The 72,089-nt window shown below is 44.0% G+C and overlaps 1 long non-coding RNA gene across 1 annotated transcript; it reads right to left on the bottom strand.

Moving 5' to 3' along the window:
- Positions 1-7,012: 7,012 nt before the first annotated feature.
- LOC138745409 (uncharacterized) lies at positions 7,013-60,102 on the bottom strand. Its single transcript, XR_011346245.1, has 3 exons — positions 59,764-60,102; positions 33,050-33,170; positions 7,013-7,369 (listed from the first exon to the last, which is right to left on the bottom strand). It is a non-coding gene; the product is annotated as an uncharacterized lncRNA (long non-coding RNA).
- Positions 60,103-72,089: the final 11,987 nt, after the last annotated feature.

The raw sequence follows: 72,089 nt of genomic DNA on the forward strand, positions 1-72,089 counted from the left end.
TAATAGATATTTAGACAGATATATGGATGGGAAGAGCTTGGAAGAATCTGGGCCAAATGCAGGAAATGGGACAAGCCCTTAATCCTAAGTTGGTCGAGGGGAACAAATTAGATAGATGGACCTGTTCCATGCCGTAGTTCGCCAGGATTAAGTCAAGTCCAGTTTTTTGGCATCTGACTGTACAAGCTCAAGCCGACGAAACAGCATTCTCTGGTCCTCGGTGCAAACATTCCGACACAAAACCAGACATATCACACATAAAAACAAACAATACATATGCAGGAGAAGTATTTTTCTCTGAAGGAAATACTATTTTGTCCAAATTAGAGCCTTGGATGTTAGTGTGAGCAGATCCTTTGGTCATTCACCATTCTCACCGCCTGTGGGAAGGAACTGTTCCTCAGCCTTTTATAACCATATAACAATTACAGGATGAAAACAGGCCACATGGGCCATTCTAGGCCGCACTGATTTAAGTGAACTCCACTAGTTCCACCTACCTGCTCACTGCCAAAAACCCTCACATCCATGTACTCATCCAACCTCCTGTTAAATGACAAAATTGACCCTACTGTAACGACCTCTTCCGAAAGGTCATCCCACTCAGCCAACACTCTCTGAGTGAAGAAGCTTCTTCTTGTGTTACTTCTAACATTTTGCCATCTAACCCTTAACTTATGACCCCTCGTTCCAATCTCTCTTACCCTCAAGGAGAAGAGACTATCTGAAATAGGTATATGACAAAGTAATGTTATCATTTTAACAGCATTAATACGGCCAACCAAAGACAGTCAACAGGGCCCATCTAGTAAAAGATTGCTTCACAAAAACAAATAAAGGAGCAAAATTTAATTTAACCAAATCTTTAAAATATCTGGTGATTTTAACACCTAAATAAATAAAATGCTCTTTAACAATCTTAAATGGTGGAGGAGTCACGTGATGGAGTAGTGGCCGGTCAGGGAATTCCAGCCCTCTCCGGAAAAGTTTAAAAAAAACACACAAAACACAAAGGTACAAGATTAAAATTTACAATAAAGTAAAAATAAAGGTGAGAAGAAAATGGCAGCGAAGAGAGAAAAGTCGAAAACAACGGGAAGAAGAGGAAGAAAGAATGTCGGAAGAAGAAGGTGAAGGCCTTACCTGTCCGAGGAGGCCCGCCGCAGAGAGAGAAGCCCGCTCCCTCAGGTCAGTGGAGGTCCCGTGCTCGGGACTACAAAAATGGCTTGCAGAGCCGAGTAAAAGTGCGCAATGCGCATGAAAAAAAACACACTGACGGGAGGGGGGAACAGCTGCGGAGTCGATCTCCACAGCTGAGAGAGACACCTGCAACACAGCAACAGGTGCAGAACACAGACAATAACGACAACAAGAAAGAAGAGGGTAAAAAGAAAACAAGGAAACAACAGATGGTCAACCCAGAGGAAGAAGAAGAAGAACAGAAAGAAGTGGAAGAAGAAGAGAAAAGCAAGACAATGGATGAACCTTTTTTTAAAGAATATATGGAATCAGTGAAAGAATGACAATTACAAGAATTTGATGAGATAAAAAGAAGAATAAAAACGCAGAAGAAAGAATAAATAAAATGGAAGTGGCCATATCAGAATTGGCAAAAAGAGTGGAAAATATGGAAAAATGTGAAACATTTGTAGACATGGAAGTAAAAGAATTAGAAGAGAAATTAGAAGAATCTAATAAAAAAGCTAAAGAAGCACAGGAGCTGTTAGCTCAGAAGATAGATATAATGGAAAACTATATTAGAAGAAATAATATAAAGATAGTGGGCCTTAAGGAAGATGAAGAAGGCAAGAATATGAGAGAATTTATAAAAGATTGGATCCCCAGGGTCCTAGGACGACCAGAATTACAGGATGAAATGGAAATAGAGAGGGCACATAGAACACTAGCCCTGAAACCACAACCGCAGCAAAAACCAAGATCCATTTTAGTAAAATTCTTAAGATATACAACAAGAGAAAATATATTGGAGAAAGCAATGAAGAAAGTAACAGAAGACAAAAAGCCACTGGAATATAAAGGTCAAAAATTTTTTTTCTATCCAGACATAAGTTTTGAACTCCTGAAGAAGAGGATGGAGTTCAATACAGCAAAAACGATCTTATGGAAAAAAGGATATAAATTTATGTTAAAATACCCAGCGGTACTTAAAATAGTTATTCCAGGGCAACAAAACAGACTATTCTCGGATCCAGAGGAAGCAAGGAAATTTGCAGAACAACTACAAAACAAGCAGAGAGATGAAGACATGTAATAAGAGTAAAAATGACCACGATCTATATGTATGTGTGTAAAGGGGTATATGTGTGTATATATATAGTGTGCATACATGAATGTATCCGTATTTAGAAGAAAATATATAGAGTATAGACAAGAATTAATAAGGGAGGGAAATGGAATAGAGGGAATAAGGAGGGAATTAAAAGAGTGACCTTTGTTACATATGAAAATTGAAATCTTTTCTGGGGGGGCTGGGTGGGGAGGAATTACGGTCACTGCAAAATCAGCTGACGTTTGCGAGTGAATTCGCAAATCCAAATGGAGAGGGGAGATGTGGTTGTCCGACAAGGGATAAAGGACAACTCAGGAGGGGGAGGGGAGAATGGGGTTAAAGAAGTTTTAAATAGGAGAATAATGAAAATGTTTGATGTTTTAGAAATGTTGTCTTATAAAGTGTTCAAAACAAGAAAGCAGAAATGGATAAGAAGGAAAGGTGATGATGGAGAAACAGAAAGGGAAGATAAACAAAGTATAAAATGGCAACGCTGAACTATATGACTTTAAATATTAACGGAATACATAACCAAATTAAAAGGAAGAAACTGCTAAATTTACTGAAAAAAGAAAAAATTGATATTGCATTTCTGCAAGAAACACATTTAACTGAATTGGAGCACAAGAAATTAAAGAGAGATTGGGTAGGACATGTAACAGCAGCGTAATATAATTCAAACGCAAGAGGAGTAGCTATATTAATTAGTAAAAATGTGCCAATTAAAATAGAAGAGGAAATAATAGATCCAGCAGGGAGATATGTAAGGATAAAATGTCAGATATATTCGGAGTTTTGGAATCTACTCAATGTATATTCACCTAACGAAGAAGATCAAAAGTTTATGCAAGATATTTTTTGAAGATAGCAGATACGCAAGGGAACATATTAATAGGAGGGGATTTCAACCTGAATTTGGATTCAAACATGGACAAAACTGGGAAAAAAATTAACAGAAAGAACAAAGTAACCAAATTCATAATTAAATCGATGGAAGAAATGCAACTTTTGGATATATGGAGGAAACAACACCCAAATGAAAAGGAATATTCATGTTACTCGGCTAGACATAAAACATACTCAAGAATAGACCTATTTTTGTTATCAGCTCGTATGCAAGATAGAGTAAGAAAAACAGAATATAAAGCTAGAATATTATCGGACCATTCACCCTTGATATTGACAATAGAGTTAGAGGACATCCCTCCAAGAATGTACAGAGGGAGATTAAACCCCATGCTACTTAAAATGCAGGATTTTAGAGAATTCATTGAAAGACAAATTAAAATGTATTTTGAAATAAATACGAAATCAGTGAAAGATAAGTTTATACTATGGGATGCAATGAAAGCATTCATCAGAAGGCAAATAATAAGTTATGTAACCAAGATGAAGAAGGACTATAATCAGTAAACAGAGCAGTTGGAAAGGGAAATAGTAAATATAGAAAAAGAATTAGCAATGAAGGAAGATACAACTAAAAGAAGATAAGTGGCAGATAAAAAAAATAAAATATGAAACACTACAAACGTATAAGGTGGAGAAGAACATAATGAAGACAAAACAGAAATATTATGAACTAGGGGAAAAAACGCACAAAATTCTAGCATGACAGCTTAAGACAGAACAAGCTAAGAAAATGGTATTGGCATCAAGGAAAAAAGACAAACAAATCACATATAATCCAACGGAGATCAATGAAAACTTTAGAGAATTCTATGAACAATTATACCAAACTGAAAATGAAGGGAAAGAAGGGAAAATAGATGAATTTTTAACTAAAATTGAACTACCAAAATTACAAATAGAGGAACAAAATAAATTAACAGAACCATTTGAAATAGTAGAAATACAAGAGATAATAAAAAAATTACCAAATAATAAAACACCAGGAGAGGATGGATTCCCAATAGAATTCTATAAAACATTTAAAGATTTATTAATTCCTCCCCTCCTGGAAGTAATCAACCAGATTGATAAAACACAAAGCTTACCAGATTCATGTAAAACAGCAATAATTACAGTAATACTAAAGCAAGGGAAAGATCCACTCGCACCAGTGTCATATAGACCAATATCATTACTTAACACAGATTATAAGATAATAGCTAAACTATTAGGAAACAGATTGGCAGAGTATGTACCTAAAATGGTAAATCTAGACCAAACTGGATTTATTAAAAAAAGACGCACAACAGACAATATTTGTAAATTTATTAACTTAATTCATGCAGTAGAAGGGAGAAAAGCGCCAACAGTAGCAGTTGCTTTAGACGCAGAGAAGGCCTTTGACAGAGTAGAATGGAATTATTTACTTAAAGTATTGCAAAAATTCAGTTTACCAGAGAAGTATATTAATTGGATTAAAGCATTATATAAGGGGCCATTGGCGAAAGTGACAGTAAATGGATATATATCAAAGCAATTTAACTTAAGCAGGTCAACACGACAGGGATGCCCACAAACACCCTTATTGTTCGCATTAGCTATAGAACCACTTTTTTCTTTGGCTTGGCTTCGCGGACGAAGATTTATGGAGGGGGTAAAAAGTCCACGTCAGCTGCAGGCTCGTTTGTGGCTGACCAGTCCGATGCGGGACAGGCAGACACGATTGCAGCGGTTGCAAGGGAAAATTGGTTGGTTGGGGTTGGGTGTTGGGTTTTTCCTCCTTTGCCTTTTGTCAGTGAGGTGGGCTCTGCGGTCTTCTTCAAAGGAGGCTGCTGCCCGCCAAACTGTGAGGCGCCAAGATGCACGGTTTGAGGCGTTATCAGCCCACTGGCGGTGGTCAATGTGGCAGGCACCAAGAGATTTCTTTAGGCAGTCCTTGTACCTTTTCTTTGGTGCACCTCTGTCACGGTGGCCAGTGGAGAGCTCGCCATATAATACGATCTTGGGAAGGCGATGGTCCTCCATTCTGGAGACGTGACCCATCCAGCGCAGCTGGATCTTCAGCAGCGTGGACTCGATGCTGTCGACCTCTGCCATCTCGAGTACCTCGACGTTAGGGGTGTGAGCGCTCCAATGGATGTTGAGGATGGAGCGGAGACAACGCTGGTGGAAGCGTTCTAGGAGCCGTAGGTGGTGCCGGTAGAGGACCCATGATTCGGAGCCGAACAGGAGTGTGGGTATGACAACGGCTCTGTATACGCTTATCTTTGTGAGGTTTTTCAGTTGGTTCTTTTTCCAGACTCTTTTGTGTAGTCTTCCAAAGGCGCTATTTGCCTTGGCGAGTCTGTTGTCTATCTCATTGTCGATCCTTGCATCTGATGAAATGGTGCAGCCGAGATAGGTAAATTGGTTGACCGTTTTGAGTTTTGTGTGCCCGATGGAGATGTGGGGGGGCTGGTAGTCATGGTGGGGAGCTGGCTGATGGAGGACCTCAGTTTTCTTCAGGCTGACTTCCAGGCCAAACATTTTGGCAGTTTCCGCAAAGCAGGACGTCAAGCGCTGAAGAGCTGGCTCTGAATGGGCAACTAAAGCGGCATCATCTGCAAAGAGTAGTTCACGGACAAGTTTCTCTTGTGTCTTGGTGTGAGCTTGCAGGCGCCTCAGATTGAAGAGACTGCCATCCGTGCGGTACCGGATGTAAACAGCGTCTTCATTGTTGGGGTCTTTCATGGCTTGGTTCAGCATCATGCTGAAGAAGATTGAAAAGAGGGTTGGTGCGAGAACACAGCCTTGCTTCACGCCATTGTTAATGGAGAAGGGTTCAGAGAGCTCATTGCTGTATCTGACCCGACCTTGTTGGTTTTCGTGCAGTTGGATAATCATGTTGAGGAACTTTGGGGGACATCCGATGCGCTCTAGTATTTGCCAAAGCCCTTTCCTGCTCACGGTGTCGAAGGCTTTGGTGAGGTCAACAAAGGTGATGTAGAGTCCTTTGTTTTGTTCTCTGCACTTTTCTTGGAGCTGTCTGAGGGCAAAGACCATGTCAGTGGTTCCTCTGTTTGCGCGAAAGCCGCACTGTGATTCTGGGAGAATATTCTCAGCGACACTAGGTATTATTCTATTTAGTAGAATCCTAGCGAAGATTTTGCCTGCAATGGAGAGCAACGTGATTCCCCTGTAGTTTGAGCAGTCTGATTTCTCGCCTTTGTTATTGTACAGGGTGATGATGGTGGCATCACGAAGATCCTGAGGCAGTTTAACTTGGTCCCAACAAAGCTTGAAAAACTCATGCAGTTTGGCATGCAGAGTTTTGCCGCCAGCCTTCCAGACTTCTGGGGGGATTCCATCCATACCTGCTGCTTTGCCACTTTTCAGTTGTTCGATTGCCTTATATGTCTCATCCAGGGTGGGAACCTCATCCAGCTCTAGCCTTAGGGGCTGTTGAGGGAGCTGGAGCAGGGCGGAATCTTGGACTGAGCGGTTGGTACTGAAAAGAGATTGGAAGTGTTCTGACCATCGGTTGAGGATGGAGATCTTGTCGCTGAGGAGGACTTTGCCGTCTGAGCTGCGCAGCGGGCTTTGGACTTGGGGTGAGGGGCCGTACACAGCCTTTAGAGCCTCGTAGAAACCCCTGAAGTCGCCAATGTCCGCGCTGAGCTGTGTTCGTTTGGCGAGGCTAGTCCACCACTCATTTTGGATCTCCCGGAGTTTGCGCTGAAGATGGCTGCATGCGCGACGGAAGGCTTGTTTCTTCTCTGGACAGGACGGCTTTGTAAGGTGAGCCTGGTGGGCAGCTCGCTTCTTTGCCAGCAGCTCCTGGATTTCCTGGCTGTTTTCGTCAAACCAGTCCTTGTTTTTCCTGGAGGAGAAGCCCAGTACCTCTTCAGTGGATTGCAGTATGGTAGTCTTCAACTGATCCCAGAGGGTTTCAGGGGACGGGTCCGTGAGGCGGGTTGCAACGTCGAGCTATGCTTTGAGGTTTGCCTGGAAGTTTCCTCTCGCTTCGTCTGACTGCAGTTTTCCAACATTGAACCTCTTTCTGGGGGCTTTATTGTTCCTGGGCTTTGGCTTGAAGTGAAGGTTGAGCTTGCAGCGAACCAGCCGGTGGTCAGTGTGGCATTCCGCGCTAGGCATGACCCTGGTGTGGAGCACATCTTGTTTGTCACTTTCTCGCACCAGGATGTAGAACCACTAGCAGAATTGATAAGAACAGAAAATAAAATAAAAGGGATAAAAATAAAAGACAAGGAATATAAAATCAGTTTATTTGCGAATGATATTATAGTATACTTAACAGAACCAGAATTATAAATAAAAGAATTATATAAGAAATTGAAGGTTACAAAATTAACGTAAATAAAAGTGAAGCAATGCCAATGAATAATGCGGATTTCTCAAAATTTAAGAAGGAATCACCATTCAGATGGCAAATGCAAGCAATATGATACCTAGGTAGACAAATAAATAAAATTCTCAACCATCTATATAAACTCAATTATTATCCACTAATGAAAAAATTACAAGACGATTTAGAGCATTGGAAAGATTTACCATTAACACTAATAGGAAGGATAAACTGTATTAAAATGAACATTTTCCCAAGGATATTATACCTATTTCAGGCATTGCCAATACACTTGACAGAGAAATTCTTCAAGGAATTAAAGAACATAATAAGGAAATTTTTATGGAAAGGTGGGAAACCGAGGATAGCACTAGATAAATTAACAGAATGGTATAAACAAGAAGGCTTACAACTGCCAAACTTTAAATATTATTATAGAGCCGCACAATTAAGATACCTATCAGATTTTTATCAAACAAGGGAAAAGCCAGATTGGACTAGATTAGAAGTAGATAAAATAGGGGAAAAGATACCTGAACACATATTATATAAATGGGATGAAAAATTGGTACAACGTAGGAGTTCTCCAGTATTACATCATCTACTCAATATTTGGAAAAAAGATTCATGTAGAAAGAAATAAAACAAATTACCAATTACCAAAACTAATATTGACGCAAAATAAGTTACTCCCTTTTACAATAGATAACCTTTCCTTTAGAGAATGGGAGAAAAAAGGGATCAAAAAATAGAAAATTGTTTTTCAGGAAATAGATTATTATCCTTTGAACAAATGAAAGATAAATACAATATAACTCAAGATACAGTGCTGGCATATTACCAATTGAGATCCTACTTGAAGTACAAATTAGGAAGCAGTCTGAGGTTACCAGAGGGAAGTAACTTTGAATATGTGATTACAGATACAATGATAATCAAAAGATTTATAACAAATATGTATATTAAACTGCAAGAACAGTAGAATGAAGAAATAAATGGTAAAACTAAACAAAAATGGGAACAAGGTTTATATATAAAAATAAAAAAGGAAACATGGGAGAAGTTATGTTCTGGAACGATGAGAAATACAATAAATACGAGGTTACGTATGATACAATATAACTGGATACACAGGCTATACATTACACCTCAAAAGTTAAATAAATGGGACCCAACAGTATCTGACAGATGTTTTCGATGTAAAAGAGAAATGGGAACAACAATTCATGCAATCTGGGCATGTGAGAAAGTAGAAAAATTTTGGGAAGATCTAAACCATATATTAAATAAAATTACAGAAAACAATATACCAAAAAATCCAGAGATCTTCCTCCTAAGTAACATAAAGAAGAAAGAATTTGGAATTGATTTGGATGGTGCACAAAAAAGACTTGTTATGATAGCTCTAGCCGTAGCAAAAAAATGTATTATGTCAACCTGGAAATTGGAAGATAATTTCAAAAAAAAAATGGTATATAGAAATGAATAAATGTATTCCATTAGAAAAAAATAACATATATTTTAAGAAATAATATTGAAATATTTGAACAAATATGCGAGCCTTACATGAAACACAATAGAGAAAACCTACTGGGGACATTCACTACCTAAATTAACGAAAGGAGAAGGAAATGAAAAGAATTGACTCAGTGGAATTTCTTGTTTATTTTTATTGAATGACAACATTGTTTGAATGGTATAATGTATCTTAGATTTTGTACTTTAAATGGATGGGGGTGGAGGTAGGGAGGGAGGGATGGGAGGAGGGAGGGGGGAGAAAATGGTACTGTATATATTTGAAAAGGAAAATGTATGTATCTTGGTCAATGTGGTTTATGGTGTGAAAAATTTAAAAAAAATTAAAAAAAGAAGAGACTATACACATCTACTCTATCTATTTCCTTCATAAATTTATATACCTCTATCAAATCGCCTCTCAACCTTTTGCATTCCAATGAATAAAGACCCAGTCTACTCAAACTTTCTCCGTATTCTACATACTGCAATCCAGGAAAAATTTTAGTAAATCTTCTCTGCACCCTCTCTACCTTATTGATATCCTTCCTATAATTTGGAGACAAGAACTGCACACAATATTCCAAACCTGGCCTCAACATTTCCTCCCACCTCCTATATTCTATGCTACGATTTATAAGGCCACCATACCAAAAGCCTTCTTCACCAGCCTATCTACATGAGTCGCCACCCTCAAAGAACGCTGAACCGTTATTCCAAGATCTCTTGGTTCTTCTGCATTCATCAACACCCCCTCCCCTTCACTTCATTTTGTGTATTTTTCCCAAAATGAAGTACATCTCTCTTCTCTACATTAAACTCCATCTGCCACCATTCAGCCCTCTCTTCTAAGCCGTCCAAATCCTTCTGCAGTCCACAAAAACCCTCCTCACTATCCACAACACCCCCACTTTTGTATCATCCACATATTTACTACCCAATTTACCACACCATCATCCAAATCATTCATGTAAATGATGAACAATAAAGGACCCAAAATCGATCCCTGAGGCACACCGCTGGTCACTGACTTCCATCCTCACAGACAGTTGTCCACCATGACTCTCTGGTGCCCATCTGACTACCTCAACATCTATCCCTAGTGACTGAACCTACCTCACCATGTGGAACCTTATCGAAAGCCTTACTGAAATCTAAACAGACCACGTCTACTGCTCTACCTTCATCAACTTTTCTATTCACTTCCTCAAAAAATTCAACAAGATTTGTCAAACATGACTTCCCATCACAAACCCATGTTGGATGGCACTGATCAATCCCTGCCCCTCTCGATACTTATACATATTATCCCTAAAAATACTTTCCATTAGTTTACCCACCACCGATGTCAAAATTACTGGCCAATAATTGCTGGGCCTACACCTTAAGCCCTTTTTAAACAGAGGAACCACATTTGCAACACACCAATCCCACGGCACCACACCCTCCTCCAGTGACTGTGGAAAAATCACTGTCAGAGCCTTTGCTATTTCCTCCCTGACTTCCCTTAAGGTCCTGGGGAAAATTCCATCGGGATCTGGAGACCTATCCAGCTTTATATACCTCAGAGGTTCGAACACCCCCTCTTTGCTGATCCCTATGTTTTCCATAACTACCCCTTTTGCCTCACTTATCCTACACAATTCCATAGCCCTTTCCCTAGTGAATACCGATGAGAAGAACTCATTCAATATCTCTCTAATCTCATTTGGCTCCTTACATGCTCCGATTCTCCAGTGGACCAATTCTATCCTTCACTCTCCTTTTGCTATTCACATAGCATAAACCCTTCGGATTTACTTTCACTCTATTTGCTTTTCCCACCTTGTAACTTCTTTTCGCGTTCCTAATTTCCTTCTTAAGCTTCTTTCTACAATCTCTGTATCTTTCAAGCATCTCGTCCATCCCTTGCTTCCCGTATTTAATGTAAGCCTCCCTCTTAACTTGAACCAACTTCCTAATCTCTCTTGAAAACCACAGCTCTCTTGAACATCTGGCCCTGTCTTCTATCCTTACAGGAACATAAAGATTCTACACCTTCAAAATCTCACTTTTAAATTCTCCTCCACCTCCTTCACAAAAAAAAACAAATCAGCCCAAACCACACCCTCCAAATCCCTTCTCATTTCATCAAATCTGGCTTTCCCCCACTCAAAGACCTTCATCATCGGACCAGACCTATCCCTTTCCATAATTATGCGGAAACTAATGGTACCATGATCACTGGATCCAAAGTGCTCCCCAACAGTAGGTCCAACACTCCCCCCTCTCTCGTGGATACCTCAACATATTGCTGCATCAAGCTATCCTGCACACATTTGACAAATTCTAAGCCACCCAGGCCTTTCACTGACGGCGTCTCCCAATCTATATTAGGAAAATTAAAATCCCCAACTAACACAACTCTGTGCTTATTGCACACCTCAGCTATTTCCTCCCACATTTGCTCCTCTAGTTCTCACTCCCCACTAGGTGGTCTATAATACACCCCTATAATTGTAACCTCACTTTTTCTATGTTTTCATTCCACCCACACCGCCTCCCTCGACGAGCCCTTCAATCTATCACGCCTCACCACTGCTGTAATATTTTCCCTGACAAGTAATGCCACACACCCCCTTAACCCTCCCCCCCCTACCCCTCCAATTCTCTCACATCTAAAGCAGCAAAATCCTGGAATATATAAGTGCCAATCACATCCCTCATACAAACACATCTCACTAATATCCACCACATCATATTGCCAAGTGTCTATCCCACCTTCAGCTCGTCCACCTTACTTTTGATAGAGTTGAATGGAGATACTTGTTTGAAATTTTGGAAAGGTTCAATTTTGGTTTTGGACTGAATTCCTGGATTAAGTTACTTTATTTTAAACCAACTGCAGTAGTTATTACGAATGATCTCAAATCTTCGCCACTCACATTGTTTCGATGTACTAGACAAGGCCGTCTCCTCACACTTCACTTTTTAATCTGGTGTTAGAACCCCTTGCAATTGCACTCCGTAATTCAAATGAGATTCAAGGAAGAGATAAAGGACATCGTCTCTCTAGATGCAGATGATCTTCTCGTCTCTATTTGAGATCCTGCTCGTTCTATCCCTGCGATGCTCGCTTTTCTATCACATTTTGGGAGGGTTTTCTGGATATAAACTACATTTTCATCAAACTGAATTATTCCCAATCAACTCACATGATCCTATTTATGACAATATACCATTTAAGATTGTTAAAGAGTATAGTACATACTTAGGTGTTAAAATCACCAGGAAATTTAAAGATTTGTTTAAATTAAAATTTGCTCCTTTATTCACTTTTGTGAAGCAACCTTTTACTCGATGGACCCTGTTGACTTTGTCTTTGGTTGGCCGTATTAATGCTGTTGAAATGATAACATTACTTTGTCATATACCTATTTCAGCTGTCCCAATTTTTATTCCGAAATCTTAATTTGATGATATTGATTTGAAGAATTAATCTTTGATGACTAATGAAACTGATGGGCTTTTATTAACTATAGACTGGAACAGCCGTCAACCTCATTGACTGATCAAGGCAAACAAAGAATTATGGGTAGGATCGGTCTCGGGAGGCATTTCCTGTCAGCAGCACCCAATCACAGCACGACAGCGGTTTACCACACTATTATATTTCGAATGGTGAGGGCATCAGACTGAATCAGCTTCACTTGCAGAAACCTAAGAAGGAGGGAGGTCTGGCCTTATGGAATTTGAGATTTTGCTATCGGGCACTTAATATTCGCTGTATGATTTTTTGGGTTTATGACTTGGATAAATTTGATCGTCCACTCTGGGTAGATTTGGAATTGAAATCTGTCCAGAATAATTCCTTAGCTTCTTTTTAGTGTCAGCGTTACCTTTTAGACGACCTCAGATCAGTAAGTAGATTTCCAAACCCGTGTCCTCTTGTTGCGATAATTCCCATCTTGGGAAAAACCTTCTCACTATTCACATCATCAATGCCTCTCATCATCTTAAACACCTCCATCATGTCCTCTCATCCTCTGTCAGTCCAAGGTGAAAAGCCCGAATTGACTCACCTGCTTTCATTAGGCATGCTCTCTAAATCAGGGAACATCCTTGGAAATCTCCTCTGCACACTTTCTATGGTTTCCACATCCTTCCAGTAGTGAGGTGACCAGAATTGAGCACTCTACTCCAACTGGGGTCTGACCATGGCCCTATATCACTGCAACATTACGTCGTGGCTCCTAAATCCAATTCCACGATTAATCAAGGCCAATACACTGATCAGCTTCTTAATCACAAAATCAACCTGCACAGCTGCTTGAGTCTCCTATGGACTCGGACGTCAAGATCCCTCTCATCCTCTACCCTGCCAAGAATCTTCTCATGAAAACTATATTCTGCCATCCTTTAACAAACTGTTTAAAGACAGCTCGGAGGAGTTGGTAGCAGGACTAGGCAGCAGTACCATGTGGGAGAGCACTGTGTCTCCACTGGCTGAACACGCTAGATTTGTACAAGTGACAACGTTGCCATTTCTCAACACAGTTTGCCAGTGATATCTGATCCCAAGAGACAAGGGATAGACACTGTAGAGAGCTGATAGTGAAATCAGTGGCCAAACCTAGTGGCTGAGGACATCAGCATATGTGGGGGCTGCACAGTTGGAATCTTGGGGCAGAAAGGGCGAGAGGAATATTATTCATCCTAGCTCTGCCTCCTAGAATCTTGTAGACCTCTATTAAGTCTCCTTTCATCCATCTTCACTCCAAAGAGAAAAGTGTCAGCTCTGGTTAAGACTTACTTTCCTATCCAGGCAAATTCCTGGGAACTCTGTTCTGCACCCTCTCCATAGCTTCCACATCCTTCCTATAATGGATGATGGTAGATGGGGATAGAGGGGGTGGGACAGATGATGGATGGAATCTGCAGTTCTCTATCCTCACAGTCACATCAAAGTGAGGTTAATTACTCCCTGACCAACAGGTGATCTCTCTCGGACCAACAGGTGAATCGACCCTGACCTACGTGTGACCCCTGTCCAATAGGTGACCACTCTCTGATCAAAAATTACCTGTCCCTAACCAACAGGTGACCTCTGAACAGCAGGAGATATCTCCCTGACCTACAGGTGACCCATGACTAATAGATGACCTCCTGACCAAAAGAAGACCTCTCCCTGACCCACAGGAGACCCCTCGACCACAGGTAACACCTTCCTGACCAACAAATGACCCCCTGACTAACAGGTGACTTGACCAACAAGTGACCACTGCTTGACCAACATATGACCCTGACCAACAGGTGATGTCTCCCTGACTAACATGTAGACTCCTTCCTGACCAATGTAGACTCCTTCCTAACCAACAAGTGACTCTCTCTGACCAATGGATCACCCCAGGCTAACAGGTGACACCTGACTAACAGTTGATTCCTGAACAAGATGACCCCTGACCAAAAGCTGACCTTGAACAACAGCTGATCTCTGACCAACAGGTGACCCTTAACAAACAGGAGACCTCTCCCTGACCAACAGTTCATTTCTCCCTCATCAACATCTGACCACTGACCAACAGTTGACACTTGACCCATTGGTAACCCATGGTCAATATGTGGTCCCTCTCTCATGTATAAAAACAACTGACCTTCTCCAGCAAACCATCAAAGTCCGTCTGCCGGTTCATCTGTTGTTTTTAGGTAAGCAAGAACCCTTTAATGACTTTTTTGTGCACTCTTCAAAGGCCTTGCAAAAGGAATCAAGAGACAGTATGTCTCTTGCTGTTGCTTTAAAGACAATAGTCTATTCAACCTTAACGTCAATTCAGTAAACACCAACTTGTGAAATCTCCAGTGCTGTTCTTTACAACTTCTGCAAAGTCACTGTGGATATAAATTCTTCAGTATTTCAAATAAGATCTGCTTTAAAGTGTGTGTATGTACATAACCTGCTCTATGTTTCCCAATTTATCTCCCAAAAATATTTCTATATATTCTGTCACATGCCCAACAGGAGATCTCTCTCTGACCAATAGGTGACCACCATATGCAGGCCATTTGAGTCCACGTTGGTCGCCAGGGTTAACTGGCCCAACCTATCCCCCATCCCTTTTACAGTCACAATGGACTACCTGAAGGTACTGGGGATCTGGTTTGGAGGGGTTGAGGCATGCACTAAGAATTGAACAGAGCAATCATTAAGGTCCTCCAAAAATGGTCATTGTGACTTTTGACCAACAGGTGACTTCTCCCTGACCAATATGTGACCCTTGACCAACAGATAACCCCTGACCAAGTGATCCACTGCATAACCAAGAGAAAACCTTTCCCTCACCCAAACGGGGCCCCTGTCCAACAGGTGACTATAACCTGCCAACAGGTGATGCCGGATCCACCTTTGAGCCTGCCCTGACCCACAAGTGGCCCATAACCAACAGGTGACTCCTGATTCATAGAAGACATCTTGCTGACCCACAGGTGGCCCTGACCCACAGGTGATTCCTTCCTGATCAATAGATGAATCCTTCCTGACTAACACGTGACTTTTCACCAAACAGAATTCTACCTAGCCAAAAGGTGACCCCTGACCTGCAGGTCACCTCTTCCTGACCAGCAGGTAACCCTTGACCAACAGGTAACTAACTACTCCTTGACCAAACATGCCCTGTCCTGACCTAGATGTCCACTTGACCAACAGATGACCTGTCCCTAACCAATTCATGACCATTGTCCAGCAGGTGACAACCTGACCAACTGGCAACCACTCTCTGAATAACAGGTTACCCCTGATGAACAGATCACCTCTCCCTGACCAACAGGTGACCTCGGAACAACGGGTGACCCCTGAACAACACATGACATCTGAATAACACGTCCCCTTCAAAAACATACTGGGGTGTACGTCAATGGGGTGTAAGGACTTGTAGGACCGAATTGGTGGCCTGTTACAGTGCTGTTTGTCTAATTATAAAAATTAAAGAAAAACAGGTGACCCCCTCCCCAAGAGTTAACTCTGCCTGAGCAACAGAGTGAGGAGTCTGAGGAGATTTGAGATGTCACCAAAGACTTGCCAATTTCTACCGTTTGCATCACCTGAGCTGCCAATACACAAGACAAGAAAAGGCAACAGAATGTTGTGAACTCAGCCAGTGCCACCATGGGCATTAGTCCCCACTCCATCGAGGACATTTACAAGAGGCGGTGTCTCAAGAAACCAGCCACTATCCTCAAGGATCCCCACCACCTGGGCCATGCCATCTTCTCACTGCTACCATCGGGATGGAGGAACAGAAGCCTGATGAACACCCAACAGAACAGGACAGCTTCTTCCCCTCTGCTCACAAGAGCCCGATAGCTATTTAATTAACACTGTTCTTGAAGCTTGGGGTGGGGGGAGGTGGTGTCAGGCAGAAGGTTTGTGAACTACGACCACCTGCAACCTTGAGACATGGCCTTGTGACCCTCGCTGTGCCAGTGCTGTCAGGCGTGGGGTTGGCCATGGTTGGAGCATGCTGGGAGCAGCACCGTGCATGCTGGGAGCAGTGCCAGGCATTCTAAGGGCAACAAAGTGCCGACTGTGATGGCTATTTTTGTGAGAACAGCCTTCTACTCAAAACAGAGATGCTGCATGAGGGAGAGTTGACTCTTGAAGAGGTTTGTCAGTTGTCACCTCAGTGGCTGGCATATTCAAAGTGTTTTATTCTGTGTAACAAGGCAATAAACTGATAACATCTATGAAGAAGGCAACAGTATTGCGAGCCTGCATCATTTCAAAGCCTTTGGTTCCTTCTGGCTGCCTTGCCGACTCCTGATACATATTTTTACAGGATGCAACTTCATCCACTTCTGAGTGGTTCCCTCAATTCCAGATCTCTCAAGGTTGCCCTTGCAGGTTGATAGGATCGTTCAGAAGGCTTATGGTATTCTGGCCTTCATTAGTTGGAGATTGAGCTCAAGAGTTGAGAGGTCACGTTACAGCTCGAGAAAACTGGTTAGACCACAATTAGAATATTGTGTTCAGTTCTGGTTTCCTTATTACTGGAAGCTTTGGAGAGGGTAAATGTAAATGTTTCACTATCATCATGTAACACTACATTTAGAATGTAACATACATGAAATTCTTTAACTTTTTTCTACCGGAAGGCGGACAGAGTGTTGCCCATTTCTCCAGTGCCCCTCAGAATCCTACAGCACCGGGTGTCCCTAGGCAGTCTCCCCTCCAAGTCCTGACCAGTCCTGAGCCTGCTTTGCTTCCAAGATCAGGCAATCTCAGGCATATTCAGGTTATTAGGGTGCAGAGAAGATTTATAGGAGGTTGCCTGAACTGAAAAATGAGGCAAGCTTAACAGAGCTAGGGCTTTTCCCTTTGGAGTGAAGAAGGATAAGTGGTGACAATAGAGTCCTACAAGATTATGAGGGCATTGGTAGGGTGGACAGGCGGCAACATTTTCCTGGGGTGAGAGGGGCAAATACCAGAAGACAGAGAAGTGTTAATGAGATTCTTTCTCAGAAAGGATGTGATGTTGTTGGAGATGGTGCAGAGATTTACTAGGATGATTCCTGGAATGCAGGGGCTGGCGTATGAGGAACATTTGGCACCACAAGGGTTGTATACGTTGGAGTATAGGTGAATCTCATAGAGATCTTTTGAATATTGAAAGATTTTGACAGAGAGAATGCAGATTAGATGTTTCCCTTGATAGGTGAATTGAGGACAAGGGTCATCGTCTTAAAATTAGAAATTATTCATAGAGGAGGAACTTCTTTCGTCAGAGGGTCGTGGATCTGTGGAACTCACAGCCGCACAAGGCAGTGGAGGCCAGATCACAAGGAGAATTTAAGTAGGAAATAGATAAGTATCTCATTAGTAAGGGTATCAAGGGACCTGGGGAAAAGGCTGGAAATCAGGTGTTCAGCTGAGTGTAGAGTCATGGAACAGACTCGATGGGCCTAATGACCTGCTTCTGTCCCTTTACATTGTGATCAGATTTCCGAATGTTCAACGAACCATAGACACGATCTCATATTCTCTTCTTTTGAAAATGTAATTTATAGCAATATTTGCGCCTATGATACTGCTGTGGAACAATAAATTGAGTGAAATGTTCATGAGAATAAATTCGGATCTGGATTCTGCATTGTTCCAAAACAAGGTCTAATTAATAGAGTAGAGATACATGCTCCATTTGTGTCTGGTGGACTTTGCTTATTGTTGTACACTACTCTGATCTCGAATGATGGATGCCAGTGTAAGTTTGTTGTCTGTCTCAGTTGCTATTGTATGTGTGTCGTCAACTTCCAAAATGGCTATCCCCATGGTTTGCACGCAGTCGCCGTTGGAGTTGACGTTAACCCTATCCGTCGTGCTCGAGCCCCCACTATGCTATTTTCCACGACTAGAAATGGGACCAGAGGTGACACAGTCCAAGTTGGCGATGGCCATTGTTCACATGAAGCACTGGAAGGGTAAGATCTGGCCTTACGCACTTATGCTTAGGGTCCCTTTCTTCCGCAGCTGAAACTGGCTGCGCTTCTGGCATGTCAGCTCTTTCATGGATGCTTTATCTGGGAGTGAGATGGGTAGAAGTTGGGGAATATCTTTGATAGGGTTAGACCATAAGATTTAATGCATGCAGTTACCAGATTCTGGAGTTCTGTTTTGATTTTCAGAGAGATTTTGTTACCCTTTAGGCTGTGAAGTTCCTGCTGCATTTCAGTCAATGGAAATCATTTCTAGACTGGACTGGGGCTGTGCCAACAGAGAGGCTGGGTCGAGAGGAACTGTTCGCCCTGGAATGACAGAGGCTGGGGGGTGACTTGAGAGAGGCTTAGAAAATAGAAAGGACATGTGCCAAGCATAGAGAAATGTAATGTATTAATATGAACGTTACAGTCTGGTGTCCCATGACACACTTGACTCCAATCACACCCAATTAACCTGCCAACCCTGTATGTTTCGAAGGGTGGGAGGAAACCAGAGCACCTGGCAAAAAGTCACACAGGTCATGGGGAGAAAATACAAACCCTTCACAGCCTAACCAGGGGACACAACACAAACTCTGCCCACGTCACTCTTCACTCTGTCCTTTCATTTACACTTGTGGCTGCTCTCACTCAATCCCTCTGTTCATTAAACAGTTCTCCTGTCCCATTTCAGATTCAAGATTCCTTTGTTGTAATATGGCACGAGATTTGCTTTAATCTGTCCTAATTCGCAGAACAGCAGTAATCATCAAGAATCCGCACCACCCAGCACACGCTCTTTAATCGCTGCTACCATCAGGAAAGAGGTATTGATGCCACAAGCCCCACACCACCAGGTTCAGGAACAGCTGCTCCCCCTCCACTATCAGACTCCTCAACGACAAACTCAATCAGGGACTCATTTAAGAATTCTTAATTGTGCACTTTATTGAGTTTTTCTTTTATTCTCTCTGGATTGCAGTTTGTTTACATTTATTATTTGCTTACAGTTAGAAACATAGAACACTGCAGCACAGAAAACAGGCTGTTCAGCCCCTCTAGTCTGTTCCAAAATATTATTCTGCTAGTCCCATTGACCTGCACCCAGTCCATAACCCTCCAGATCTCTCCCATCTGTGAATCTATTCAATTTATTCAAGAGTGAGCAGGCATTCACCATGACAGATGGCAGTTCATTCCACACTCCCACCATTTTCTGAGTTCTCCCTAATGTTCCCCAAATTCCTTTCTCCTTTCACCCTAAAGCCATGTCTTCTTCTAATCTGTGGAAAGAGCCGACTCTCATTTACTGTCTATTCCCCAGAATTTTGTAAACCTCGATCAAATCTCTCCTCGTTCTTCGACGCTACAAGCAATAAAGTCCTAACCTGTTTAATCTTTCCCTATAACTCAACTCCTGAAGACCTGGCAACGTCCTAGTAAATCTTCTCTGCCCTCTTTCAATCTTACTGATATCCTTCCTGTAGTTAGACGACCCAGAACTGCACACAGTACTCCAGATTTGACCTCGCCAACATATTATACAACCTCATCATAACTTCCCAACTCCTCTATCAATACTTTGATTTATGAAGGCCAAGAATGCCAAAACTTTCTTTGCAACCTTTAGTTCTTTACATGAGAACATTGAGTCCAGTTGTGTTTGCACGACCAATAAGTGGTAATTCTGCCTGACCCACAACAAAAATGATCTGAGGGTTGTATGTGATGTCATGTATGTACTCGGACAATAATTCTGAAATCTGAATGTTCCTGACACTGGGGCTTTGAATTAAAGGAGAGGTTGGATAGACTGGGACTGTTCTCCTTCGAGTGTAGGAGGATGAGGGGGACCTCAGAGATCTTGAAATCTTATGTTAATTCACCTTTTTCCCCAACATGTAACATCAGAGGGGAAATTGAGAGGGGAAAGATTTAAAAAGGACCTGAGGGGCATAATTTTCACCCAGAGGGCGGCGGGGCAAGTGGAACGAGCTGCCAGAGGAAGTGGTAAAGCCGGGGACTATTGTAATGTTTTAAGGACATTTACCCAGGTACAGATTCAGACGGATACGGGCTAAATGCAGGTGAATGGAACCAGTTGAAGAAGACCACTTGGGTTTCAGGGTCGAGCTGGTCTGAAGGGTTGGTCTCTGTGGATTACAATTCCACGAGTCTCTGATATCAGTGACTGCACAATCTCTTCCATATAAAACTCCAGCAGAACAACAGGCCTTTTGGCCCTTTTAGTCTGTGCTGAACTATTATTTTATACAGATCAAACTGACCTGCACCTAGAATATAGCCCTCTCATCAAGGTACAAGCCCAAAGTTTTATTAACTATTAAAATCAAGCCGGCATTCACCACTTCAGCTGGCAGTTGGTTCCATTCTCCCACCACTCTCTGTGTGAAGAAGTTCCCCCCAAATGTTCCCTTTCAACATTTCACCTTTCATTCTTGACCCATGCCCTCTGGTTCTTATCTCACCTTAACTCAGTGGATAAAAAGCCTGCTTGCATTTGTTCCATCTACATCGCTCAGAATTCTGTGTCCATGTAAGCAGAACAGTGCAGCGGAAGCGTGCTGGGCCCACAACCCAGAGGGCGATGGATCTAGATATTCTTTGGGTGCCATGGTTGGCTTAGCAGTTATCACAACTCTTTTCATCGCCAGCGATTGGGCCCAGGGTTCAAATCACGTGCTATCTGCAAAAAGTTTATACTGTGAGAGATTATGCTATATTTTATATTGGTTATAGATATGTTTTAAAATGAGATAAATTGTGGCAGGTTTTTTAGTGGAGGTCACATACAAACACTTCAAAACAGATCTCATTTAAAATGCCAGAGCTCTCCTCAAGGCAGACAGTCCAGGCTTCGGGTGCCTTTGCAAAAACTTTGAAGAATGGCTATAAGGATTTCACAAGTACGGGTTAATTCGACCTGCTGTGGAGTGATGGATTCTTGTTTTGGAAAGCAGCAGATGAACAAACTCAGAGGATTAGCTCTGGTGCCGCAGTCTGAGTGCAGTTGGCTGTTCCCAGAGGATCATGTGGTTTTCTCTGTGTGAGTGAGAGAGAGAGAGAGAGAGAGAGAGTGAGAGAGCGAGAGAGAGAGAGAGAGAGAGAGAGAGAGAGAGAGAGAGAGAGAGAGAGAGAGAGACAGAGACAGAGACAGAGACAGAGAGAGATTTGAGTTCTCCAGTTCTGCAGTAGCTGGGACTGGAACAGGACAAGGTGGCAGCTTGTGGAAAACCCCATTTGGAAGATGGGTTGGGAGTCCTGACTTCAGCCTGGTCAAAGCCCTTGTGGTCCACACAAGAGGAGATGTCTGGCTGTATAATGTTACACTTGAAATAAGGGAAACACAAAAGGAATAGTGTGGTGACCTGTCTGATGATATGCTGCAGTACCTAACTCGGCCACTAGGTGGCGCAGAGACTCGGCACCCGGCCTAATGACATCCATCTCTCTCTCTCTCTCTCTCTCTCTCCCCCTCCCTCTCTCTCACGACCCCCGGGACCACTGTAAACACAGCAAGCAGCCAACTACATCTTTATGTGAGTGAAATAAAGCTGTGTGGCCCCAAACACTATTGTGCCTGTGTTTTCCTTTGATGCATCCTGCCACAATTTTTTCCACTCACATAAAATTTGGGTGATCACACCCAAGCACGACGAGGAGATCGAGGAGGAGGTCAAGCCTTTCATGGTTCAGATGTGTGCGAGCCCCCCCCCCCCCAAACCTGGTGGAGTTTGGCTCAGACACAGGGATGAGAGTGAGGACGCCAGACCCTCAGTGGACATCTACCAGGTAACGCCAGTCACCAGGGAGTCCCACATCCATCAGTGGAAGCGACAGTCCCCGGCCCCAGCACAATCGGGGCACTTAGAAATGAATCAACGGCAGCACTGGATGCTATGGCCGGAAAGCCTGGAACTAGACCCCTGAGACCCTTGCATACGCACGCATTTCAGTCACTGCAGACATTGTTTCCTGAATCACAGTCACGTGCTGATGCCCACTGCCCACCCAGAAGACCTTTTCATGCAGCTGGTGGCCCAGCTGGGAGACCTCCTGTACACATTAGTCCAGAACTGCGCCTCATACAGGGAGGCTATGGACATGCTCCAGTCCCACTATCTCCAAGGGGGAGGTGAAGTTCACACGAGACACTGTCTCCTAACCAGAAGACAGCAACCAGGGGAGTCCTTCCGGGATTTCATGCTCTCAGTAAGAGCCCCAGCACGGGCATACAACTTCTGTGCTAGAATAGCACAGCAAATAGCACAGGACCTGATGAGGGACACTCTGGTGGCAGGGGTCCGGTCAAACAAAATCCGCCAGCGGCTATTAGAACAAAGCACGGTGTCCCTGGAAGAGACTTTTAGGGTGGCAAAGGCAATGGGAGATGGCTAGAAACAACCTTGGGGAATACCTTCCCAACCACAACGCCAAGCACATCATTCCAACTCTGCTAGATTCGCTGACACCCCGCCAAGATCGGGCCGAGAATGTGGAGATGACAACGGCTGCAGCAATGGCAGCTCAGCTAGATGTGACCTATAGATGCCAGTTCTGTGGCCAAAACCCCCACCCCTAGGACGCTGCCCAGCAATAGACGCGGACTGCTCGAAATGTAGAAAACAAAGCCATTATGCTCGGGTCTGCAGGAGCCCATGGGCGACCACCAAGACACATTGTCATGTAAATAGGCGGCAGGATAGCTCTGGTTCTTCCTCAGGTCAGCCAGGAAGGAATGTCATGTGCACCCAGAGGGAGCAGCTACCTTGAACCTTGGATCCAGAGGAGGAACACCACCATGATGGAGATCTTGAGGAGACCGAGGAGAGCACAATGGATTCCCTGAGGATCAATCAGATGAGTCCACACAATTTGTCAGAGGCTATGGTCTCCGTGCGGCAGTGACTGTGACACGAGGTACAAAATGGGAAGATGGACTGCAGACTGAGTCTGATACTGTGACACGAGGTTCAGAGTGGGGAGCATGTTTAATGGTGATGTACGGCAATCTTTGCCAGATACTGTGACACCAAGTTTAGAGTGGGGAGAAGGGTCAACGGTGATGTACGACACCGGGTTCATAGTGGGGAGGTTTATCAGTGAAGTACGCGAAACTGGCATATACTGTGACACCAGGTTCAAAGTGGGCAGAAGGTTTAAAGGTGATACAGGATACACTGTTGCAGAACCAGTGACACCGGTTTGACAGTAGTGAGAAGGTTTAACCGTGATGTATGGTAGACTGAGACGGATACTGTGAGACCGGGTACACATTAGTGAGACGGTTTAACAGTGAGGTTCAATGAACTGTGGCAGGTACTGTGACACCAGGTTCACAGTGCGGAGGAGATTTAAGGTGACACACGATACATTGTTGCAGAAACGGAGACACGGAGTTAACAGTGGGGAGAAATTTTAATGGTGAATTTCGGGAGATTGAGGCAGATATTATTTGACCGGGTTCACAGTCGGGAGAAGGTTTCACGGTGATGAATGGTAGAATGAGGCAGACACTGTGAAACCGGGTAAACAGAGGGGAGAGGATTTAGCAGTGATATACAGTAGACTGAGGTAGATATTGTGACACCGTGTTTGGGAGAAGGTTTATCAGTGATGTAAGATCATCCTGTCCAGAGAAAAAACAAGCCTTCCGTCGCGCATGCAGCCATCTTCAGCGCAAACTCCGGGAGATCCAAAATGAGTGGTGGACTAGCCTCGCCAAACGAACACAGCTCAGCGCGGACATTGGCAACTTCAGGGGTTTCTACGAGGCTCTAAAGGCTGTGTACGGCCCCTCACCCCAAGTCCAAAGCCCGTTGCGCAGCTCAGACGGCAAAGTCCTCCTCAGGGACAAGATCTCCATCCTCAACCGATGGTCAGAACACTTCCAATCTCTTTTCAGTACCAACCGCTCAGTCCAAGATTCCGCCCTGCTCCAGCTCCCTTAACAGCCCCTAAGGCTAGAGCTGGATGAGGTTCCCACCCTGGATGAGACATATAAGGCAATCGAACAACTGAAAAGTGGCAAAGCAGCAGGTATGGATGGAATCCCCCCCAGAAGTCTGGAAGGCTGGCGGCAAAACTCTGCATGCCAAACTGCATGAGTTTATCAAGCTTTGTTGGGACCAAGGTAAACTGCCTCAGGATCTTCGTGATGCCACCATCATCACCCTGTACAAAAACAAAGGCGAGAAATCAGACTGCTCAAACTACAGGGGAATCACGTTGCTCTCCATTGCAGGCAAAATCTTCGCTAGGATTCTACTAAATAGAATAATACCTAGTGTCGCCGAGAATATTCTCCCAGAATCACAGTGCGGCTTTCGCGCAAACAGAGGAACCACTGACATGGTCTTTGCCCTCAGACAGCTCCAAGAAAAGTGCAGAGAACAAAACAAAGGACTCTACATCACCTTTGTTGACCTCACCAAAGCCTTCGACACCGTGAGCAGGAAAGGGCTTTGGCAAATACTAGAGCGCATCGGATGTCCCCCAAAGTTCCTCAACATGATTATCCAACTGCACGAAAACCAACAAGGTCGGGTCAGACACAGCAATGAGCTCTCTGAACCCTTCTCCATTAACAATGGCGTGAAGCAAGGCTGTGTTCTCGCACCAACCCTCTTTTCAATCTTCTTCAGCATGATGCTGAACCAAGCCATGAAAGACCCCAACAATGAAGACGCTGTTTACATCCGGTACCGCACGGATGGCAGTCTCTTCAATCTAAGGCGCCTGCAAGCTCACACCAAGACACAAGAGAAACTTGTCCGTGAACTACTCTTTGCAGATGATGCCGCTTTAGTTGCCCATTCAGAGCCAGCTCTTCAGCGCTTGACGTCCTGCTTTGCGGAAACTGCCAAAATGTTTGGCCTGGAAGTCAGCCTGAAGAAAACTGAGGTCCATCAGCCAGCTCCCCACCATGACTACCAGCCCCCCCACATCTCCATTGGGCACACAAAACTCAAAACGGTCAACCAGTTTACCTATCTCGGCTGCACCATTTCATCAGATGCAAGGATCGACAATGAGATAGACAACAGACTCGCCAAGGCAAATAGCGCCTTTGGAAGACTACACAAAAGAGTCTGGAAAAACAACCAACTGAAAAACCTCACAAAGATAAGCGTATACAGAGCCATTGTCATACCCACACTCCTGTTCGGCTCCGAATCATGGGTCCTCTACCGGCACCACCTACGGCTCCTAGAACGCTTCCACCAGCGTTGTCTCCGCTCCATCCTCAACATCCATTGGAGCGCTCACACCCCTAACGTCGAGGTACTCGAGATGGCAGAGGTCAACAGCATCGAGTCCACGCTGCTGAAGATCCAGCTGCGCTGGATGGGTCACGTCTCCAGAATGGAGGACCATCGCCTTCCCAAGATCGTATTATATGGCGAGCTCTCCACTGGCCACCGTGACAGAGGTGCACCAAAGAATAGGTACAAGGACTGCCTAAAGAAATCTCTTGGTGCCTGCCACATTGACCACCGCCAGTGGGCTGATAACGCCTCAAACCGTGCATCTTGGCGCCTCACAGTTTGGCGGGCAGCAGCCTCCTTTGAAGAAGACCGCAGAGCCCACCTCACTGACAAAAGGCAAAGGAGGAAAAACCCAACACCCAACCCCAACCAACCAATTTTCCCTTGCAACCGCTGCAATCGTGTCTGCCTGTCCCGCATCGGACTGGTCAGCCACAAACGAGCCTGCAGCTGACGTGGACTTTTTACCCCCTCCATAAATCTTCGTCCGCGAAGCCAAGCCAAAGAAGAAAGAAGATAAATAGGGGAAGATACTGTGACAACAGGTTCACAGTGGGAAGGAGGTTTAACGGTGATACACAGGAGACTGAGGCAGATACTGTGAGACAGGATTCACAGTAGTGTGAAGGTTTAACAGTGATATACAATAAACTGCGACATGTACTGTAACACCGGGTTCGTAGAGGGTAGAAGTTTTATTTTTGATGTGACAGTAGATTGAGACAAATAGTGTGACATCGGGTTCACAGTAGTGAGACGGTATAACATTGCTGTATGAGAAACTATATCAGATACTGTGAAAACAGGTACACAGTGGAGAGAAGGTTTAATGGTGATATACGGTAGACTGAGACAGGTAATGTGACCCTGGGTTCACAGTAATGAAAGGTTTAATAGTAATTGACGAAAAACTGTGTCAGATACGATACACTCAGGTTCATGGTGGGGAGATGGTTAAATGGTGATGTACGGCAGACTGAGGCAGATACTGTTACACCGTGTTCACAGTGGGGAGAAGGTTTATCAGTGATTTACGGTAGAGTGAGACAGAAACTGTGACACCGGGTTCAGAGCAATACAAAGGTTAAACAGTGATGAACATAAAACTTTGGCATATACTGTGACACCAGGATCAAAGTGGGGACTGAGGCTGAAAGAGTTACATCGGGTTCACAGTGGGGAGAGGGTTTAACGTTATGTCCTGAGACAAATACTGTGACACCGGGTTCAGTGCAAAGAAAAGGTTTAACAGTGATGTACGATAAACTGTGGCAGATACTGTGAAACCAGTTTAAAATGGGGAGAAGGTTTATCAGTGATACAAAATAAACTCTGGCATATACACTTATACACGGTTCACAGTGGGGATAAGGTTTAACAGTGATGAACGATAAACTGTGTCAGATATTGTGATATTTGAACAGTAATATACGATAAGCTGTTTGATACTGTGACACCAGGTTCAGTGGTTTAAAGGGGGAGAAGGTTTAACAATGATGTATGGTAGACTGAGGCAGATACTAAGATAATGGCTTCACAACAGTGAGAAGTTTTAACAGTAATGTACAATAAACTGTGGAAGATACTGTGACACTGGGCACACAGCACTGAGAAGGTTTAACATTAATGTACAATCCTTGGGTCGTAGGTTTTATATCGGAGTATCCTTCTCCTATGCAGGTTGCTTGACCGGGCTGGAGAGGCCTGCCTCCCCTCTTAGGCTGAACCATACCTGGAGATCCACGGCCGCTATCCTCAGTCATGGGGTGGAGCGCCCTGGGCTCGGCCTGATTGCTCTATGCTTCCAATCTATATTGGCTCTGCTTCGTGTTCCAGGAATTAAATGAGCAAGATGGCAGGGCCGGGGCTGCCGCCTCCTTCTCTCTGCCCGGACTGGGGCCTCGCCTGCTTCTCTCTGCCGAGGCCGGGGCCACCGCCTCCTCCTCCCCTCTACCCGGACCGGGGCCACCTCCTTCTCTTTGACCGGACCGGGGCCTCCGCCTGCTTCTCTCTGCCGAGGCCGAGGCCACCGCCTCCACCTCCCCTCTGCCTGGACCGGGGCCGCTGCCTTCCCTCTACCCGGACCGGGGCCGGCGCCTTTCCCTGCGCCTGGACCAGGGCCGCCGCTTTTCACTGCACCCGGACCGGGGCCTCTGCCTGCTTCTCTCTGCCGAGGCCGAGGCCACCGCCTCCACCTCCCCTCTGCCTGGACCGGGGCCGCTGCCTTCCCTCTACCCGGACCGGGGCCGGCGCCTTTCCCTGCGCCTGGACCAGGGCCGCCGCTTTTCACTGCACCCGGACCGGGGCCTCTGCCTGCTTCTCTCTGCCGAGGCCGAGGCCACCGCCTCCACCTCCCCTCTGCCTGGACCGGGGCCGCTGCCTTCCCTCTACCCGGACCGGGGCCGGCGCCTTTCCCTGCGCCTGGACCAGGGCCGCCGCTTTTCACTGCACCCGGACCGGGGCCTCCGCCTGTTTCCTCTCTGCCGAGGCCGGGGCCGTCGCCTCCTCCTCCCCTCTACCCGGACCGGGGCCACCTCCTTCTCTTTGCCCGGACCGGGGCCTCCGCCTGCTTCTCTGCCGAGGCCGAGGCCACTGCCTCCACCTCCCATCTGCCTGGACTGGGGCCGCCACCTTCCCTCTGCCCGGACCTGGGCCGCCGCCTTTCACTGCACCCAGACCGGGGCCTCCGCCTGTTTCCTCTCTGCTGGGGCCGGGGCCGTCGCCTCCTCCTCCCCTTTTCCTGGACCAGGGCCGCCGCCTTCCCTCAGCCCGGACTGCGGCCGCCGCCTTTCCTCTGCCCTGACCAAGGTTGCCGCCTCTTTCCCTCTGCCTGAACCGGGGCCTCTGCCAGCTTTCCCTCTGCCGAGGCCAGGGCCGCCGCCTCCTCCTCCCCTCTTCCCAGACTGGGGCCGCCACCTTCCCTGTGCCCGGACTGGGGCCGCCGCCTCCTACTCTTCGCCCGGACCGGGGCCGTCGCCTCCTTTCCGGCACAGGGAAGGTTTTAAGGCCATACAAACTGCTTTACCTGCACGGACGGCCGCACGGGCGCCGCCATCGAACCATGGGTGTAAAGGGTGGGGCCAGTATTGCGCACACTGCACTCCACCTAAAAGCTCTTTTGCGCAGTCCCGAGGACATGTCCACATCCTCCCCCTCAAAAGATGCACACAAGCTCAAGCTAGCATGCTGGAACATCAGAACCATGCTAGACAAGGCTGACAGCCACCGACCTGAATGTCAGTCTGCCCTCATCGCTCAAGAACTCCTCAGACTTGGCATTGACATAGCCGCTCTTTGCGAAGTCCGCCTTGCAGATGCAGGCAGCCTCCAAGAACGCGGCACGGGCTACACGCTCTACTGGTCAGGCAAGCCTATGGCTGAATGACGCCTATCTGGTGTAGGCTTCATGGTCAAGAACTCCATTGCCTCCAAACTCAAAAACCTCCCTACAGGCCACTCTGACTGGATCAGGTCCATGCGACTCCCCCTTCAAAACAAGTGACGCATCACCCTCATCGGGGTCTATGCCCCAACCCTCCAGGCGGAGCCAGTAGAAAAGGACAAGTTCTACACTGATCTGCGCAACCTCATCCAACACACCCCGACAGCCGACAAGGTTGTCATCCTTGGCGACTTCAACGCTCGAATCGGCAAAGACTCAGAAACCTGGCCAGGAATCCTTGGCAAGCATAGTGTCGTCAAGTGCAATGACAACGAGCGCCTCCTGTTGGAGCTCTGCGCAGAACAGTGGCTTGTCATTACAAACACCCTTTTCCAGCAGAGGGACAGCCTGAAGTCTACCTGGATGCATCCCCGATCCAAACACTGGCACCTCCTGGACTACGTCCTGGTGCGAGAAAGAGATAAACAAGATGTGCTCCACACCAGGGTCATGCTCAGCACGGAATGTCACACTGACCACCGGCTTGTCCGCTGCAAGCTCAACCTTCGCTTCAAGCCAAAGTTCAGGAAGAGTAGAGCCCCCAGAAAGAGGTTCAATGTTGGAAACCTGAAGTCAGACGAGGTGAGAGGAAACTTCCAGGCAAACCTCCAAGCAAAGCTAGAGGGTGCAAACTGCCTCACGGACACGTCCCCTGAAACCCTCTGGGATCAGCTGAAAACGGCCATACTGCAATCCACTGAAGAGGTACTGGGCTTCTCCTCCAGGAAAAACAAGGACTGGTTTGACGAAAACAACCAGGAAATCCTGGAGCTGCTGGCAAAGAAGCGAGCTGCCCAACAGACTCACCTTGCAAAGCCATCCTGGCCAGAGAAAAAATGAGCCTTCTGTCTCGCATGCAGCCATCTTCAGCGCAAACTCCAGGAGATCCAAAATGAGTGGTGGACTAGCCTCGCGAAACGAACCCAGCTTAGCGCTGACATTGGCAACGTCAGGGGTTTTTATGAGGCTCTAAAGCTGTGTATGGCCCCTCACCCCAAAGCCCACTGTGCAGTTCAGACGGCAAAGTCCTCCTCAGTGACAAGATCTCCATCCTCAACCGATGGTCAGAACATTTCCAATCTCTTTTCAGTGCCAACCACTCAGTCCAAGAATCTGCCCTGCTCCAGCTCCCTCAACAGCCCTTAAGGCTAGAGCTGGATGACGTCCCTACCCGGGAAGAGACATGTAAGGCAATTGAAAAACTGAAAAGTGGCAAAGGTGCAGGTATGGACGGAATCCCCCCAGAGGTCTGGAAGGCTGGCGGCAAAACCCTGCATGCCAAACTGCATGAGTTTTTCAAGCTCTGCTGGGATCAAGGAAAGCTTCCCCAGGACCTTCGTGATGCCATCATCATCACCCTGTACAAAAACAAAGGTGAGAAATCAGTCTGCTCAAACTACAGGGGAATCACGCTGCTCTCCATTGCAGGCAAAATCTTCGCTAGGATTCTCCTTAATAGAATAATACCCAGTCTCGCCAAAAATGTCCTCCCAGAATCACAGTGTGGCTTTCGCACAAACAGAGGAACGACTGACATGGTCTTTGCCCTCAGACAGCTCCAAGAAAAGTGCAGAGAACAAAACAAAGGAATCTACATCACCTTCATTGACCTCATCAAAGCATTCGACACCATGAGTAGGAAAGGGCTTTGGCAAATACTAGAGCGCCTCGGATGCCCCCCTAAGTTCCTCAACATGGTTATCCAACTGCACAAAAACCAACAAGGTCGGGTCAGATACAGCAATGAGCTCTCCGAACCCTTCTCCGTTGACATCGGCGTGAAGCAAGGCTGCGTCCTTGCACCAACCCTCTTTACTATCTTCTTCAACATGATGCTGAAACAAGCCATGAAAGACCTCAACAACGAAGACGCTGATTACATCCGGTACCGCACGGATGGCAGTCTCTTCAATCTGAGGCACCTGCAAGCTCACAACAAGACACAAGAGCAACTTCTCCATAAACTACTGTTTGCAGACGATGCTGCTTTAGTTGCCCTTTCAGAGCCAGGTCTCCAGCGCATGACGTCCTGTTTTGCGGAAACTGACAAAATGTTTGTCCTGAAAGTCAGCCTGAAGTAAACTGAGGTCCTCCATCACCCAGCTCCCCACCATGACTACCAGCCCCCACCCCTCCCCACATCTCCATCAGGTACACAGAACTCAAAACAGTCAACAAGTTTACCTATCTCGGCTGCACCATTTCATCCAATGCAAGGATCAACAACGAGATAGACAACAGAATCGCCAAGGCAAATAGCGCCTTTGAAAGACTACACAAAAGAGTATGGAAAAATAACCACCTGAAAAACCCCACAAAGATCAGCATGTACAGAGCCGTTGTCATACCCACACTCCTGTTCGGCTCCAAATCATGGGTCCTCTACCGGCATCACCTACGGATCCTAGAACGCTTCCATAATCATTGTCTCCGCTCCATCCTCAACATTCATTGGAGTGACTTCATCACCAACATCGAAGCACTCGAGGTGGCAGAATCCGAAAGCATTGAATCCACGCTGCTGAAGATCCAACTGCGCTGGATAGGTCACGTCTCCAGAATGGAGGTCCATCGCCTTCCCAAGGTCGTATTATATGGCGAGCTCTCCACTGGCCACTGAGACAGAGGTGCACTAAAGAAGAGGTACAAGGACTGCCTAAAGAAATCTCTTGGTGCCTGCCACATTGACCACTGCCAGTGGGCTGATATCGCCTCAAACCGTGCATCTTGGCGCCTCACAGTTCGGTGGGCAGCAACCTCCGTTGAAGAAGACCGCAGAGCCCACTTCACTGACAAAAGACAAAGGAGGAAAAACCCAACACCCAACCCCAACCAACCAATTTTTCCTTGCAACCGCTGCAACCGTGTCTGACTGTCCTGCTTCGGACTTGTCAGTCACAAACGAGCATCTGATGTGGACATACCCCTCCATAAATCTTCATCCACGAAGCCAAGCCAAAGAATGTACAATAAACTGTGGCAGGTACTGTAACACCAGGATCACAGTGGGGAGAATCAGTTTATCAGTGGTGTACGCTAAACTGTGGAAGATACTGTGACACTGAGTTCACATTAGTGAGAACGTTTAACAGTGATGTACAATAAACTCTGGCACGTGCTGTTACACCAGGTTCACAGTGCGTAGAAAGTTTAATGGTGATGTACAGTAGACTGAGGCAGGTACTGTGACCCTGGGTTTACAGTACAGGGAATGTTTAAAAGTGATGTACAATAAAATGTGGCAGATATTGTGAAACCAAGTTCACAGGGGGAAGAATGTTTAAAAGTGATCCACATTACACTATTGCAGATACATTTACCCTGGGTTCAGAGTAGGGAGGAGATTTAAGGGTGATGTATGGGAGACTGAGGTAGATACTGTGACACTAGGTTTACAGTGGGGAGAATTAAACGGTGCTGGACGGTAGATTGAAGCAAATACTATTACTCCAGGTTCACAGTGGGGAGAAGGTTTAACACTGATGTACTATAGACTGAGGCAGAAACTATGAGACAGGATTCACATTCGTGAGAAGGTTTAACAGTGATGTACGATTAACTGTGTCAGATACTTTGACATCAGGTTCATATTGGGGAGAAGGTTTAACGGTGATGTACGGTAGAGAGAGGCATATACTGTGACACCAAGCTCATTGTATTGTTCATTTATCTTAATAACAACATCTAATTTATATCTCCATTTTTTTTGTGGCAACTCCCAAACATTCCATAAACTTCTATTCTAATCAGATTTTGTTCATTTAAATAGGTCACCACTAAAAGCCCAAATTGTTTGGTATCTAAAGTACACTGCACAAAATTAAATTCTTTACCTGGGTTTGGGTTCAACGGCACTTCAGTCTGTTTCATTATTTTTTCAGTCCCTCATTTTGTGCTTTCTGCTTTGCCCAGCCGATTCGCCAAATGAGCATCCAACTCTGTCTTCTCTGTAAACTTAAACAAACCAAGGAGACATAAGTTAAAATTTTCACATTTGCATTTTCAAACACCAAAATGACACTGTGACTTGCAGTTTCACATCATAATCCCACTTGCTAAACTTGCAAGCAACTGCACCGCATCCTACAGCTGGAAATTTCAAGAGAACTGCTTGGTTAAAGCAAAGATGCCATCCAGTCACCCCATTAAAGTTAACAACAGATAGCAACCTGAAAGTTAAATACAAAGATCTGTATCAGGAATATTAACAGGGTTTAAAAAAAAATCATTTCCACTATTGAAAGAAAACTCCTCAGGGAACACCAGGCTCTTGTTGAACAATTCCTGTTGTATTCCTCAAAATGGTTTGAATCTTGATTTCAAGCAGAGTCATTTGGTGAGATTTTTGGTCCAGAACAAAGCCTGCCCGTACACTCCCTTAAATACTTGCAAAGTCCTGGCTCAGCTTTGCTCCATGCTAAAGCTATCTGAACTTTTCTGAAGAGATAACGGACTTCAGATCCTGGTACATTGAGTCAAAAACACCCTAATGCTTCCCTGAACAACACACCTCTCTCTGAAAAACAAAAAGAACCTCCCTGAGCAGTGCTCATTTACCTTTCAAGCACCAAAGCCTGGTGAACTTTATACATATATTTTTATATATAAATATATCTATATATATATATATATATGTTAAATTCTGTACACAGTATAAGAATGGCCTGCAACCAGTGAACTTGGAGGAATGAGAAGTGAGATTGGACTGTGAACCAAAGAACTTTTCTGAACTTACACACACATTAAACACACGTGCACTTAGAATTAGAAGGGGGGTAAGTTAAGTAAATTAAGTTAAAGTAGTAAAATAGTGATAAGTTAAAGTGCAAATCCGTGTTCATGTTTAAAGAGAATTAAAATCAGCTTTTGTTTAAGTCACCATTTGTCTTGGTGAATGTCTATTGCTGCTGTGTTTTGGGATCCTCTGGTCTCGTAACACAGCACCAAGCTTCAGGTTATGATAATAGTCCAAAAAAGGGACCCGGCATCTTTTGAAAATTATTAATTGACTCTTCAATAATTATTGTAAATATTAACAAGACATAATATCATTCCACTGTTGTGTTTGTGTCATTGGAGAATTCCCTTTCCATTCAATCAGAATTACAGTTTTGGATGCGGTATTTCAGAAAAGATGTGCTGGTGTTGGAGAAGGTCAGCGATGATTTACTGGAATGATATCAGGAATGAAAGGGTTAGTGTATGAGGAACAATTGTCGATTCTTCGACTGTACTAGTTGGAGTACAGAAGGATAAGAGGGACCTCAGCGGTATTTCAAATGCTGGAAGGCCTGGACATAGTACATATGGCAAAGATATTTCCCATGGTAGGAGATTCTAGAACAAGGGACATAATTTCAGGATAAAAGGGTGTCAATTTAAAACAGATGTGGAAAAATTTATTTTCTCAGTGGGTCGTCAATCTGTGGAACTGAGGTCATTGGGTGTATTTAATGCAGAGATTGACAGACATTTGATTAGTCAAGGAATCAAGGGTTAAGGGGAGAGAGCTGGGCAGTGGGGATGAGTGGAAGAATGGTTGAACAGAGTCAATGGGCCTACCTGCCCCTGTATCTTGTGATCTATATCCTGTGGAAGACCAAGACAACCCTCCTCTTGTATTCCATTATCAGAAAACAGTCTGCATCATGAGCTTATGTCATGTGAACCCATTTCCTATTGAATCCCATGTTACAAGTGATCCAATGCAAATTCTGCATTGAGAGGACTACAGCTTCCTCATTTTAAAAATTGTTATCAAGCAGCTCAAATAAGATTGCTTGCTTCTTTTTTTGAAAGGGAAAAATTGCCATCAAATAAAATAGGAGAGAGAAAGCAGATGAATTTCTATACGTGGGATTCAAAATTAAAGTTTGGTGATAAAAATACACCATTGTTGAAACATATGATTAATATATGGAATAAAATAAATGATGAAATTGGTGTAAGTGGATGTACATCACCCAGAATGGCTTTGATTCAAAATCTTCGTATCTTTTTCCAAGGATCATCAATTTCTGGACAGCTGGTTTCGTAAGGGAATGATAAATGTTGAAGATTGTTATAAAAGGGGTCAATTAATGTCATTTGAGCAACTGAGAAATAAATATCGTATAACTCATCGCAATCTTTTTTGCTATTTCCAACTAAGAGCATATTTGAAGGATAAGTTAGGATCAATGTAGTACTGAAATAGTAATTCCTTATCAAGAGGAACTGTTAAAAAATTTACTTCGATGATGTCCTCTTTATTACAAGTAGGAACTTTTAAACGAGGAGTTCAGAAGTCGAGACAAAGGTGGGAAATGGATCTGAATATTTTAATTGATTGGCAAATAAGGGCAGGTCCATATAAGGATTTCAATGTAAGATATAAATTAGTTCAGTATAATTCTCTTTACATCCGTAATGTAGCATATGTCAGAAAGGATTGTATCTGAAAGCTGCATCTGGAGTCAGGTGACTCAGGCAGTTGGATTTAAAAAGCTCAACAGGTAGCTGATTTGGGAATAGAGATCACGTGATCCAGGGGAGTTGTATTAATTCACTTCAACTCAGTATTTTGGATCGATTGACCAGAGTTCCCCACTGCAGCAGCAGTGAGGAAGGAATTCACAACTGGTTTTTCTTCTGCAGTTACTTCTTACACCAGAGAAATTGAATAGAATAAAATCAGAATTATCAGATCAATGTTTGAGGTGTGGTGAAGATGTAGCAACTTTCTTGCATACAACTTAGGTTTGTCTTAATGCAAGATCTTTTTGGGGAGAATTACAATTTTTTTGGAACAAGTTATAGGAGCTGTTTTTCCATAAAATCCAACCTTAATTTTATTAGGAAATATTGAAGGAACAAGGCCCAAATTAAAACTATTAAAGTATAAATTGAAATTTGTTTAATTAATGTTAGTGGTGATGAGGAAATGTATTGCACTTATTGGATATCAGATATAATTTTAGGGATGCCAAGATGACATGCAAAAATTCAAAGTTGTATTCCTTTAGAAAAAATTACTTAAAGCTTGAGAAATATATACTCTCTGCTTTTGCAAATTTGGCGCCTGAATTTTCAAATATTAGGCTTCAATTTGTAAAAATGCCCTTTCCATCCCTCAAGACATGCGAGATTCTCCTCTAATTTGTAAATTTTTTAATTAGGTGTGTTAGATTTCCTTGCCACCACAAACTCTGGTGAAGCGGAGGACTAACACAGGGGACCAGAAAACAGGAAGACCACACACCATCAACATCTGAGAAGCAGAGGATTCATTCCACGGGTCAGTAACCATGAAAGCAGAACAGTGAGGGGTCCTGCATCTGTAGGACCCACATATCTGATAGGCTGTTGGTAATTTGAGGAGAGAAGCCCACGCAGGCTGTGGGCTTCTGGAGAAAGCAGTCAAGGAACTCACACTAGGCTGTGGATTGCTAGAGACAGGTTCAAAACTGGCTAAAAGGGTATCAGGTATCAGACTTGGGATAAATGGGTGCTAAATGGTTCCTAATTGTGTCAGAGGTTCAAAACTGGAGCTCACATTGCCAATGAATTGGATGGTCTGTGACCATTGAAAGAGAATCCACAGACCCTCAGTGACTTGGCCCAGGGTTTGGGATGATGGGGTTGGGAGAGAGAGAGCACGACTCTCTTTTGCTTCTTTCTCTCACTGCAAGAGGCATTTCAGGCAATTCCTACCAATGGCGAATATCTGCCTTAAAGCAGGAAAAAAACAATTTTGTGTGATATGACACTTTTAAATTACATGACAGTAAATTGTCTCCTGAAATAGAGAGGTTCAACTTTCAAACTATTACAAACTCCACTCACCAGAGCTACCTGGATTATACCTCTTCCCATTTTTTTTTGCAAGGACACCATTGATTTTATCACAACTCCTCTGCTGCATCTGTCCTGTGACAGATTATATATTTTACATTGTATATAGATATGTTTTTGAAAGAGATGGATTGTAGGAGTCATGGAGGTCACAAACAAACACAAACACTTCACAAAACAGCTCTTATTTAAATTGCAAGAGCTTTGCTGAGAGTGAGTCATGCAGGCACCGAGAGCCTTTGCAAAGACAAAACAAGGAGACTGCTTTGCTATAATTTCAAAATTAGGTATAAATGGATTATTGTTTTTAAAGCAACAGATGAATGGACTCAGAAGTTTGGGTCAGGTGCAGTCATCTGGCTGGTTCCAGTTTGCTGTTCTAAGAAGGTCATGTGGTTTTGCAAGCAGAGAGGAGAGGCCAAATAGGCTTTTTTTCTAAAAGAGAGAGGGAGAGATGGCAAGCTGACATCTTGTTGAAACCCCATTTTGAAGACGGGTTGTGAGTTCTCAGTTCAGCCTGTTGAAAAACCTTGTGGCCCATACAAGAGGAGATGGCTGGCTAGAAATGGTGTTTCACCTGAAATAAGGGAAAAAAAAAAGGAACTCAATGGTGACATGCAGAAGAGGTTATCATTTGGAAAACCCTGATGGGGCTAGTTTCTTTGGCAAGACTCCAAAGTGAATGATCAGAGGGAATGAGATTTTGTGTGTCCAATGAGCAATAAATCCCTCTCTGAAACCAACAAGCACCTTCCTGGAGGGTAAACATTTACTTTTAAGCACCAGAGCTTGGTGAAAATTCATAAATGTTGAATCTGTGCACAGTATAAGAATTGATAGACACCGGTGAACTTGGAGTTGTGTCAAAGAACTTTATACATATTAAATAAACCTGTGCTTAGAATTGGAATGGGGCAATGTAAGGCTGTTAAGTTAATAGTGATAAGTTAAAGTTTGAATCTATTTTTTTGGTTAAAGAAATTTAAAAACAACGTTTGTTTAAATAACCATTTGTCTTGATGATTTACTATTGCTGCTAAGGTTTGGGGTCCTCAGGGCCTGTAACAGTCCCAGGATGAGGTCTTCTACTCCAGGATACCCAAAATGTCTTATTTCTTCAATAAATGCAGATTCCCCCATACTGTCTTTGATAAAGCCTACACCCTTATCTCCAATTCTTTTTCTGCCCTTCCCCCACCTCCTCACTGGCAGAACAAGGACAGAATCCCTCAGGTTTCTCACTTACCACCCATCAGCTGCCACATCTGACATATTATCCTTGAATACTTCCAACTTCAGCACCATCCTCTAACCTGTTACATCTAACCCGCTCCACTCATATCCTCTTTTCACAGGGACACGTCTTTCTGTGACTCCATCGACGGCACTTCCCTCTCCACCCATCACCACCTCATGTAGCCCCACTGGAACTGCAGATATTGCCAAACTTGTCCCTACATCTCCTGGCACCTCTATCCAAGGCTACAATCAGACCTTCCAGGTGAGGCAGTGTTTCACATGCACCCCATCCAACCTAATCTACTACATTTGGTAGACTCAGCTGACCTCATTATCAGCAAGACCAATACAGACTGGGTGGCCATTTTGCTAAACACATGCGCTCTGTGGATCTAAACTTGAGCTTCCTGTGACCTACCATATCAATTCTCGAACCCTTCCAGCAACATATCTGTTGGCACCATCCTTCGCCAGGGTGAGGGCAAACAATCTTAAAGAAAACACATTATATTCCTCCTGGGCAGCCTTAAACTCTATAGCATGAACACAAATGTTTCTAATTTTAAGCAGCCACTCACCTCTGTCTGATTTCACTGTTTCCATCTATTGATCTACTGCCCATTTGAATATAATTACTCCTTTAAGGTAGAAGAGTTGACAGTGGTGTTTTCCCCATACCATTGAACAACTGGCAAAATTAAGTGGCAGTTGTTGCAAAATGAATGGTGTTATTGTTCAAAATCTGCCTGTGATCGAAAGTATTCTTGGACTGAATAGACATCTGGGCCAAATGGCTATTTAAGGACAATCTGTACATGATTGTACATCCTAAAGTACAATGACTACTTCTATCCACTAAAGATTGTTAAAGAGCAAGAATAGACAATATAATCACATAAAATTCCCATCCATACAGCACACCTCCTTATTGGTCAGGAAGTGCCTACACTTCCAAAGGAGGCTGAGGAGGTCAAGGCCAACAGCTCTATTCCTGAGATTTTACAGGAGTGCAGTTGAGTCTCCTGTCTGGCTGCATCATTCGATGGTCTAGTAGCTGGCAAGCATCAGACAGGAATGATGCAAAGAGTTGTGAGTATCACTGGAGTCTCCCTTTCTCCTGTATGTGACATTTACTGGGAGTGTTGTTCAAATAGGGTTCAAGGAATTGTAAAAAGACCATTTCCATCCAATGCACAGCATCTTGTACCAGGTCCTTCATCAAAATCAGGACCGCCATGCTGGGTAATTGTTTCTTCCCACAGGCTGTGAGATGGATGAAAAGTATGCTGTAAGTGCAATAATCATCCAAAATATTTATATATGTAGCAGCTACTTCCATAGAGCTACTAAAGCAAGACACACACACACACACACACACACACACACACACACACACACACACACACACACACACACACACACACACACACACACCAGGTTAGTCAACACAAGATTGCTTTATTCAGACTTTACAGGCTTATTTTATTTACAGCATGTCCCGGGCTCCATGGGACATCATTATGTGTTTGCTGCCGATCCACGGGACCGCAGGTTTATATTAAGACCTGTGAGTGTCCCGCGCCTTCTGTCAGGAGAATCCACAGATCAACGTGTCGTTCCTCGGCACGCAGCACCATGCGAGGATGGTCAATTAAATGGACGCCTGTTTGTCTTATTATTTCACATGCCCGCCAAAGAACAGTTCCCACTCAGCCCATTATACAGCTACTACCCGCCCCCCAAGAACCGTTACCAGAAACTAAAGCACCTGTTGCATGCACCTTAGGTGGACGCCCTCGCCGTCTGCGCAGGGGGCACTGAATGGGTGAAGTGGGATCCACATGGGCAGGCTTGAGTCTGTCCACATGAAACAGCTACAATGTCCCCCAATGCACAACCCCATCCTTCTTCACCACACGACAATGGCCCTCATACGGTCGTAACGGCATTCGTGGGACCTGTCTGCACACAAAAACAAAATCAGTGTCCAGGAGTGATGGGGGCACATTCTGTTTAGAGGTTCCATTCCAGTGGGTAGGAAAAGGTGATCGCGACACCACGTCGAAGCTGCTGAAGAACGTTCAGATCAGAGTTGGTTGTGAAATGAATGTCCCAAGAAACTGTAAGGACCGTACCATAAACCAACTCTTTGGACAATGCAGACATGTCTTCCTTTGGAGCCGGGAGCACTCCCAATGGGACCCATGGCAACTCATCGACCTAATTTAGACCGGTGAATTGGGCCTTCAGTTGCCGGTGGAAATGTTCCACAAGGAACTGTGGGTAAATTGTGTTCTGCGGACTGATGTAATTGTGGGTCGGGAAACCAAATCTCGACATCCAATTGATGATGAATGTTCTGGCCCTTGTCTCAGTGACACTGGATGGCAATGGGATGGCCTCTGACCAGCGCGTGAAACGTTCTATGACTGTTAGAATCTATCTCATGTTTTGAGATACTGGCAATGGCCCGAGCAGGTTCACTTGCACTTGTTACAACAACCTGTGTACCGCCAGGAAAGGTTGAAGAGGTGCCTTAGTGTGGCACTGAATTTTGACAGTCTGGCAGGAGGTACATGTGCAGACACATTGCGCAATGCCTTTTTTCAGACCATGCCATAAATATTTATTTGACATGAGCTTGACAGATGTTCTGATGGACGGATGAGACAAGCTGTGTATCTGGTCAAAAAGGCATTGCCTCCAAGATGGCGGAATCACTGGTCTAGTGTAGCCCAAAGACATGTCACAAAGTAAGGTTGGCAGCCCAGTTGTGCTGCCACCTGCTGTATGTCCAGGTTAGTCATGGCCATACTGTATGCCTGAACATCGGGGTCCATTGCCTGGACACTGGCTAATTCCGGAATATCAACGTCACCCTGAATATGATTTACAGTCAGTCTGATCAGCATATTCGTGACGCCATTGTTTTTACCAGAAATATAGTGCACATCCATGGTAAATTCTGAATTGTATGACAGTGACCCTGCTGTCTTGCCGACCATGGATCCGTTATTTTGATGAAGGCAAAAATGAGTGGCTGGTGGTCTGTGAACACAGTGAAATACTGACCCTCCAAAACAAATCGGAAGTGCCGTGTCGCTTGATACAATGCATTGTATTTCATCTCCAATGGCTATAAATGTCGGCTAAAGAACGCGAGGGGTTGGCAATGGCCATCGACGTACTGCTCAACAACCACACCCAGGGCCGTACTCGAGGCATCAGAACTAAATGTCAAGGAAATGTCGGGGTTAGGATGGGGGAGCGTTGCTGCATTGACTAAAGCATCTTGAGCATCACAAATTCAACCTCTGTTGTCCAGGGAATGTCCCTGTGCTTTGTGGTGAGGATCGGAAACCGTGGGCAAAGAATGTCAGCAGCTGCTGGAATGAACCGGTGATGGAAGTTTCTCCTGCCCAAGAATTTCTGCAGGCCCTGATCCGTGGTAGGTGTTGGAAAAGCAGGGACTGCCTTTACCTTGCTGGATAAGGGAAAGACACCATTGGCTGTGATCTTGTGTCCCAGGAAGCTGATGGTGGATTTGCCAAATTGACATATGCTAGGGTTGATGGGAAGACCAAATTCCCCCAGCCCTTGGAACAGGCGGAGTAAATGCAGTTGGTGATATCCTGACTGGCTATGAGGACATTATCCAAGTAGATGTCAGGGAACTCTAAATCTCTGCCCAAAGTGCCTATCAGCTGCTGGCAGGTTTGAACGGCATTCTTCAACCCAAGTGGCATCCTATGAAATTCAAAAAGCCTGCGCAGTTTATCAGGTGGAAGAGGGCGAGTCCTGGTGTAACTCGGCAGGCCTGAAGTGTCTCTGTAATGGGACACACCCTGGGCCATTTAGGAGGGATTGGAATTTGGGGAGAGAGTACAGGGAAATTCATTGAGGAGAGCAGCATGTGCATCTTTGTGCAGGGTCTGGACCCCGAGATGGGAAACACTCCCTTTGCTGCAGACCAGTGGGTATGTTTGAAAAGTGGTAACATGAACCAATTTCCTCCACCTCACGTCCACTAGAAAGTCATGGGACCTTAAAAAATCTGCACCCATAATGGGCCGTGTAATGGAAGCCAATACACAATTCCAATGGAATGTCACACCTCCTATCCAAATTGTGACTCGTCATGTGCCAAAGCAGGGAATTTTCATCCCATTTGCTGTTTGAAGAGCCAGGTGTTGTTATTTACGTGGTTCTTATTTCAAAATAGGTTGGGTGGGAGCAAACGGACCTCAGCACTCGTGTCTACAAGAAACTTGTGCTTACCAGTGTCGTCTTGAAGACACAATGGGCCCGTACTTGTGCCAGATGCCGAGGCCATTAATGGGAGCCGGGTTTTTCATTTCCTACCTTTTTTCTGTAATAGGTACATGCAGGACACATTTATGGGCCTTTATCCCCATTGGCGATGGTAAAAACAGCATTCTTGCCGCCCGTCAGTGTGTTCATCCTTCTTTGACTGAACTGCAGATACAGGAGGCTCATAGGACACGGGATATAGATCTGCTGCAAAAACAGTCTGGACGTGAGCAGACTCTTGCATTGGAGTATGATGGAGTCTATCAGCCTCCCGCGCTACATGGAAATCCATGTTAATGATTGGTATTGCGACATGACCTGGGAGTTTGGACAGGAATAGAGTCTCAAAAAGTATACAATGAGAATGACCATCTGCTAATGCAACCATCTCATTCATTAGATCAGATAGATTCCTCTCACCCGAGCCCTCCATATTTAAAAGCCGCAAGCTGCGCTCATGTCTAATCAATTCCAGTGTGTCCAGGAGAAATTGGCTAAACCTGGTGTACTGGTTTTCCGCCAGGGGATTGGCAACAAATTCTCTTACTTGAGATGCTGTAGCAGCATCCAATGCACCTACTATGTACCAGAATGTCATGTCCTCTGCCATTATGCCACAACACAAAACTAGGTTTCAGCCTGATTAAGTCATACGCAAGGTTGATGGGTCCAGAAAGGAGGCAAGTGAAGTCCTAACATCGATTGGGAAACAGAGTCAGTGAGAGGTCAGGATGGTTTAGAGTTTAGATAACGTGTTCAGGACTGCTTTTTGCAGCAGTATGTGGAGATGCCCAGGAGATGAGGTCAGTGTTCGATCTGTGGGAAGGGAATGAAATGGGGCAGGTGGCAGAGGTGAGCGTTCGGGAGAACTTCAGATCCAGTGATCATGGGTCCTTTAGATTAACTTAATTATGGAAGGGGATAGGTCGAGTTCAAAGTTGAAGATCTTCGAGTGGGGGAAGGCCAGATTTGAAGAAATGAGAAGAGATTTGCAGAGAGTTGTGTGGGCTGATTCTTTAGCCGAAAATGATCTAGAATAAAATTGGAGGGTATTTAAAAGTGAGATTTTGAGAGTAAGGCATCTTTATGTCACAGATCGGCCGAAAGGCAAGACTCAAAATTCAAGGAAGCCGTGGTTTTCTAGAAATATTAGGAACGGTTCATGATAAGGGGGAGGCCCATGCTAAATACAAGAAGCAAAAGATTGATCCTTACTTAGATTGCAGAAAGAACCTCAAGAGGGAAATAGAAAGGCAAAAAGATGGTATGAGGTGTCAATAGCTAATAAGGTGAATGTGAATTCTGAGGGTTTTTACAGATACATGAACAGTTAAAGGAGGTTGAAGGATAGAGTAGGTCCACTGGAAAATGGTAACGGTGGACGATGTGTATGTGAGGAGCTGTATGAGATGGGGGAGATATTGAACAATTTTTTTCTCTTCTGTATTCACGAGGGAAAGGGACACTGGACTACGTGAGATAAATGAGATGAATGCTTTAGTTATGGAAAGGATAAGGATTATTAAAGAGAGGGTTTTGGATCTTCCAGGGTCAATGGAGGTGGATAAGTCTCCTGGTCCTGATGGTACTTTTCTCAGGACATTAAAGGAGGTCAGGGAGCAAATATCCGGGGCTCTGACGGTGATTTTACAAAGATCACAGGAATAAGGTGTGGTGTTGTGGGATTGGAGAGTTGCAAATGTAGTTCCGCTGTTTTAAAAAGAGCACAAGGTGTAGGCCAAGTAATTATCAGCAAATAAGTTTGAGTTTGGTGGTGGCAAAAGTTATGGAGGGTACTCTTCGAGATAGTATGTACAAATATCTGGATAGGCAGGGATGGATCACGGGCACCCAGCATGGGTTTGTGAAGGGAAAATCATGTTCGATGAATCTTGTTGAATTTTTTGAAGAGGTGATGAGAAAAGTAGATCAGGTGACAAGATCTATTTGAATTTTAGTAAGGCTTTTGATAATGTTCCGCATGTAAAGTTAGTTAGGAAGGTTAAGTCACTAGGGATTAATAGATAGTGAGATGGGTACAGAGGTGGCTGTGAAACAGACAGCAGAGAGTCATGGTGGACAATTGTCTTGTCAGGATACAAGCCTGTGACTAGCGGGGTGCCTCAGGGATCGGTGCTGAGTCCCCTGTTGTTTATCATTTATATTCATGATTTGGATGAGGGGGTGGTTAACTGGGTGAGAAAATATGCAGAAGATACGAAAATAGTGAGGAAGGTTTTCTTGGATTACAGGACTTGGTTTGTTTGGAATAGTCGACTGAAAGATGCCAGATGGAATTTAATTTTGACAAGTGTGAGGTGCTGCATTCCGGAAAAAATAATCAAAATATGACCTATGCAGTTAAGGGGAGGGCGTCGAGGAATGAAGAGGAACAGGGATCTTGGAGTTATGGTACTGAGTTCCTTGAAGGTGAATTCCCATGTTGACAGGGTAGTTAAGAAGGCATATGGCATGCTGGCCTTCATAAATCATAGCATCGACTAGAGTATAGCTGTTTAAGGCATTGGTGAGGCCAGGTTTGGAGAATTGTGTTTAGTTCTGATCTCCATTTATTGGAAGGATATAGATAAGGTGGAGAGGGTGCAGAGAAGATTTACAAAAATGTTGCCTGACTTACAACATCAAGAGCACAGAGAAAGATTAAGGAGATTGCGACTTTATTCATTAGAATGTAGACAGTTGAAGGGGGTTATGATAGAGGTATTTAACATTTTGAAGGGAATAGATAGACCAGATATGAGTAGAGTCTTTCCCCTGAGGGCAGGGGAGGTTGGAACAAGAGGGCATGAGTTAAGGGTAAGGGGTAAAGCTTTAGGAGAAATGTTGGAGAATGCTTCTTCACTCAGAGAGTGGTGGCAAAATGGAATGATCTTCCAGACGAGATAATTGCAGCAGTGTCCATTCTGTCACTTAAGAGAAGGATGGATGTGTACATGTCTATGAGGGGGTTGGAGGGATATGGGCGGAGTGTGGGAGGGGGGAAACTAGTGGAGTTGTTCATGTGAACTGGCACGGACTCGAAGGGCCGATATGGCCTGCTACCGTGCTGTAAACTGTCATATGTGTATAGTGTGCCAGGCTCCACGGGAAAAGGTGGGACATCATTAAGAGTTTGCTGCCAGCAGGTTTAAATTAAGCCATGTGAGTATCCCGCGCTTTCTGGCCCATGCATCAAGGACTTCTCGAAGAGGCGGAGTCTCAAGAAAACAACCTCTATCCTCAAGGACCCTCACCACCTCGGCCAGGCCTTTTTCACACTGCTATCACCAGGGAAACAGATCCAGGAGCCTGAAGATAACACCCAATGGTACAAACACAGCTTCTCCCCCTCTGCCATCAGATTTCCAAATGGACAAGGAACCACAGTCACTCTCACTTACTCTTCATTTTGCACAAATTGATTTCTTTTTTAAAAATGTAATTTAGAACAATATTTGCACCTGCTTTGTTGCCACAATATGACAAATTTTGAGACATGTTCATCAAAATAAATTTTTAATTCTGAACACTGCGCGTACATCAGAAAACAATTTCAAAAGATGAATTAACAATTTCCATGCACCCTCCACTTTTACGTCTATTTTTCTAAATTCACTCCATGATCGAGACATCTCAACTTAACCCAACCCACATTTCTTCTCCCATTCAAAGCACTCAGTAATACATCAAGGCAATAAAATAAAAACTCAATGCTGGAAATACTCAGCAGGTCATCTACTGGAAAAATAATCGGAGTTAAAACCTTCAGGTCGATAACCTTTCACTGGGATTCAGAAAGATGATCTAACAAACCTGATTCTCTTTGCTAAGAAAAAGAAGAGGAGAAATAACAAACTGACTACGTGGGATGAAAAGCCCGAGCAGCAGAAATGGCAGTGGTGCTGGATGAGTGGAGTCGACTCGTTGATCAGCACATCTGTCTGGATGGAGGGGGAAAGGATAAGCAAGACAAACATGATGCCGTCACTGTGAGGTTCAATACAACAGCTGCAGAGAATCTGAAATGAAGGTATGGTGAAAATACTTGTTTTTGGATCAATACTTGTTTTTGGATCAATTTTGGATCGAAATTTGACCTGACAAAAGAAAACAAAATTGCTTTGCTCTGCCAGAACTCTCTAGATCAAGGGGCACAATAAAATAGTCCAGAAGCCAACATTATGAAATTGAACAGCCAAGTTATAGAAATCGGCACCAAGAGATAAAACACAGTTACATAATTCCATGAAAGTGGTGTCACAGGAAGACAAGGTTCTAAAGACAGCTTTTGTCATCTTGGCCTTCATTAATTAACAAAAAGAAAATAGGAGTTGGGAAGTTATGGTGAGGTTGAATAAGATGTTGGTCAGGCCAAATTTGGAGTATTGTGTGCAGTTCTGGTCACCTAGCTACAGGAAGGGTATTAGTAAGATTGAAAGAGTGCAGAGAAGATTTACTTAGACACTGCCAGGTCTTCAGGAGTTGAGCTGCAGGGAAAGGTTGAACAGGTTGGGACTTTATTCCTTGGAGAGTCGAAAAAGAGTAAGAGATTGCTTAAAGTGGCATATGAATGGGAAAAAAGGCTGAGAAAGACTGCAGTCGACCCAATTGTGAAGGAAATATTTTGCCTGAGAAAAACTGTCAATGGTCCATTTCCTCTGGAGTTTTGAAACCACGCACAGAACATATCAATGACGTACAATTAAAACAGAGGTTTTCAAACTTTTTCTTTCCAATCACATTCCACCTCAAGTAATCCCTTACTAACAGAGCACTTCTGGCACAGGGATTAAGTAGAATATGATCCGGGGGGTGGGAGTGGGGTGTTGAGGAGGAGTTTGAAAATCACTGCTCTGGATGAAAAGGTTTCTCCATCTCCGTTTTAAGCAGACATCCTTTTATTATGAGGTTGTGCCCACTGGTCCTAAACTCTTCCACTACTGGCAACATCCTCTCTATCCAGTCCTTTCACTATTCATCAGATTTGAATGAGGTCATCATTCTAAACTCAAGTGAGTACAGGCCCAGAGCCTTCAAATGCTCCTCAAACATTATTCCGCTCATCCCCAGGATCATTCTTGTAAACCACCTCTGGGCCATCACATCCTCTCTTAGAAATGGGGCCTAAAATTGCTCACAACACTTACGAGATCAGGACAACCAGAAGGTGGTCACGTGAGGGAAGACAGCTGCAGGGCTGCCTAGAGTCCGTGGATTGGATGGTGTTCAAGGAGTCAACTGAGAGGGGGGAGGGAGGGTGGTTGTGGCAAGATGGCGTAGGAAAAAGACATGAGAAGACATCTTTCCCTGACTGAACTGTTCAATACTCGAACTGTAGTGACTTCTTTGACTTTATCAATGTTTTGAACAGTAATTTACAACAGTAGGATTCTGGAAATGAAGAAAGGGAAAAAACAGTGTTGGGCACGACCAGGTGGCCCAAAAATCACAGAGACAAAGGCCCAATAATCACGGAGACAAAGACTGAGGGGAACGATAGGCTTTATTAAACACAACAGTGCAGGCACCTGGGTCCAAGTGAGGGAAGTGAAGGGATGGCTCGACCTTCATGGCCTGGGTCACAGGGGAGGAGTCCAGGAGAGGATGACATCAGGGGGTGGGGGGGGGATCAGCCCATGCCTGTACTGGTCAGTACATACAACACCATATCAAAACAAGCAACTTAGAAAAAACCTAGTTTTTCAACCTGTGAAAAGTGCAGAAGAAGCAAGGCCAACCTCCCAGAAGGAACCTCGGGATCAGTTAGACATGGATCTGAAGCCTCAACATGTCAGTCAGGACCAGCTGGAATAAACGTCTGCATTTTCTGCAAATCTGGAGATGCAAGATAGTGCCGAGATCTTTGGCCGGGCCAGAAGGAGTGCAAGCATGCAATTCGACACCAGCCGGGCTTGACGAAGGAGAGTGTGGGGGGGCGGGGTGAGTGCCCGAATGCGAGCACGTTTCTGGGAAGGGGACTGCCTGTATGCAGCGGAGCATCTGGAGATGTTCTCACTTTCAGGAAATTCTGGATCCGATCTACAGTCCGGCTGCCAGGTATGATGTGGAAGAGAAGAGGTGGAGGAGGACAACTTAGAGGTTCAAGAAGAAGAAGAGCAAGAATTACTACTTGCTGCAGTTGGACTCAATGAAGGGAGGCCTAAGGCTTGAAGAACATCTCCTTCTCCAATGAAAGCTGTTGTTTCACCACAGACACCTTCCCCAGACTTCAAGGCACCTGTAACAGGGATGGAAGTCAACCTCATGCCTATAGAACTGATCCAACCAAATGAAAAGATGATGTCTTCTGTGAACTAAGGTTTTGAAACTTTAAATGATCAATTTGCTGTTATGGAGGAAATAAATGGCTGGTATGTGTGAAGAAATTACATTTATTCAAGTTGATATTAATAAGAGCTTAACAGCAGTAGACACTGAACAAGTTCAATTTAAGAGAATAGAAGTTTTTATTGACTGTGAGGACCATTATGCGGAGAGAATGGATCATATTGAGGATTTATTTCAAGGCTGGGATGTCCAGAAGAGAGATTTGTTATAAACATTGATTCGTTGGAAAATCAAAGTTGTCGTAATAACATTAAGAGAGTTGGTCTGCCGGAAGATATTGAAGGTTCATATCCTGTAAAATTATTTTTGGAAATGGATTCCAGAGATATTGGGAGTTGAATTTTTTTAGATCGGGCTCAGAGGGCTTTAAGGAGAAAACCTTTTCCAGGTCAAATGCCAAGAGCGGTTCTTTTAAGATGTTTGCAATATCAGGATAGAGAAATGAATTTGCGGCTTGTGGTTCAGAACGCTCGCCTTGATCAAAGCCCTACGATGTATCAAGGAAATAGGGTTTTATTTTATGCTGATTTAAGTCAGGAGATTATTAAGTGATGGAAAGAGTTTAATCTGGTCAAAGCAGTGCTGTGGAAGAAAGGGTATAAGTTACTTTCGGTATTTAAGGTGATTTATGGGCCAGATCAGTCTCAATGTTTTGAGAGTCCTTATGGTGCATTAACTTTTGTGAATTCCTTCCCTGATTTGAAGGAATCGATGGGGAAAATGCCTGAGGTTAAGATTGGGAAGGGAACGGGGAAAAGAATTGGAATCAGAATCGGTGATTGATGTTGAAGATCAAGCTCAAGCTCAATGTGGGTGTTATCACTGGGATGACTGATGGGTTTTAATAATCGGTTGGGGGGTGATGGTCGTCTCTGCTACTTCTAAAGTCATCTGCCACTTGTGGAATTAACTGCACCTGGTTCACAGAGGGGGGGTCTGACTCTTGTACTCTTGTTTTTATAGTGTTTTCTTATTGTTTCAAAGGTGGGGGGGGGGATGTTGGGATTTTTTTATATATATAGTTGTAATTGCTGTGAGAAGTGTCAATCTCAGGAGGAAATTAAGTTATGGCTCATTTAAATTTTGTGATCTTTAATGTTAAACAACTTAATAATCCGATTGAAAGGAAGGAAATATTAAAGAAAATGAAGGTTGATCTTGCTTTTTTGCAACAAACTCATTTGTCTGAGAAAGAACATATGACATTGAAAAGAGATTGGGTCGGACATGTTTTTCATCTTCATTTAATTCGAAAGCTCGAGGTGTTGCTAATTTGGTTCATAAGAAGGTACCGTTTCAGTTGGAATCATTCTCTGCCACGTCATTTTCTTAAAGACAATCAAGATAACTAACCTGTTCATGGAGCACTGTGCCTGGACTCAGATTCACAAACTCATCTGGCAAGGTCAGCATACAGCCATAGACAAGCTCTACCACTAAACATCCAAGATCTGCCCTAACAGCAGTAGGCATGCAAAGGAGAACCATGGCCAAATGTTCGCTCCATGGAGATGCATCACCACCTGCTTTCGATTGTCAATGGAAACGCTCAAAGAAGCTGTTCGCCTGAAATGCTCAGCGGTAATTCAGGTTGTGCCAAGAGGATCAGTGAGAGCTCGGACCTATACCGACTCGAACTGAGACCTTCGATCTGTTGTAATAGTGCCCAGAACACCAAAAGATGGAATTCACAAAAGCACAGGCATTTGTCTCTGCAGAGATGCCAATGTTAGGAATTTCATCCTGCCACCTGGTAGTCCAGTCCTCACACGTGAGCAGATTTGTACATTGCCGAGATGGCGGAAGTGGACCTTGCAAGCCACAAGGTGCACGTGCTGGAAATGGGAATCCAAAACAACAAAATCCCCCAGCTTGAATTTCATGTGCCTGGAGACTTTAGGGTGTTGACTCAGCAAGCGAGTCCTTGCCGATATTCCAACATTCTGTTTAACATAAAGCCAGGTAAAATGTTCCTTAACCAGTTTGATTGATGTTCTTCTACCAGGAAGAGATAGATTGTGAAGAGAAAATCTCCTGCCTCATAGCCACCACACAAACGGCCAAGTCCTTCCTGTTGGGGGAAAAACATCACAGACCAACTTTTCACCCGATTCATCCAGCGTCACAACTTGAAGATGGAGACCAGAGTTGATCTGTTTTCACCGGATGAAATCGGGATCAATGTGCCGTGCATGAGCCATGGCACTGAAATCGATGGCAGTAGTTGTATGTAATGTCGTGCCTGAATAGGGCACCAGCCACAGCATCCTCAGATGTGCTGTGTGTCTGATGAAAATTGTAGGATGAAGTCCAAGTGCTGAATCTCTCTGGGCAAGTAGAGATGTGTGCTTCTACTTGCAGTATGCAGAAGAGGCTGGTGGTCTGTACAAATGGTCAAAGATTGACCTTCCAATAAAAAGCTGAAATATCGAATTGGAAATTGGGATTCATGAGAGAATTACAAAGAAATTTATTTCAAAATTGTATCTTCTATTTCAAGAGGAATCTCCAAACCCAGACTTGAATAAATCAAAAGAAAGATGGGAATTGGATTTGGGAACTGAAATTGACCCTTTTTGCTTGTCTGACATTTGTTGGGACAGTAATTAATGTTTTCAATAGATTAGTTAATTACAAATTTATTCATCAATTATATTTAATGCAACATCAATTAATTTATTCCTAATTTTTCAAATTCATGTTTTAGATGTGGCACAGAAATTGGTACATTTATACATTGTCTCTGGAGATGTCTCAAGATGACATCATTTTGGAAAGATGTGACCAAGTTTTTGGAACAAATTATAATAATGTTTATCATTAACACCTGAGCTTTTACTTTTGGGAAATGTATATGATTTGGAAGCCGAATTCAAGTTCTTAAAAAAAAAACATTAATTATTTTTATAAATTGCATTGGAAATGGCCTGGAGATGTATAACAATTCCATGGAAATCTGAATCCCATTTTAAAATTGATCGTGGGGAAATGCAAAATTGTATTCCCTTAGCAAAAGTGACTAATAATATTAGAACTGGGTATGTTACATAATTCAAAATATGGAAACCATATTTAAAAATAGGTTTCTATATCTAATGTATTCACTTCTCCACCCCACCACCACTTTTCATTAATCTTAATGGTTGAACCTTATCATGTTGGTCTAATTCTAATATTTTATTAATATCCTGCCTTTCCTTTTGGGAAGGAATAGTTATCACAGGAGCTTTGCACCTAGATCTGTATTTTTTTCTTTTATACTTTTTTCTCTTCTCACTTTTAGGTACAGTACAACATTTATTTTTTATTCTATTTTGATAATTGTATGTATCATTTGGATATGATTCTATTATTATATTGAACTGTATACAAAACTATAAATATTTTTTTTAAATGCTGAAATGAAATGAAAGAGTTCTTGCCCAATTGTACTATACTTTGCCTGAGCCGGTGACCGCTTGGCTTAAAAAAAAAATGCCAGAGGTTCTAATTGCCCACAGACTCGTTGTTCGAACACTGGTCCCACAGCACTGAAAGATGCATCTGTGGTAAGAGAGCAAGGCCTTGGGCATTTGATGTACAAGCTTAGTAGCATTTGTAAGAACAGTGTTCACATCATGGAAAGCTCACACAGCATCATCTCCCAAAGTTAATGTCTTTTTGAAGCAGACATCATATCCTTTGAGTCGTTCAGCAAGAGGTAATAGAGATGCTGCGGTATTCACCAGGGAACAACAATAAAATTCCTCGTACCTAAAAACCATCACAACTGGCCAAACGTTCCTAACGCGGGGAGGAAATTATCAAATTCCATGCACTTTCCATTCATCAGGCAAAATACCATGTTGCATAACTCTAGGTCCCAAAAATACAAGATCAGAAGCACCAGAAACACTTTCCTGGGATTGATCACGATGCCACATTCCTCAAGCCTTGGAAACAATGAGATAAGGTGGCTCTTGTGCTCCTCTTCATCCACACTTACAACCAGAATCTCCTCGATCAACACAAGCACCAAAAAAACCCAAGGCCAGTGAATTCGTGGTCCATGAACCACTGGAATGTCTGAGCTGCGTTCCATAGACCGAATGGTATTCTCAGAAACTCAAACATGCCGAACGGGAGCATCACTGCTGTCTTTGTGACATCCAAACACTCAAATGGAATCTAATAGTAAGCATGTACTAGATCTATTTTGACAAATGCATATTTGATGTGGAGGTTGGCTGAGCAGTCTTGTAAATTTGAAATATTGTATCAGTCAGGCATGGTGGAATTGTTCAGGGCACAATTATCTCTGCAAGGCCGCCAATCCCTAGTTTTTTTCAGAACCATTTACAACCTTGAAGCCCAGCAGCTATCAGATCTGTGGGCTACACCCAATTCTTGCCATTCCAATTTTACGATTTTAAGATAATCCGGGGGTTTTACAAGCCTGCGTCTTATGGACCCTGCCTTTAAATGGTGGCTTATTGCATGTCTGCACACCATTATGATGGGGTCACGAGGCGAGGAAAACACTTGAGCAAGGCTTGGAAAGGGCAGGAGCCAGGTTGAAGGCTTGTCAAGCAGCAGATGGCATTGGAAGGACAACAAATGCAGCTCACTTGCATTCAAGAGCTGCAGTCCACACAACAGCATTTTTTTCCAAATACATCACTGAAAAATGTGACAAGAAAAGGAATTTGCCACATTTACAACTGAAAACCCACCCAAAACGATTGTGAAGCTGAAATGAAATGCGAGTGACCTCTGGCCATGTTTGAATAAGAGAATCATTTGTCACTGAAAGAACACATGACATATTAGAAAGTCTATGTTCCTCATGGGTTGGAGGGACGGGCACCACTCCAAAGTGACAGATAGTTTTGGAGTTTTACATAGAGATGTCAAACTAATAACCTACTCTAACAACTGCCAAGATTTTTTCCATTTTTCTCAGTTGCGTTCAATAAACTCTCTCAAATGAGAACAAGATCTCAAGACAAAGGACAGAACCAGGCCACAAGTCCCGTCTAGTCTGCTCCATAAACCAACACGAAACCACTCTGCACTCCTTCCAATTTCCGGACTTTTCCCATATCCCTTAATGCCCTTACTAATGAGATACTTGTCTATTTCTTGTTTAAATATGCCCAGTGATCTGGCTTCCACTGCTGTATGCGGCAGCGGTTCCACAGATCCACGACCCTCTGGCTAAAGAAGTTCTTCTTAATCTCTGTTTTATATGGATAACCTCTAATTTTCTTGTCCTCGATTCACCCACCAAGGGAACCATCTTACCCGCATCCACCCTATCTAAACCTTTCAATATACAAAATGCCTCCATGAAATTACTTCTTTAATTTCCTGTACTCCACTGAATTCTTCACTACCAATTTCACCTGGTCATTAACTTTTAGGTTTCCTTGCACAAGGACACCCAAGTCCCTTTGCACATCCAAGGTCTGAATTTTCATCCCATCCAAATTGTATGCTTCCTGTTTATTTCCACTGCCAAAATGTACAACTAAGCATTTCTCAATGTTAAATCTCATCTGCCATAATTTTACCCAGTTTCCTTATCTGTCTATATCCTTTTGCAACTTTACAGTTTCTACACTTCCTACTTTGTCCCCTATCTTGGTGACCTCCGCAAATTTCGCCACAAAACCATTTAAACCACAATCCAAATCATTAATTTATATTTCCTGGCAATATATCTATCCTGAATTCCTTTTATTACGGCCACATGCCATTCTAAAATTGATCATTACTGAACCTGAACATGTTTATTGTGGTAAACATCTTCTAATAAATGTTCTGGATTTAATTTTTTAAAATCTCGTTGTGGCTCCTCTTCATCCCCTCTTTGCAAGTTGAATTCACAAAATTTTCCAAATATTTTTTCAGCAATAATTCTGTGGTACAGAAGATTACTCATCTTTCCTAGAGGTTAAAAGTTGCATTTTGATTTTCTTGTCTCAACTGAACATTGTACAAGGTGAAGGCTGATTAAAGTGGATTCAGTAACGATGGCCTTCAAATTTTTCATTATTGCTATGGCTACACTGCTTGAATGATAAACTTGTGTTTCTACAGGGAATTACCTCATGGAAATGTTCTAAATACATTCATTGGAGATAGACCTCTGTGAAAAGTTTACTACCCATCGGCAACAATCCTTGAAAAGAGATGAATCATCACCCATAGAGCAGCCCAGGAATAGGCCATTTGGTGAACAATGTCTGGGGTGACCATGATACTCATTAAATTAATCCCATCTGTCAGCACATGGTCCATACACATCACCTATTCCCTCTTGTTCATGTGCCCAAACAAATGCCTCTTAAATCGTGGCGATTTCACCACTATCCTGGCAGCGTGGGCCAGACCCCCACCGCACTGTGCAAAAACCTGCCTCACTTCTCTCCTTTTCCCCTCTCATGTTCAATATAAGTATCATAGTATTTTTACATTTCCTGTGGGGGGGGGGGGAGAAGACATTGACCTTCTCCAGGACTACAATAATTGGATAAATTTCAACCAGGTCATCCCTCAGCCTCCAAAGCTCCAGAGAAAACTATCGAAATTGCCATTTTCAAGGAGCTCGCGCTTGCACCCCAAGATCCCTCATTGCAACACAACTACAAGTCCTCTCAAAGTGCAAGACACTTGTCCAGATTAAACTCCATCTGCCATTTCTCTGCCCACATTTATAAGTCATCTGGTTTGGAAGGGATAATATGAGGGGAACTGGGTGGATCAACAGGTCAGAGAGAAAAACTTGGGGGGTGGGGTGTGGGCAGGTTACATGAACTTGGAAAATTCCATATTCATACCATCGAGTCACAAATGCAATAAGAGATGGTTCCTCTGGATTTGACCTCACCCAGACAATGGAGGAGGCAGAAGACAAAGGTCAGTGTGGGAATGGAATGGAACTTAAAACAGCTTGTGACCATGAGCCAAGATGGCCATTGTGATCAAAGTGGAGGTGCTCAGCCAATCTGTCATTTACTCTGCATTGGGTTTCTTGCCACAGAGGGCACGGACATGGTTGGAGTAGGAAACTTCAAAACTTTACCCTGCATGAGAATCCCTGGATGGTGTTAACTGATGTAGATTGCAGGAGAAAATGCCCGAGGATGGGGAGGAATTAGGAGTCTGTAATTATTTGAAAGATCTTACTGCAAGATTCATCACCAATGACGAGGAAAGCAGCTTCAGTCTATTCTCCCTCTCAGAAAGATTTATGTAATAAACAAAACAATCTTTCAGTACAGCCAGAGGCAAAAGGGCTCTTAATTTAGTCTTACAATCAAAAGACTTTGAAGTTAACCAGTGTAGATGACTCAAAATTCAATTCGAAATTCACTTCTGGTGGAAATATAAGAGCCAATGGCTTGCTTAATCAGATTAGCTTATTCTGAGTTTCCATTTCTACTTTCACACAATCAAATGCAAGCCCCAGTTGTTGATCCCCAACTATTTTCTATCCTTACCCACTTTGCAACTACACCTACCTGAAATTGGAAGAAACAACAGCTAATTTTTCCATGTATAAATCATATACAAAATAATTTACCCACATTTTCACATCACTGTAGCCACTGAATGATAACTTGTGCCCATCAGAAAATTGCACCAGCCACTTCAGGGTGCTATTTACCTTGGTGTTACTGACTCTTTTCCAGTGTTACTTGCAGACATAATGACATATTCAACATGCACAATATTTATTTTCTTACTGACCAGAACTATAAAGCATTGTGTAAAAAAGAGAAAAGCTCAAGTCAACCAGGAGATACAAACTCCTGACTGCAATGTTGCTGTGCACATTTGCTACATTATTGAAGTTTCACAGAGCTTACAAGAGATATTCAAAGTCAAGCAATAACAGAAATAACAGGATATTACAGCACGGTACAAGCCCTTTGGCCTACAATGTGTTGATCTTGATATTTCTAAGAAAAAAATAATACCCTGTAGCAGCTACTGCAGTAGATGCTACTCAATAAAGGCAAACACACACAAAGGTAGTCAACTCAAGGCTGGTTTATTGCAGACATACACAGACCTTTTATTCCCTGCCTGTCAATGAGAATATTAGTGAAAACTTTCTGGTCCACAGGACCAGCTGGTTAAAGCTACGAGCCAATAGCGCCCCGTGCCTTTCAGCAGGGGCTTCATCTTGTCCATTGACTGTACTTTTGGGCCCAGCATTGTTAGCCCGTGATGTGTCAGGTAAGTCTGTGAACTGATGGTGGTGGTTCGTAATACCGCGCTATGCGTTCGCAACAACCCTGTTTTTCTTTCACCCATGTATGCCTGTCTCAGAGTCTCTTAAATGCTCCTTTCGTGATATTGTAATAGATAAATATATTTGGAGAATTTGGTAATATTTGGGATTTTAGTAAGATTTAGAGTAGGTTACATACATACACACATACATTTTAAACCATCTTATTTGAAAGACTGAAGAAATATTGAAGATCTCTGGAGAATGTTATTCACATTCACAAGTAGGTGTTAATCAAACTGATGTCATAAAATGAATGACCATTGTTTGTAAATGGAGCCACGATGACTACAAGTACATTTCTGCAGGGTGCTTACAGGAAAGTTAATCCTAGGTTTTGTTTATCTAACAATAGCTTGAGCAGAAGAAAGAACTCCTGTTGTTTCGAATAAGAGAAATAGAACTCTGTAGTAGCTTTGAGAAAGAAGTTACCATCTGGAAAACCCTAACGGGGCAAGGTTCATCAGTGAGACACTGAGGTGACTAATGGTGGTTCTTCAGTTGTGGAAATCCTGGAACAACAAATCTCTCTCTAAAAACCCTACAATAACCATTCTGAGTGGTAAACATTTACCTTTCGAGCACCAAATCCTGGTGAAATTTATACACATTCCATTCTGTGCACAGCAGAATTGCCTGCATCCAGAAAACTTGGAAGCAGGAGAAGTGAGATTGAACTGTGAACCAAAGAACTTTTCTTAAATTTAAACACATTACAAACATGTGCACTTACAATTAGAAGGGGGTTAATTTGGGTTTGTTAAGTATAGAGTTAAGTTAAAGTTTGATTCTATTTTCATGATTAAATTTGATTAAAAATATCTTCTGTTTTAAAAACCAATTTTCTTGATGAATGAATATTGCTTCTCGGTTTTGGGAACCTTTGGACTCGTAACAATATCTTCGTGGATAATGACATTGGGCCTGTTCAAAGTAGGAAATGGCTTCTACCAGCAGGAGTTTCTATTTCAGGAAAATATTGATAGGTGGCTGGCCACATACATTTCCTAAAAATTAATGCCCTCTCCCTCCCTAAACCACATTCAGTCCCATGACATCTTTCTACGTTGCATTACTGGGACCAACAAGGACCTGACCCATTTCCCATCTCTCCTTGCAATGCCAATATGGCAGTTGCCATTAAGAACTGACAAATCACATTTTAATTAAGCAAGCAAGATGAAAATCATTCTGACATCCTGCTTAAAAAAAAGAGTCAACAAACCTTCCTAATTATATAACTTCATTTTTATTTTGATTCCCATGGGGCATTAGTAAAAAATGTCCCATCAATTTGCTCACCAACTTATGAGTAAAATCATGATCCCTGTTCATGAAAACCCTAACATTCAATGTTACACAGATAATCAAGGAAGAATTCTGTAATAAAGGTGAATGAAACATTGAAAGAATTTCCCCCTTTAAAACATTGAGATTGTAGCGTACCAAGTGACGGGGCGAGGAAAAAAAGCCAAATCACTGCAACACTTGGACAGTCCAAGATGGCACGCACTCCCCTTCACGACCGAGAAGGACCCCATGCCCAGCACCATGTATGGGCTTAGGAGCCCTTCACTTCTGCGTAGCTGCCAGCTGGCCAGAGAATGATGCAACAACGTCACTGCTGGAAGTCAGGGGTACGTCACCAGAAGTGGCCGGGCCAGCGAGCAGACGTAGGGAATTTAAAACAGTAAACCCAGTCTTTGTTTTACACTCACCTTGTGTGGACGTCTCTTTATTTGGTAGCACTGCTGCAGCGGACGCTACAAATCGATAACTTCTTATTGCTGCAACCAAACAGGTCTGCAAGATGCACCAACCTAAATAGAAAACTTGACGAGAAATCCCAGAGATCATAAATTCAAAAGGATTGGTGAAATCTTGACTCTGTATTATTAACACCAAAGTCCCTATATTTTTCAAGGCATTCGGACAAGTAACTGAGAAACATTACATTTTAGACACATGGTACGTCAGGATCAGAAGGATTGGAGCATTATTGTTCAAGAGACACAACTTTAAAAAAATAACATCTAACTTGATGAAGAATGTGATGCTACAACAGGAAAAACGGATGGAATCAGACACATTCTATGAGCATTGGGAAGCAAAGAAAAATAGATTGGTTTTTCATCCTTTCCTTAGCGACCCAATGACCCCGACAAGTCCTCCCCGACCTGCGACCGTAGTGGAGTCCAAATGATCATCAGATTCCACAATGGTCGCAAGTCGGGATTTTTACCGCGTGCGAGGAGCCCTGAAGTCTTAGAGCCTATTTTTAAAATCAAATGATTTGACAAACGAGAACAGAGACACAGGACACGAAAGACCCAAAATGTGCGGATTGACTCAACGCTTCGGGGTCCATCGGCTGGGGGCAGCCATCTTAATTTCTGTGCGCATGCGCTTGCGCAAACGGTTCGCTGAGTTGCCCCGTCGGCACATCCAAATCAGCCGCACATGCGCGAAGTCACCACGCATGCGCCAACCAGACTTGCCAAGCTCCTGCCCCCGCCCCCTCCCTCTGCAAGTTACCTCGCGGCCTGCGGCCTCGCCCTGTCGGCGCCATCAGGCCTCGCACCGACGCCTCGGCTCCACTCAAACACCTGGCCGGTACCGGCCACTCCCAGGTGGGGCCCAACGGGCTGCTGGTTGCCCGTTTTCCCTGGACCGCGCGGCTGAGGATGATCCCGGCGCTGTCGCCAACTTCTTCTCTTTAGCGCCCGCGGAGACGCGATGGATCCCGAGCAGACGACGACGCCGCCAACGTCCCGCCTCCCCACTGCACGAGCCAATCAGCCCGCGAAACTGCCCATCAATCCAACCCGACTTCAGCGTCCAATCAGATAGCAGCCCCTCCGAATCATCCCATTGGCTGGCGCAACTGAAGCAACCAATCAGTGAGCGAGCGAACACACAGGTGCACCCAATCAGCTTCGCAAGACAGAAAACAGGCAGTCGAAGGAGCAGGAGCCCCTTCAGCCCATCCATTTACAACTACCCCAACAACAATCAAAACCTTAGATTTCATAAGATCACTTTGTCCTGGCTCCAGGATTCCTCTGATCTGAAGAAATACAAGGGAGACTATTTATTCTCAATCTTTCCTTCAAATTAATTACTGCTTCCAATTTAATGTCTGTTACTTTTTTCAAAGTATCTGCATCTCAGTTCGATGCATCTGATCCCTCTACGAATGTGTATGACAGTAAACTCATCACATGTCCATGGATCCCAATTTTAAATGAACCTTCAACAGGGTAGAGAATTCCAAGGATATTACATTTTCATTAAAGACATTTCTTAAAGTCCAAGCAGCTGATCAGTTATTGGGAAATTGTGACACTTGGTGTTCAGCTCCTTTGCATTATCCTCTCTCGATCCGTGCTGCTGTGTCCCCTCATAATGTTGTAAGGCCATCTTCTTTTTTTCCAATGAGAAAGAGATCCATATTCAAACGTTCCTCCTATCACCCGGTTAAAACATCCCAGAAACAAATCTGATAATTTTGTGCACTTCTCATTCTTCAGATAAGGAAACTGGACACATGACTCCCGATGTAAGATGAGCAAGACCATTCGATGTGAAATTGGAGTGTGCGCGCTACTGTGAAGGGTGGAAAGAAGGACACACACTCAAGAAATCAAAGTTAAAGACTCCTTTATTACACTGGCAGCTCTACTTCTATTCTCTCCCTGCTGCTGTCGACTGGAATTATGTCATATCAGCGCCGGCCTCCAATTAGTCAGTATTCCTGTCCTTGTTGATTACTGTTGTGCGGGTTGTCCCCTGGGTCGAAAGTTGTTGGTCCCTGTTGACTCTGCGTGGTCATCAGGTTCGTCAGTCATCTTGTGCACAGGGGGGATCCCAGTTAGCATGATCCCCCACCTCCCCAGAACCAGTGATTGGAGCGCTGTTCGCTGCTTTTGATCGCCTATATCTGCGTCATGGGGGCTGAGTGGAGACCAATTTGCTGGCTTGAGGTGGTCGATGGTTAAAGTCTCTTGCTTCGCAACAATATCCAGCACACTTACCGTGAAGTGTGGAATGAACGATACACACCCAAGAAGTCGAAGTCGAAGACTGGTTTGTTGAACTGGCAGCTCTGCTTATATACTCTCCCACTGCTGAGGACAGGTCTTTTGAGACGGCAGAGCCAGCCTCGGATTGGTGGGTGTTCCTGCCATTGCTCATTGCTTCCCGCCGTGCAGGATGTCACCTGGGACGAAGGTTGTTGGTTCTCGTGGGATCTGCTCAGTCACTGCGTTCGTCAGCCATCTTGTGTACTGGTTTGCATCCCGGTTAGTGAGCCACAACAACCATATATTGTGGAAGAATATGGAGCCCATATTTACAAAGGGTGGGTGTGAATATTTAAATGAAACTCTGACATTCCCTTTCTCCTTAAGGCCTCAGTTTATGAAAAGGAACATTAAAGTAATCGGCGCTCCTGTTTGGGGGGTCCCTTGTCCTCATTTTTCTTCTTTTTTCTTTTGGCACGGGGATAGAGGGGGGATGGGGTGGTTTATGGGGGGGGGGATTTCTTTATTCTTTCTTTTAACATGTATTTATATTTGATTTGTATTATTATTAATTGTGTGAATTCTTTGTGGATTTATAAATATTTTTTTTAAATGATCAGAGGTCATTCCACTGGACCTAAAGAGGCCTAGAGCAACACTGGGGACACCCTCCTGCCCCCCACCCCCCCACCACCCCAAAATCAATGTGATCCACTACGATCATTGACAAAATCATCGAGGACCCCTTCACCCGGCCAACAGCATCATCCAGCTATTCCTGTTGGGAAAGAGATCCAGGAATTTTAAAGCTGGTACCAAGAGGCCCAGGAACAGCTGCTTCCTCCAAACAGGGAGAACGTGGAACAATTGATGAGCTGCTCATACAAATACTCCTCCACTCTGCTATATATTCAACAATAGTGAGTTATTTTTCTGGACATGCTCCACATGTATTATTTGTCTGTTGTGTGAGGGCTTGGTTGTGTGTTTGCGTGTGTTTACCCCAAGAACTCTGTTTTATCAGGTCGTACTTGTGCTATCCAAGGGTAATAAATTTGAGGTTGTACTTTGGAGTGGGTGCAGAAGAGATTTCCTGGATCGGAGAAAGTATCTCATGAAGTAAAGTTGACTGAGTAGGGCTTTTCTCATCCCACTACCACCACCCACCCCCCACCACTCAGCGAAATTGACTTTATTCACAAATTATTTCCAAAGAGGAAGACCATTCCAAGTCTTTTCTCCCCCTCCTGTTGTATCCAGATATTCCCTTCACTGAACATTGCTGCATACGTCTCTGTTTACCTTCATTGCCACCACTTTGATACCGTGTGGTTACAGCTCCCCTCTGCTGTTGGAGGAGTTCCCCTTGGTCTCAGCCTCTCAATGCCCGGTAATGAGAGGGTTATGATCCATCCCCATAGTGCCTTCGTTTTGGCTGTGCCAAGCCTCCATCCATCCCTCAGCATGTACTCCTGCAGCCTGGAATGTGCCAGTCGGCAGCGTTCCCTCCCCAACATCTCCGCTTGCTGAAAGACTGACAGGTTTAACGTAGAACACGAGAGCACAGTACAAGCATTTCGGCCCTCGATGTTGTGCCGACCGATGTATTCCAACCAAAATAAAAATAACTAACCCCTTCCTCCCTCATAACCCTCCATTCTTCTTTCATCCATGTGACTCAGAGACTCTTAAATGCCCCGAAGGTTTCAGCCTTCACCACCACCCCAGTTCTTGGGCTCATCCTATGTCCCTGACCTGGTAGGCATACACTGTATCCCCTCCCCTTGTCACCCTCCTGCTGCCCCCACCCCGAGCCAGAGGTGAAGGTGGTTTCTCAGCCGAGGAGCATATCTGGGAGATGAACCTCAACTGCATTGAATTCAGGTTCCCGCAGATCAAAGCAGGTCCGTGGGCCAAGATGAGTGACCCGATGGTGAACCGGAGATCCAGGGGTGGTCTCCGTCCTCTGGGTCCATCCGCAATACTGTCCCCTATCCCCCACCAGTCCCGTCCCCAAAGCCTCTGTCCCCCACTGGGCCTGTCCCCAATGCTCCGCCCATTGCTTGGACTGTCCCCAGAGCTCCTGTCTCCCACCAAGGCCTTAAACAAGCCACTGTCCCTCAACATGCCCAGCCCGTCGCCGCACCCCCACCCCAATTGATCTGCAACCAAAGGCCCATCGCCATCAGGTCTGTCCTCCCACCAGACCGGTTCCCTCACTGGGACCCTCTCCAGTCGATCACCCATCACAACTACCCCACCCCAGTTCTTGAACCTCCCCCTTCCCCACCCACAGGCCTTGGAATCAGAGCTGCTCCTGGGACACCCAGACAGTGGAGATGTGGGGAGGGCAGTGATCCATCTCCTTCCTGGTGGCAGCATTCCATACCTTCACCAAATTGGGGAATCCCCTGACCCTTGGCACTGGGTCAATTGACCCATCTGAGCCAGGCCTCTCTCTCCCCCCACCCTGGAGAATGTGGCCCAATTCAGTTGGCTGCTACAGTACACACTGCCCTTCAACTCTTGTCCCAGGACTCCTGCTCCCACTTGTCCTTCAATGAGCTGTGTGACTACAGCCAGGAGCTTCCCCCTCCTCATTACCCTTGGCCCTGTGGGTGAGTGGGTGGGACATGACGAGGGGGTTGTAGGTCATGGAATTGGGGTAAGAAAGTTTGGGTGAAACCTGGGAAAGGGAGCGGTGATCAGCCGGCTGTGATCATCCTGTAAAGATTGTGTCAGGCATTGAAGACGGAGTCAATGCAGTCCCCTGCCGGGTCCATTCCCCACCGGGTCCATCTCCAAAACTCTCCACCAGGTCGATCCTCAATATTATCCCTCGCCGGGACCATCCCCAATCACGTCTGCACTGGGTCCAACCCCAATACCGTCCCCCGCCGGATCTGTCCCAAATACCGTTCCCTGCCGGGTCCATCCCCAATCCTGTCCCCGCTGGGTCCATCCAAAATCCCGTCACCCGACAAGTCCATCCCCAATCCATTCCCCCGCTGCATCCATCCCTAATCTCTTCCCCCACTGGATCCAACCCCAATACCGTCCACCGCCGGATCAGTCCCCAATACCATCCCCCATTGGATCCGTTACCAATCGCATCACCACCGGGTCCAAACAAAATCCAATCTCCCTCTGAGTCCGTCCACAATACCATTCCCAACTCGGTCTGTCACTAATTCTTTTGTCCAACAGGTCCTCCCACAAACCCTATTCCCCACTTTTCCCTCCCCAAAGCCCCTGACCCCCGCCAGGTCCATTCCCAAAGCCATTGTCCTTCACTGGCTGGTCCCCAAAGCCCCCGCCTCCCCACAAGACTCATCCTGAAGCCCCAGCCCTCCCCTGGGCCTGTCCCAAAGGCCCATTCCCCATCATGTCTGTCCTCCCACTGAACCGATACTCTCACTTGGCCCATCTCAAATCGATCACGCATCAGAACTGCCTCACCCCAGTTCCTGCACCTCCCCTTCCCCCACCGACAGGCCTTAGAACCTGTGCTACTCCTAGGACCCCAAGACGGTGGAGATATGGAGAGGGCAGAGGTCCAATCTCCTTGCCAGTGGCAGCATCCCAGTCCTTCACCGAGCTGGGGAGTTCCCTAAACCTTTGCACTGGGACATCTGTCCCATCTGAGCGAGTCCTCTCTCTCTCCCCACACCCTGGAGACTGTGCCCCTGTACAGCTGGCTGCCACAGTACACACTGCTCTCCACCTCTTGCCTCAGGACTCCTGCTCTCACTTGTCCTTCGACAAGCTATGTGACTACAGCCTGGACCTGCCCCCACCTCGTTACACTTGGTCCTATGGGTAAATGGGTGGAACATGACAAGGGAGTTGTAGGTGGTGGAATTGGGGTGAAAAAGTTTGGGTGAGAGCCAGGAAAGAGAGTGATGATCATCCGGCCAATGAGAGGCATTGGGGACAGAGTCACTGGGGAGGGGTCAGAGCCTCAGGGAAACAAGGGCCCTGGATTTGGTAGCAATCACAGCTCATGGAAAGTAGGAGGAAGAATCCTGGGAATCATTGAGTGTGGCAAGGTTAGCGTCGCGGTTAGAACAACGCTGTTAAGGGGGCAGCAAGCCGGGTTCAAATTTGACACTGTCTCTGGGGAGTTCTACATTCTTCCTGTGTCTGCGTGCATTTCCACCAGTTGCTCCTGGTCCTTCCACCATTTAAAATGTACCGGGGGTTGTAGGTCATTGGTGTAATTGAGTGGTTGTGGCTCATAGGCTGAAAAGGCCTGTTTCCGGGCTGCATGTGTCAATCTAAAATCACCATCTAAAATGATAGTCCAGCCTGTCATGAATTTTTTAAATATTCAATTCAAAAGACTGGTCCAGATAGACAACTCCGAAACAGTCCTTTCAGCCCATCTTTTCTGATGGCCAAGCTGCTTGCAAACAGTCCATATCCCTCTCAACCTTTTCATTCCACGGACCCATTCAACTCGCATTCCTTTGTCAATCTCACGGCCTGTGGGAAGAAATTATTTCCCTGTCTGTCAGCCTGATTTTGTTCCTCCATATCTCCTTCCTGATGGTAGTGGGTCAAAGATGCTGTGTGCTGGATGTCTGCGGGTCTAATTACAGGCCCCATCCCTGGACAGTCAGAGGCCCCTTGTCTCAAAGTCCCATCCATGTGGCCTCTCACTCAGCAATCCCTCGTCGGAACACAACTACCCCCTCCTTACCTACCTCTACCAGCCCTTAGTATCCTCATGACAGTTCCAGGCACCTGTTATGTCGACCCTTGATGACCTGCGCCAGCTCTAATTTGGACCCTGCCTCACCTAAACCATTGGAATAACCAGCGCCTTCTACCCTCGAGAGCCCGAGGGAATCCGTACCCTCAGCAGTGTCCTGCTGGTGCACAATCGAATGCCCTCCATCCCCTTCCACGGGTTCCCTGCTGTTATCAGGCTCCTGTATGGACCCCACCCTGGCAAAACTAAGAAGAAACCTGTAAAGGAACTTTATCTTTTTTTGGTATAACTGTAATTATTGCATTGGAACAAGACTTGGGTAATCGAAAAGTGTCATAAATTTGTTGTAAAACATCCTTATATATAGGAAATATATCAGCATAAAAAGTTTTATTAAACTCTATAGAAAACCCATCTTCACCAGGTGCCTTTCCATTTGGCATATCTCTTATGGCCGTTTCTATTTCCTTTTCTGTAAAGGATTTATCTAACTCCTGTCTATCTTCTTGATTCAATTGTGGCAATTTAATATTTTTCAAAAAAGAATCTATAGCATCCTCATTTACATCTTTACATTCTGAAGTACATAATTTTTAATAAAAATTACAAAATTCCTCATTAATTTCCTTTTGACTAAAATTAATACCCAATTTCTTTCTAATTACTGGTATAATTCTACATAATTGTTCCTTTTTTAACTGCCATTACAAAACTTTATAAGATTTCTCACCCCATTCATAAAATTTATGTTTAGTTCGGTTCATTAAACATTCAAACCGATAAGTTTGTAATTCATTATATTTAAATTTTAAATTAGTTAACTGATTCTTTTGCGTTTCAGTAGCATTTTTTTTGAAATTCTTTTTCAGTAACAGTTATCTTTTTCTCTAAATCTTCAATCTCATTAATTCTCTCTTTCTTTACTTTAGAAGCATAACTAATAATTTGACCTCGTAAAAAAGCTTTCATTGCATCCCATAAAACAAATTGACTAGAAACAGAATTAGTATTATTACTAATAAAAACCTCAATTTGTTGTTTTAAATAACTAATAAATTCTGTTTTTTGCAGTAACATAGTATTGAATCTCCATCTTGGAGCTCTCTGAACATCCTGTCAACTCTGATATTCTAATAATAATAATGAATGGTCCGAAACCAGTCTTGCCTTATAATCCACAGATGTAACCCTATCCTGCAAATGTGCTGAAATTAAAAAATAATCAATTCTAGAAATCATTCTGTTTTCAAAAGAGAGGATACAAATAACCTCCCAAGGATGTTGGGAAACATAGAGACTAATGCAAGGGAGGAACTGAAAGAAATCAGTATCTCTAAGGACATGGTCTTGGGGAAATTGATGGGATTAAAGGCAGATAAATCCCAAGGGCCGGAAAATCTACATCCTAGGGTACTTAAGGAAGTGGCCATTCAGATAGCAGATGCTTTAAGAATTATTTTCCAGAACTCAATAGACTCAGGATCAGTACCCATGGATTGGAGGGTAGCTAATGTTACCCCACTATTTAAAAAGGGGGGTAGAGAAAAAGCAGGGAATTATAGGCCGTAAAGCCTTACTTCAGTAGTGAGCAAAATTATGGAATCCATTATTAAGGAGGTAATAGCGGAGCATATGACTAGCAGAGAAGGGATCGGACAGAGTCAACATGGATTTACAAAAGGTAAATCGTGTTTGACAAATCTATTGGAATTCTTTGAGATGGTGACAGGTAAAATAGATGGGGGAGAGCCAGTGGATGTGGTGTACCTGGACTTCCAAAAGGCCTTCAATAAGGTCCCGCATAAACGACTGGCTTCCAAAATCAAGGCTCATGGGATTGGGGGCAAAGTATTGATGTGGATTGTGAACTGGCTGGCAGGTAGAAGACAGAGAGTTGGGATAAATGGCTTGTTTTCTGAGTGGCAGGCGGTGACCAGTGGGGTGCCACAGGGATCTGTACTGGGACCCCAGCTGTTCACAATTTACATTAATGATCTGGATGAGGGGATTGGTTTTAATATCTCCAAATTTGCAGATGACACTAAGCTAGGAGGGGTTGTGTGCACGGAAGAGGGGGTCAGGAAGCTCCAGTGTGATTTGGATAAATTGAGGGACTGGGCAGATACATGGCAAATGCACTATAATGTGGATAAATGTGAGGTTATCCACTTTGGTAATACAAACCGGAGGACAGATTACTATTTGAATGGCAATAGATTAAGAGATGGGGATGTGCAGAGAGACCTAGGGGTACTTGTACACCAGTCTCTGAAGGCGAGCATGCAGGTACAGCAGGCGGTTAAAAAGGCAAATGGTATGTGGCCTTCATATAAAGAGGGTTTGAGTACAGGAACAAGGATACCTTACTGCAGCTGTACAGGGCCTTGGTGATACCCCACCTGGAGTAATGTGTGCAGTTTTGGTCACCTTATCTAAGGAAGGATGTTCTTGCAATGGAGGGAGTGCAGAGGCGATTCACCAGGCTGATTCCTGGAATGGCAGGAATGACTTATGAGGAAAGATTGAGCAAATTGAGATTGTACTCGCTGGAGTTTAGAAGATTGAGAGGGGATCTCATAGAGACATATAAAATTCTGGCAGGACTGGACAGAATGGATGCAGATGGGATGTTTCCAAGGATGGGAAAATCCAGAACCCGGGGCCATGGTTTGAGGATAATAGGCAAACCATTTAGGACCGAGATGAGGAGGAATTTCTTTACCCAGATGGTGGTGAATCTGTGGAATTCATTGCCACAGAGGGCAGTAGAGGCAGGTTCATTAAATATATTTAAGAGGGAATTAGATATATTTCTTCAGTATAAGGGTATTAAAGGTTACGGAGAGAAAGCGGGGACGGGGTACAGAACTTTAAGATCAGCCATGATCTCGTTGAATGGCGGAGCAGGCTCGAAGGGTCGAATGACCTACTCCTGCTCCTATCTTCTATGTTTCTATGTTTCTATCCCCATTATACCTACACCTCACTGTGATCCTGTATATACATCACTTTTAAACCTTTTAACTGCTCTGAACCCAGTGTCACAGTTTCTGTCCCAGTCTACCGTACATCACCATTAAACGTTCTCCACACTGTGAACACAGTGTCACTGAATATGCAACAGTGTGACGTGAATCATCGTTAAACTTCTTCCCCACTGTGAACCTGTTGTCACAGTATCTGCCACAGTTTATTGTACATCACTCTTAAACCTTCTCACTACTGTGAACTCGGTGTCACAGTACCTGCCTCTGTCTACTGTATATCACTGTTAAACTTTCTCCCCACTGTGTAACTGGTATCACAGTATCTGGCTCAGTCTACCGTACATCACCGTTGATCTATCTCTCAACTGTTAATCCAGTGACACTGTATTTGCCATATTATATCGTACATCACCATTAAACCTTTTCCCCATTGTTGACTTGATGCCACAGCATCTGCTGTTGTTTATTGTACATCACTGTTAACCTTTCTCATTGCTGTGTTACAGTATCAGATACAGTGTTACAGTATCTGCCACAGTATATCGTACATCACTGATGAACCTTGTTCCTTCAATATTTCCGAATAAAAATAAGGTCAGATTCTGCGTAAAAATATCTCCTATAACTTGTTCCATTAATATTGTAATTCTCCCCAAAAAGATCTTGCATTAGGACAAAGATAAGTTGAATGCAAGAAAGTTGCAACATCTTCACCACACCTAAAACATTGATCTGATAATTCTGATTTTATTCTATTCAATTTCACTGGTGAAAGAAGTAACTGTGGAAAAAAAACTAGTTGTGAATTCCTTCCTCACTGCTGCAGTGTGGAACTCTGGTCAATAGTTCCAGACTGCTGAGTTGAAGTGAATTAATGCAACTCCCCTGGATCATGTGATCTCTATTGGAAATCAGCTTCCTGAGGAGCTTTTCAAATCCAATAGCCTGAATCACCTGACTCGAGGTGCAGCTTTCAGATAAAATCCTTGCTGACATCTGCTGACATGACTGATGTAAAAACAATTATACTGAACTAATTTATGTCTTGCATTGAGATCCTTATACGGATGTCCCCATATTTGCCAATCAATTAAATTATTCAGATCCATTTCCCACCTTTGTCTCAACTTATGAACTCCTCATTTAAAAGTTCCTACTTGTAATAAAGATGACATCATCAAATATTTTTTTTTAACAATTCCTCTTATAAAGAATTTCTATTTCAGTACAACATGGTTGGTCCTAACTTATCCTTCAAATATGCTCTAAGTTGGAAATAGCAAAAAAACTTGCGATGAGTATACGATATTTATTTCTCAGTTGCTCAAATGACATTAATTGACCCCTTTCATAACAATCTTCAACATTTATAATTCCCTTACGAAACCCGCTATCCAGAAATTGATGATCCTTTGAAAAAGAAATGAGGATTTTGAATCAAAGCAATTCTGGGTGATGTACATCCACTTACACCAATTACATCATTTATTTTATTCCATATATTAATCAAATGTTTCAACAATTGTGTATCTTTATCACCAACCATTAATTTTGATTCCCAGTTGTACATAAATTCTTCTGCTTTTCCCTCTCCTATTTTATTTGATTCTATTTTAACCCTTTCAAATAAAGAAGCAAGAAATCTCATTTGAGCTGCTCCATAACAATTTTTAAAATGAGGAAGCTGCAGTCCTCTCAATGCAGAATTTCCATTGGGTTATTTGTAACATGGGATTCAATCGGAAATGGGTTCATGTGACATAAAACCACAATGCAGACTGTTTTCTAAGAATGGAATGCAAGAGGAGGGTTGTCTAGGTCTCCAGCAGGATATAGATCACAAGATATAGGAGCAGAAGTAGGCCCGTTGAGTCTGTTCCACCATTCTTCCACTCAGTCCCACTGCCCAGCTCTCTCCCCGTTACCCTTAATTCTTTGACATATCAAATACCTGTTAATCTCTGCCCTAAATACACCCAATGACCTCACGTGGGTTTCACGACCCACTGACAAAATCAATTTTTCCACATTTGTTTTAAATTGACACCCTTTTATCCAGAAATTATGCTCTCCTGTCCTAGAATCCCCTACCAATGGAAACATCTTTGCCATATGTACTCTGTCCAGGCCTTCCAGCATTTTAAATGCCTCTGAGGTCCCCCTTATCCTTCTGTACTCCAACTAGTACAGTCAAAGACATGTACGGTTACATGATATTATGTCTTGTTGATATTTACCACTCGGGAAGGTTCTTGTTGGTTTTCAGATAGAGGTTTGTTGTTCAGGGAAGAATTAATGTTTTTGTGATTCAACGTACCAGCATCTGAAGTCTGTTATCTCTTCAGAAAAGCTTGATAGCTTTAGCATGGAGCAGAGCTGAGCCACGACTTTGCAGGTATTTAAGGGAGTGTGTGGGCAGGGTTTGTTCTGGACCAACAATCTCACCAAATGACTCTGCTTGAAATCAAGATTCAAACCATTTTGAGGAATACAACAGGAATTGTTCAACAAGAGCCTGGTGTTCCCTGAGGAGTTTTCTTTCAATAGTGGAAATGATTTTTTTTTTAAAGCCTGTTAATATTCCTGATACAGATCTTTGTATTTAACTTTCAGGTTGCTATCTGTTGTTAACTTGGAGGCCTTTAATGGGGTGACTGGGTGGAATTTTTGCTTTAACCAAGCAGTTCTCTTGCAATTTTCCAGCTGTTGGATGCAATTCAGTTGCTTGCAAGTTTAGCAAGTGGGATTTTGATGTGAAATTGCAACTCACAGCGTCATTTTTGTGTTTGAAAATGCCAATGTGAAAATTTTAACTTTGGTCTCCTTGGTTTGCTTAAGTTTACAGAGGAGACGTTGGGTCAAGCTGAGAAGACAGAGTTGGATGCCCATTTGGCGAATCGGGTGGGCAAAGCATTAAGCACAAAACGAGGGGCTGAAAAAATAATGAAGCAGACTGAAGTGCCGTTGAACCAAACCCAGGTAAAGAATTTCATTTTGTGCAGTCTACTTAAGAGACCAAACGATTTGGGCTTTTAGTGGTGACCTATTTAAATGAACAAAATCTGATTAGAATTGAAGTTTATGGAATGTTTGGAAGTTAATGTTTATAATTACGATAAATGAACAAATCAATGAGCC

Source organism: Narcine bancroftii, chromosome 11 (assembly GCF_036971445.1).
Source record: "Narcine bancroftii isolate sNarBan1 chromosome 11, sNarBan1.hap1, whole genome shotgun sequence".
NCBI classification, from domain to species: domain Eukaryota; kingdom Metazoa; phylum Chordata; class Chondrichthyes; order Torpediniformes; family Narcinidae; genus Narcine; species Narcine bancroftii.